Genomic DNA, 72,089 nt, shown 5'->3' on the forward strand with positions numbered 1-72,089 from the left:
TATGGCATTCCACTCATTTTTTGGGAGAAGGTGCCTTAAAGAAACCGACAGTAAACGCTCCATAAACACATGACAGTCATGGCTTTTCAAGCCATGTAGCTTCAACTCATTCATATCGACACATCTTCTCAAATCTGAAGCATAGCCGTCCGGAAACTTTAAATTACATATCCAATCACACAACACCTTCTTTTGCTCCTTTTTCAAAATGACTGAACCACTTTTCGCTTACTTGAACAAAGTTGCAACATGTATTTTTGTGCATTTGGGTTAAAGGTTATCTTGTCTTTTCTATCCATCACCATGTGAATTAGTTGTTCGAAAAAAAATTCTCAATATGCATGACATCAAGGTTATGTCGAATTAGTAGTGTGCTCCAATATGAAAGCTCCCAAAAAATGCTTTGTTTCCACCACCTAATTCGTTTCGCTTTAACCGTTTTCAATTCATGGTCAGAATCATCCACAATTTTTGGTAAATGTTTCAAACATTCCCACACTTGTTCGCCCGATAACCTCGTTCTAGCAACATCGTTCTCTATTCTTCCTTTTCGAAAGTGCACTTTATGCTTGCGAAAAATATGATCAGTGTCTAAATATAGTCTATGACAATAAAACCAACTTCAGTTTCTGCCATGCTGAAGCCAAATCGATTTAGTCTTTTTTTTTCGTACAACATGGACATGCATTCTCACCATCAGTTGACCAACCAGATAACATGCCATAAGCAGAAAAGTCGTTGATCGTCCATAGGAGTGCGGCTCTTAAGTCGAAGTTTTGTTTCCTAGACACGTCATATGTAAACAATCCCGTATCCTACAATTGCTTCAACTCGTGAATTAAATGCTGTAAATAGACGTCAAGGTTTTGTATTGGACTCTTTAGACCGGGAATAATTAATGTTAAGAACATAAACTGCCTTTTCATACATAGCCAGGATGGTAAATTGTAAGGAGTAAGCATCACCGGCCAGCATGAATACAACTTCCCGAATGGACCAAAAGCTGAGAAACCATCGGTGCAAAGTCCAAGTCTAACATTCTGAGGCTCAGATGCAAAAGAAGGATTAAGGCAATCAAAATGTTTCAAAGCCTCACTGTCACTTGGATGAGACATTGTCCCACTAACATGAGGGATTTCATAATGCCAACACATTTGTTCCGCGAGGTGTTTTGTGGCATAAATTCGTTGCAAATGTGGCCCTGTTGGGAAATAATTTAAGAAATTTTCGGGGACCTTATAGCCATTTGCATTCTTTGCACTATTGTACCTAACTCTACCACATTTTCTACGGTTATCAAGAAGAGCGTCATCCATCCAAAAAAGCATACATCCATTAAAACATGCATCTATATTTTCATGAGGAAGTTGAAGAGCTTTGAGAACATTTTTGGTTTCATAGAAGTTACGCATCAAAACATGGTTTTGAGGAAGAAGGTCTCCTATAAATGACGTGAAACCATCTACACATCTATGGGATAAGTTGAATTCACATTTCAGAGTGACAAGCCTTGCAGCTGACTGTAGCAATGAGAGTCAACATCCCTAGTAGACAGGTTGCTCAGCCCGTTTTAACATTTGAAAAAAGGCTAATACATTGGGATTTGGAGATCATCAACCACCTCGGCATTAAGAGCTTCTTCCCTAATTTTATCAATGCTATCGCGCAACACATCCTCTACCATATCCTATAAGGATTGTCATAGGGCATTTCCATTTCCTCTTCCTCAACGGGGTATTTCTCTCCGTGACACACCCAGTCATAATAGTTGTCACAAAAACCCTTTAGACGAAGGTGTTTTCGTACTTCTTGTTCAACTAAATACTTTTTATTTTTGCACTTAGTACATAGACACCTAATTTCTTTACTTCTACTGAATTCGTCTTGTTGCTTAACATAATCAATGAATTTATCAACACCTATTACGAATTTCTTCCTTAATTTTTTATTGGAATCCAACCTTTCATACATCCAGTTTCGTTCTAATCTATTCATTGCAAATCTACATATATGTTGGCAAATAACATTTATTAATAAAATTGGTAACAACAATAACCACTATAATATTCTTGGGACAATAACAAAACAACATTCATATCCATATTCTTAGGACGACAACAACAACACGACCACCACCAACAACAACAATAACAACAACAACAACAACAACAACAACAACAACAACAACAACAACAACAACAACAACAACAACAACAACAACAACAACAACCTGCAAAAAAATACATTATGTATTGGGGTCCTTATCTCTCCAACTTAAACCCATCTTTGAATCTTTCATACCATTAGTAAATACTAATTTTTTTCTTGATTGTAATGAGACAAAAATTCGGCAACACTTCCTTACAGTTCTCCAAATACATTATGTAGACTGAATTCTTACTCTACATATGTATTAAGAGAACATTAAAGGAAATGTCAAACAAATTTTGTCTCATAACAATCAAGAAAAAAATGAGTATTTACCACCTAAATGGCATAAAAGATTCAAAGACAGTCCCAAAACTGGGACTATTCAAGAATTACACCTAATGTGTAATCCCTTAACAAGTACTAGGTCAAAAATATATTAACAATCACAGATACAAAATATTATGATTTCACGACAACACAAGCATAGGATGAATTAATATTTGTAAAAAAACACATGACACAATTTAATTCATAAGTAAATGTACACAACTTATCAAAACTAACTTAATGCTTACTAATAAACCATATAAAACTAAGCAAAAGTAAAGTAAGCATCCTAAAATTGCTTTAAACATCCTAAATTGGTTTTCAACTAAACTAAACTACCCTAATAATCCTAAACATCCTAAATTGGCTTTTAATTAAATCAAATTATTCTAATAATCCTAAACTTAAATAAATTAAGCATCCTAAAATTGCTTTAAACATCCTAAATTGGCTTTTAACTAAACTAAACTGCCCTAATAATCCCAAACATCATATATTGGCTTTTAATTAAACTAAATTACTCTAATAATCCTAAACTTAAACTAAACAAACTAACCATAAAACAACCCTAATTAATTAAAACAATAACCATAAAACAACCCTAATTAATTAAAACAATAATATTAGCTTAAAAGTAAACTAAACAAACCTTGTATTAATTAAGGTGAGACAAGGAAGCAAGGGTGGCATCGGTGGCGGCAGACATGCGATGACAGCGGCAGTAGACAGGCGGCTGCGACGGCACTAAGAGGGGAAAAAGGAAATGGGAAATGGGAAAGTGGAAAGGGAAAGGGTAAAGGGGAAAGAAGAAAGGAAAGAGGAGAGAGAGATGGGCGACGGCGGGGTGAAGGGTGGTGGTCGGAGTGGTGGTGGTCAGCGTAGTAATGATTTGGGGGTTTTTTGAAATTATTGAGTCGAAATAATTGAGGAGAGATATGAGGGAGACGGGGTGAAACCAGTGTATAGAAAAAACCTGCGTCGGAAATTCTGTCGCAACCTTAAAATAATATTTTATTTAGTGACCTGTAAAGCCTGGTATTAAAAAATATCTGCGACGGAAATTCCGTCGCAGAAAAAATAATACTTTATGCTGCGACGGAAATTCCATCGCGGTTAATATTTTATAATCGCGACGGAATTTCCGTCGCAGACCTTCCCGTCATGTCACAAAAATGCGCGGTCTGGGAGATTTGGCTGCTATGGAAATTCCGTTGCAGAGCCGTCGCAGAATGAGGGATCCGTCGCAACGTTCGTCGCAGGATTTTGTTTTCTACGACTTTTGTGTCCGTCGCAATGTGTCCGTCGTTATGGATCCTTTTTTTTTTTGTAGTGAATCACCAATACTCTCTCCCTTTCTTATCACATGGACTCCCATCTTTTTAATTTTATCTCTCAAGCTCACACGAGACAAAGCACTGCATAGGTGGTGAATAGATTTCCAACTCAGTGCATCTGCCATCACATTTGCCTTCCCTTCATGATACACAATTTCATATCATAATCACTAATAAGCTCTATCCACCTTCTGTGCCTCATTCAACTCTCTCTGGGTGTAAATATACTTCAACCTTTTATGGTCAGAAAACACCTTGAATGTCGTGCCATACAGGTAGTGCCTCCATAATTTCAGTGCAAATACTACGGCTTCCAGTTCAAGGTCATGGGTAGGGTAATTCTTCTCATATGGTTTCATATGACGTGAAGCATAGGCTATCATTTTCCCATATTGCATTAAAACACACCCCAACCCATTCATTAAGGCATCAGTATACACCTCAAAATTTTCACTCCCCTTTGGTAAGGGTAAGATAGGAGCTGTGGTCAAGCGCTCCTTGAGAGTTTGGAATACTGCCTCACAACTCTCATCCCACCTAAACCGATTTTCCTTTCTCATAAAAGTTGTTAAGATCTTAGCTATTTTCAATAAATTATTCACAAATCTCTTATAATACTCAGCTAACCCCAAGAAACTCCTGATGTCAGCCGCATTCTTTGGTACTACCTAATTAGAAACTGCCTTAATCTTACTTGGGTCTACCGATACTCCCTCTTTCGAAATCACATGGCCAAGGAATGCTACTTTCTCTAACCAGAACTCACATTTGCTCAATTTTGCATATAAGTTATTATCCCTCAAGGTCTGTTAAACTAGTCTTAAATGTTGATCATGCTCCTCTTTAGTTTTTTAATAAACCAGAATGTCATCAATGAAAACAACCACAAACTGATCTAGGTAGGCACTAAACACCCGATTTGTTAAATCCGTAAATACAACAGGTGCATTGGTTAACCCAAAAGGCACTACCACAAATTCATAATGGCCATAGCTAGTCCTAAAATATGTCTTAAGAAAATTCCCTTCCTTGACTCACAACTGATGGTACCCCGATCTCAGGTGAATTTTAGAACACACACTAGCTCTACTCAGCTGGTCAAATAGGTCATCAATGTGTGGTAAAGGGTATCTGTTTTTTATAGTCCCATTATTTAACTCCTTATAGGCAATGCACAATCTCATACTTCTATCCTTCTTCTTTACAAATAAGACAGGTTCTCCCTAAGGCGAAACACTCGGTCTCATATAGCCTTTCTCTAGAAACTCCCTTAACTGCTTCCTCAATTCCTCCATCTCTTTCGGTGCCATCCTATAGGGTGCCTTTGAAATTGGTCCAGTCCCCGGTTTCAAGTCAATACTAAAGTCTATCTCCCTCTTAGGTGGTAATCACGGAATTTCTTCAGGAAAAATATCAGAAAACTCGCACATAACTAGGATTTCTTCCCTCTTTGGTTCGGCCTCCCTCATGTCTCTCACGTGACACAGGTACATTTGACATCCCTTTCTCAGGTAATATTTTAAGGTCACAACATTTATAAATTTCACCTTTTGTTTGATCATAAAACCCTTATAAGACACTCTCACCCCTTTAGGTCCTCTTAAAGATATTTTTCTTTGGTAACAATCTGTAAAGGCTCTCTATTTAATCAAACAATCCATTCCCAGAATTATTTCAAAACATTCTACAGGAAACTCAATCATGTCCACTAAGAATATCACCTCACCAATCTTAATTTTAACATCTTTATATATTTTAGTACATCTTATGAACTCTCCCGAAGGTATCCCCACATTATCATTAATAAGGACCGGGTCATTTAACTCTAAATACTTAGCATGCTCAAATGACACGAATGAATGAGTTGCCCCCGAATGAAATAATTCTAAAGAAGGTTTAAGATTCACTGAAAAGGTACCCGAAACGATGTGAGCAACACTCTCAGCTACTTCTTTCCCCACCATAAATAATTTCCCAGCTGACTTCTGAACCGAGACTTGTACAGTTGCGGCCGATTGGTTTACAGCCTTGACTCCACTCACCTGATAACCGTTACCCACATTCTGCCTCTGATATGAACCATTCTCATAATTACTCCCTTGATTGAGGAACTGATTTTATCAGTTGTTACTGTTGTATTTACTTCTGTGATTATTCCCCGAATTGCTTCTATAACTGGACTCAGGAGTCATGAAACCACCATCTCCATTGCCATTATTGTAGTTATTTCTTTGTCCTGATTTGCACTCAGCTCCAACATACCCGAACTTCCCACACCCAAAGCATTGTCGTTTTGGGGCGAAGCCTTGGCCGTGGCCTCCACTGGCCCCACGGCTGAAGATCCCACCATTGCCTCCATAACCGCCCTGCCAGGCCCCATTAGACAAATAGGTCCGGTACTGGTTCTGCTTCTTACTCCCTTCTTCTCCTTCACTAACAATCTCAGTCTTCCTCTTCTCCCCCATTGCTTTCTTCTCCTCTTTCAACATGTTAGCTATCCTCTCCGCATGACCACTCCCTGGTAAACCTCTTCTAGAGTGGGCGGCTCACCAACTACTAGTCTCTTCTTTATGTTCGTAGTCAACCCCTTCTCGAAGCTCAACGCCAAAATCTCCTCACTGAAGTTCAGGTCCGCTACATACTCTGACAGCTCCATAAATCGATTATGATAAGTCTCTACCATCATGTCATCTATCATCTTAAAAGAATCGAACTCTGCCCTTATCTTGCTCCTGATATGTTCGGGAACAAATGTAGCTTGCAGAATCTTCTTAAATCCTTTCCACGTCATGTACAGACTGTTACTATTAGCAGTAGTTTCTCTTATGGCCTCCTTATTGCGAGTCCACCACAGGCTAGCTTTTCCCTTCATGTAGAACACAACTTGATCCACTTGCATCTCCGCAAGACAACTCATTAACTCGAATATGTTTTCAAACTCGCTACACCAGTCTCCTAGTAGTGATGGTTCACCCATGCCATCATATTTTGTTGGATAGTGCCTTGCAATAGCAGCACTCATTTTCGCAGGATCTTGGGTCGAACTCTTAGCCATTAATGTAGAAGACAAGGTATCATTCATAGCAATCAGTCGGTCTATCTCTTCTTTGGACATTGTAGTAGGGACATAATTCTTTGGAGGCATTATGAGATTCTATTAAGAATAAATAAGAATTATAAAACAAGGAATAAGCATTTGCTTATTGGACCTAATTCAAATATATTATGTATATACTACTATTAATTGAAGACATGAAAACAAATGATAAGAATAAATCCCTGCATCAACAATAAACTACTTAGTCGGGTTTATTTCACACCAAAATGAGGTAAATATCCTCGACATCAGCCCCTTAAGGGCACAAATTTATGTCCTCAATTACTTCCAACCACTCTAATATCCACTTTATCATACGCTAATCTTCCTACTTGGATTAGGGGCACACATTTCGCATGTTATAGTCACAACACAGTATACATAAGAACTCACAGGCTCACATGCACACTAATATATTAAATAAGCAAGCATTAGTCACTACACATGTTATCATGCAAATGCACTATGATTCTTCTCTTTTTATTTAGCATAACTCATGGATACTTGGTACTGGGCATTTAAAATTCGTTTCATTAAACCCTACGGTTCTACACCCTCTACGGGTACTTACCTTTTAGCCATTATGGCCAAATTATATCATATTTGTACCTGCATTTTCCGTTAGTTACATTATCATACAAAGTTATACATAAAAGCATCCACTCTAACTACCCACTCTCCTTCACTCTCCTCGAGGTACCCGGTTCAAAACTAGAAGGGCTATAACACAAATCAAAGACGTTTCCCTAACCCGAGCTAAGGGGGCTCTTAATAGTTTCTACCCGGTGCTCATTTTATTTAGACACATCCTAGGTTCATTTAATTCATTTGTTTTATGCCCTAGGAACCTAGCTCTGATACCACTTTGTAACACCCCCGCTTATCAAATAATCTTAGGCTAGACATCTCAGATAAAAGACGGTTTTACCATCTCAGTCGCCTGAGGTAATAGTATAAGAAACAAAGGATTCAAGGTACCTTAAATTAAAAGAATAACAAAATAAATGTCCGCATTGGACTACAAAACTCTCAGCCAAACTATTCCAACAATAGAAAATGAACTAGTTTAAATTAATTACAACCCAACAAATGAGCTACTAATAAATGAATGTTTAAGTCAAGTGAAAAACTAAAGGTGATGACTCGAATCCAGCTCACACGCCCTATCCCAGCGAACAATCAGCATCTTTACCTGTATTAATCTGTTCCCATGATAGAAACAGGCATATTAAAACACACAACACACACACACAAGCCAACCTCATGATCTTACATAAAATAAAAGGACAATATGCGAGTAATGCAATATAAACAATGGAAATTAATGTCAAGTCACTCAGCCACTGTCCCAATAATAAGTCACAAGTATTCGGTTGCCAAGGCCCTTAACCCGAGCTCAACCACAACATGTAAACTAGCCACGCCAGGTTCAGGGATACCTCCTTACACCGTGCCCTTCTTGTCCTATCCAAACCAAGGTCCACGGCTGTTCAACATCCCCGTGCCTGGCCTATCCAATACACAACCATCTCGGTCCAGTGCCAACAATAATATGTATCCACAATGCTAAAAGAATAATATGAATGTCAAGTATATGCTACCTCAATGCCAAGTTCCTTTAAACTCAATGTAATAGACCAATTCATGACGAAATAGAATAAAATGCAAATTTATGTTATAGACATGCCAATAAGCTCAACAATAAGTATTCACCAGCACTAATGACCACAAGACCACCACTAATATGTTAACTAAGGTTAAAAACTTCACAACCCATAATATTCAACAACAAAACCAACGTATGACAATAATGCAAAGCGAACAAGCACATAAGATCCCCGCATAAAAATGTTGAGTAGTTAGCCTACCTTTAGAAAATCCAAACTCAGCAATCACAATGAGACTAGAATGCTTCCTTAATAAAACCGTCACCTAAACAAAATAAATAATGCACAAACTAATCTAATTAAACTCGCGTTACGTAAGTAACTAAATAAGACCGTGTAGACACTTCAAAGTTATCTACTAGCCTTAAGGGTACCCAATGATGATGTAACACCCACGTTAATTGAAGAGGTCTAGTGATAGGCTTAAATCACTAGTGCTTAAAGGGATTGAAAGTACTACTCATATCAACAAAGTGCACTTTCTCTACTTGTTATCCATGCCAAAGAACTCCAAAGTTAAGCGTGCTTGACTGGGAGTAGTCTTAGGATGGGTGACCTCTTGGGAAGGTTCCCGGGACGCACAAGTAAGCACAAAATGCGCTGGAAAGGACCTGTGTTGATTTGTGGGCCATGTACACAGCCTAGTGAGCTATCATAAGTAACCGCTCCCGACCCAGTTTGGGCCGGGGTGTTACAGATGAGGCTAAAATATAATGACTAAATAAAAATTGACAATGTTATAATTAATGGCTCGTTACGCTTATTTCCCGAAAAATCACATAAAATAGCCTAAAATCAATCGTAGACCTTTGTTCTATTCTTAAAATCCCATTTCATTCGTATCCATGTCATACAATTAAGTACACATTTTTATTAATTGGACCAAGTATATTAAGGCAACCCACCTTATGTGAGTACTCCTTAATAGAAAAGAGATTATTCTCATGCATGCAATTACGTACCAAGTCTCTCTCTAATTTCTCGAGAGCTTTACTCTCTTTATAGGGTTTATAGCTTTTGCAATCCCTAATCAAATTCCTTTTTCTTATCTACTCTGCTCTATCTTTATAGTATCCTTATTGATTACAGAAATTATCCCTCCTATGATTACTAAATACATCATTTAATTGGCTGTCTGGGGCAATAATGAGTTTACTGCAAGGGGGGGGGGGGGTATCTTCAGTCATTAAGCTTTTAAGTGCTCTTAATCATTTCCTGCAAATTTCTTCAATCGGGGATTAGGGTTCTTTTGGGGGACTCGAGAAGACTCTTACTTTTTCCAGCTGCTTTTTACTGGATTGGGGAGTGTCGTTTGGTTTTCTCGGGGTGTTTCCAATTCCTTTCTTACTATTTAAGGGCTGAAGATGAATCACTTCAACTCATCCTCTTAGCATCGTTCTACTTTTTCAATCAATCAAAATAAAAAACAAATAAAGTCTTTTATCTATAGCCAAATTCAAAAACTTGAAAACAAAAAGCAAAAATCCTATTCCAAAAAAATGGAGTTTGAGTACCAGTTTGGGAGGTTTGCCAACGGGTATGAGAATGAGGGGATTGATGTGCACCAAAATTTCTACAACCACCAAAATTTTCATCAGTCATACCAAAACGGTGATTTCAACCCTATGAATCCCTTACATGTCAATCTCTGGAGATCCCCAGATCAGGAGGGGTCATCAATATTGATCCCGCTCACTTGGGTTAGTCAAGAGAGTTCCGGGGGAACTGTATTCTCGGTTTCCTGGTTGATTATCGTTTGTTCGAGGCTGAGAAGGTCAATGAGATTATTGAGAAGAGGTGGACTACTAAGGATAGAGTGAAGGCTTATAAGATGGGTGATATATATGTGTTACATTGTGCGGATGTGGAAGATATGGAAGGGCTATTAGGGAGGAGTACGGCTACTCTGGATGGGGCAATTATGGTTTTTGCAAAATGGTACCCTAATGTGGTTCCACGTACTGTCCGTTTCCCTTTTGCTGAGGTTTGGGTGAGGGTGTGCGGGTTACCTTTTGAGTACCTTAATATGGATGTGGGTAGAGTGGCTGGTAAGTTACTAAGTCCGAATTTTGTTGGTGAGCCTTTTGATATGGTACCAGAAAATGACTACCTAAGTCTAAGAGTGTGCATTAAACTTAACGAACCCTTGATGCCTGGGTTCTTCTTGGCTATGGATGGGGGGTATTTACTCTGGGTTCAGTTTCGATATGAGGAAATATTCAAATATTGTATAAGATGTGGTAAGGTGGGACATAAGGGATCACAGTGCAGGGAGGGTATAATGACTATCGTATCTAGTGTTAATAGGATGCTGGACAGAACCCAAGACAGGGGTTTTGTTGTTTTTCAATCACAGAGTAACCACACCATGTTCAACATGGACTTAAGAGCGACACCTCCTACTTCTAAGTATGTGGATTCGAGGGTGAGGTTGAGAAATGGAAGAATAAATCGGGAAAGGAGAAGAAGAGCTTCACCTGAAAGAGTTATTGATTTTGAATTAGGAATTACTCCAGGGGGAAGGGTCCTGCCAGGCATGACCTTTGCTGTTACTGCACAGCCCTTTGCAGGGCCTGTGATTTTCCAAATTGGGGGGAGGGGGGGTGTACCAACGCAGGGGTCCTGTAGCTGCTGATATGGTTACGGAGGACGTGGCTATTGATGTTGATGCTACTAGGGATAGGGGATGGGGCTTTGTGAGGGAAGAAAATCAGACAAATGGAGGAGAGGGAGAACAAAATGGTAATATGGAGATGCAGGGAAGAAGAGGGTCTGAGGGAGGTAGTGGAATCAGGGGAGTAGGGGGATGGCTAGAGGATTCTGGGATGCAGAATGAAGAGTTCCACAGTGTGGAAGAGAACTTTGATAATGCAGGGGATATGGTGGTGGAACAAATGGAAACTTTAAACCAATTGCAACAAAATGATCCCTATGTGGTATATGCTGGTCATGGGAGCATGGCTGGAGTTTTGGACCATGACCAACGTATCCAAGAGGAAATCCTTAATAGGGTGGAAGTGGATGTTGAATGGGCTAGAATATATGCTGACAACAGGGGTTTTAACCAGACTTTTGACCCTCCACCTAGAGGTCTACCTATCATCTATCACTACCCTGATGGAACTGTGATGCAAGTGGGTAATGAGGGTGGGGGTCTGGTTCAAGCTCAAGCTTAGGAAGGAAGTTTGGAACAAGGTAATGAAGCTACTGATCCAATGGATCAGACTGATCAGTATCTAAATGAGATAATATCAATTAGTAGTGATTCTGAGGGGGATCAGGAGGTTGCTGAGCATTCTTCAATTTGAGTCCTATTAATTGGGACACTGATCCAGATGAGTCTTCTGGGTATAGTCAAGCGATTAACATAATCACACCTGATACTACTGAAGAAATAAATAGGCCTAGTGGTTTGGTAACTGATGCTGCTGTAGACAGTGTTGCTGCTGCTGAAACTGTTTATGTAGAAGAAATTAAAAGCACTGACCTGTTGTTTTGGTAAAAATTTACCGAGTTGTTAATTTAGTTATGTGAGTGATAGTGATTATTCTTAACGCCTGATTACGATTAGAATATAAATAATAGGTACGACGAAATAAAGACAAACGAAGAAAATGACACGGAGGATTTTTGGTGACGCGGAAAACCCGGTGTGGGAAAAACCGCGGGGGGAGTCGGAATCCCGCCAAATTTGCACTATTATCGAGAATAAGATGCCCAAGTAAGGAAATACAAGATAAATTTTAGCTAGTGAATTGTTGCTGATCGTTGATGGGATTTTTAGTAGGGAAGTGCTGCTTGATTTTTTGTCTTCAATGCCGCTTGTATGCTGGTCTTCTCGTCCTTATATAGCTGCTGGGATTGGACCTAGGGTTACTGGACTTCTCCCTGCGTCTGCTCCTGGAATCTCAGACTGTTACCATGAAGATAGGTAACAGTTGTTGAAAGAGTCCAAGCCCAATCTTCCCTTTCTTTTTTACGTGGGTTTCTTCCTTGGCCTATATCATAGTGTGTTTGTTGCTTTTTCATCCCATGGTCCACAATGTGCCACCTCAGCGATCCCTCTCTCCTCTCATTCACCAATTACCGCGCGCCACGCTGTCACTCTTTAGCCGCTTTTTCTGCCAGTAGAATAATGCCACGTCACATGTGCTAAGTGGTATTTTTATCCATAACAATTGCCCCCAAATTTCCGTCTCAAATATTTTTAGGCGGGAATTTCTGTTTGCGATGCGAAGAACTGACGAAGTTTTAGCAGTTACCTTGGTTTCTACAACTTCCCCACTTAATGCTTCCCAACTGCCGTACTTAGTTCCCCACTCCCCCATGAACTCTTCTTTTATATAACCCCCTCGGTATTCCCCTCTCCCTCTATTTTCTCACCTCCCCAACATTATCAATCACTTTCATCTTCCTCTCTCATAAACCCTCCTTTCTGCCGGCTGCTTTTACATAGGTACTTCGTCTCCTACTTGTTTTCTTTTCATTTCTTTGCACATCATGTCACAAAAATCTGCTTCTTCGACCTTGGCTTCGGATCCAGCGATGCCGTGTGATGTTTTTCTCTACGGCGGCGTCCTTTCCGCCAAACATTCTTGTGATTCTGACTTCACCTCCGAGGATCTTGATTATATCAAAAAAACCATTGGTTTTTCTGACGATGTGGTGTTCCACATCCCAACCCCTGGCCAGAAAGCTGATTCTGTGAGGGAAGGATGGATATGCTTGTACGAGTATGCTTTCCGTCTGGGTCTGCGATTTCCTTTTCCTCCCATGATCCAGGAGTTTCTGAACCTGAACCATTTGGCCATCTGCCAAGTAGCTCCGTATACTTGGCGGACTTTGCTTGCTATTGTGGCTATGAATAGCCGATTTGGCTATGAGATCAGTCTTCCGGACCTTGCACACTTGTTTTTGGTCAGGTCCCTCAGTCGGGGTCAAGTGACCATTCGGGTTCGAGACGGGGAAAAGAATTGCATTATCTTCCCCGTGAAGCCGGATGATAGCAAGTGGTTTTCCCGCTTTATCTTTGTCAAAGTTGATACCCTTCCTCCTTCAACTAACTACGTTGTCAGCGTCTGGCGGTCAACAGATGGTATTTGCATGCCCTTATTCCTGTGTATTTTCCTTTGACGCTTATACTTCCTTACTTGGTTTTTTTGCAGGTCTGTGCCACTTGCCTAAATCCTCCGACGGAGCTGCATCTCTTTCCAAGCTATTTGGTCCACCCCCTGAGCATAGGACCTTTCCCGATCTAGTTCAGGATTATGCTTCTGCGGTGAAAGAGACAGCAGCTGAGGAAAAAGAATCAATGTCGACTGGTTCGTTGTTCTTTCTTTTTGACTGGGTTCTGCTTCTGAATGTTTGATATATCTAGTTCTGAGTTGATCTTTGCTGCTTCCAGGCTCTGCAAAGTCTAGAATTTCGCTGGACGATGTTCTGGCTCAGAAAGTAAAGGAGCAAGTCGCGGTTGCCCCCAAGCCTGCTAAGAAAAGAAAGTCAACCCCTGCCCCTGGTTCTGGACCTTGTCCCAAGAGAAGATCTGCTGCTGTGAACCGGGCTAAGGAACAGACTCCTGTTGAAGCCACACCTCTAACTGTGAGGCCTCCGCTACCTGGGCATGGGTTATCTGCCTCTGGGGGCCCTCCGGTTCCCAAACCTATTCCTGCTTCTATCTCAGCCACGTCTGCTTCCGGTACGATCCCAACTACTGAAGCCATCCCTGCTTCTGGAGCTACTTCTGCTTCTGGGGATACCCTTGCTTCTGGGGCTGCCTCTGGTTCCAAATCTGCTTCTGCTTCTGGGGCTATTGTCCTTACACTTCCAAATGATTTTGGCAAGGCCAAATCTGAGCGTAACACGGGCTGGATTAGATTAGTTGTTTTCCTGCCCCTGAGTCTGCACTGGGGACAAGGGCTTTGCGTGATCTGGTGGATCGTGCAGCGGAGCATTCTTTTGAGGTAACGCATGTTGACTGTCTCAAAAATAATTTCTCTCTCTCTTTTTTTTTTTTTTTAACACTTCTTTCTGGTTTGGCAGTCTTTTCGGATGTCCTTGTTTCTGAGGAGGAAAGTTCCTCTTCTGGAAGTAGAAAATGCCAAATTTCAGAAGTTGGCGAAAGAAGCCAATGAGGGTAGGCTGAAGATTCAGCCGATCGGACAAGTCCCGAGTTTGTTCTTTGGAGGAGGCGCTCGAAGCGAGTTTGCGGAGCGATCTTCTTTCTTGAAGGGCGAATTTAGTCTTTGAGAAGAGGGTGCGATCTTTGAAGAGAAGGTTGCTGATGCTGAAAAGAAGGCTGCTGATCCTGAAAAGCGTGCCTCAGAAGCTGAGGGACGTACCTCTGAGGTGGAGAAACGCGCTTCAGATGCTGAGAAACGTGCTTCTGACGCGGAGGCTCGTGCTTCCCAGATCCAGGAAGAGAAGGTTTCTGATGTGCAGGAGTTGAAAGAGACTTTGGTGAATGCTCTGTCCTATGCTGCTTTGGAAACGAAGATCAAGTGTATAAAGGCATTCCAGAAGGGAGAGCATTTGGCCTGAGATTTAGGAGCTGAAGAGGAGAAACTTGTTCTTTGCTTTCCCGACGGTCAAATACGGACGTCTTTGCCGGCTTAGTGGAGCACAGTCTGCGCTCCGTGATGGTCCTGGATCTTTGAGGAGGAGGTGAATTCTCCTACTCCTGCCACTCAGGCAGCTGCTTCTGAAGCTGTGGAGCATATTGACATAGATTAGCTTTTCTCTGCATCTGAAAGACTTTTGTTATGTTTAGTCACTTTCTGGCCCTACGGGGCATAACATCTTTATTTTGAACGGTTTATGTATTTTGGCCTGGTTTTGGTGCCAGACGTATTTTGCTTTTGCAGCTTAAGTATTTTCTATTGGATATTTCTTTGTGTCGTACCGTTTCTGGTGCTTTGATGTGTGCATGCACGTCGTTTGTTTGGACATCGCTGTTAGATTGTTGGCTAAGGGGTCTAGTATTCCCACTCGTCCAGAGGAGCCAGACTTGCGTGGGTGCTAATGCATCGCGGGAGGCTGGTTGTCCCGGTTGTACGTGCTTAGCCACGGACACACGCCTTCTGTAATGAATACAGGCTCTGCCAGATTAGTTTGCATTTTATTCACTTGGCTTATTTGAAAAAATAAAAAGAGTTCTATACTTAAAACATTCAAAGTGGTTTTACGACTTAAAATTTGTTCGAGTTAAAATACGAGCGATGCTGTTTTTAGCGCCAGAAATGTTTAATTCGGAAATAATGTTTAGAACCAGAAAAACATCCAGAGTCAGAAGATATTCAGATCCAGAAAAATATTTAGGGATAGAAAAATACTTCAGAAGTAGGAAAATATTTTAGAGCCAGAAAAATATTTGGAGACACAAAAATGCTTAGAGACAGAAAAATATTCAGGGCCAGAAAATATGTAAGGCAATATCTAGAACCTGGCTGAGCTGTATCTGGTAGGCTGAGTACCCAGTTGTTTGACCATGCTGGTGACTTAAGTGAAATACTTTTTCAAGTGGGTGACATTGCAGGATCTGGGAACCATTTGCCCTTCCAAAGTCATGAGGCGGTAAGCTCCATTTCCAACTGCGCTCTCTACTTGGTATGGCCCCTCCCAGTTGTAGGCGAATTTTCCCCTTCTTTGGTTCTTGGTATTCGGAAGACTTTCCTCGGGACCGGATGTCCCACCCGCAGGTTCTTACTTTTACATTCTTGTTATAACTTCTAGCCACGATCACGGTAGGAAGCCATCCCGATCCGGGCGGGTTCGAGTTCATCTATCATGTCCAGACTCGCTTGCATTTCCACCTGTTCCGATCTTCTCGGTATGCATCCATATCTGTGGTTTGGACCCTAACTTCGGATGGGATGATCGTTCGCTCCGAACACCAGTCAAGGGAGTTTGTCCGTTGCAACCTTTGGTGTGGTTCTCACCCAGAGAATCAGAGGTAGCTCTTCTGCCCATTTGCCCCCAATCTCCTCCAGCTTCTTTTTCAAGTTTTCAATGATAATCTTATTGCTGGATTCAGCTTGTCCGTTGGACTGGGGGTTCCTAGGAGTAGATTTCTGAAACGAGATATTCCACCTGGGTTTTTGTAACCTGGGAGAATGACTCTGCTTCTATCCATTTGGAGAAGTAGTCCGTCATGGCGAGCATATAGACTTTGTTTCCTGGTGCTCTGGGTAGTGGTCCCACTATGTCTATTCCCCACTTCATGAAGGGCCATGGTGAGATAACCTGATGCAGAGGCTCTGCAGGCTGGTGGCTAACGTGGGCGTGCCTCTGACAAGAGTCACATCTTTTTACGAACTCCATGGCATATTTGCGCATTGTGGGCCAGAAGTATCCCTGCCTTAGTGTCTTGTTGGACAGGCTCCTGCCCCCTGCATGGTTTCCGCATTCTCCACTGTGGAGAGCATGCAAAACAGCCTGAGACTCTTCCCGATCCAGGCATCTGAGGTAGGGTCTAGCGAGGGATTTCCTGAATAGAACACCATCAATTAGTATGAATCTGGATGCTCTCAATTTAAAGCTCCTTACCTCCTTTTTATCTGCTGGTAGGACATCGTTCTACAACCAGTCTAGGTAGGGTTTCCTCCAGTCTGGAGTATTTTCTTCACTGCTTTGGTCTTTGCACCTTTTACGCTTCCTTCGAGATTTCGTGTTGCTTTGGCTCCGACGTGGACAATTGGTATTGTGGAGATAGTTCCTGTCTTGAAGGTTGCCCCCAGGGTAGCTAGTGCGTCTGCTTCTGCATTCTGGTCCCTGGGGATTTGCTTGATGTTGAATGTGACAAATCTGATTTTTAGCTCCTTTGCTACGTCTAGATATGCCATCATCCTGGGATCCCTGGCCTCATAGCAGTCATTAACATGGTTAACTATAAGCTTAGAATCACTGCAAACCTGAAGGTGTCGATTTTGGATCCGAGCCGATTTCAGACCCAGGATCAGTGCCTCATATTCAGCTTCGTTGTTTGTGGCTTTGAATTCACATCGTACGGCCTGGACTATGAGGTCTCCCTGGGGTGATTTGAGGACTAGTCCTACTCCTGCTCCTTTGGCGTTGGAGGCTCCGTCCACATGTAACTCCCATACTTGCTCTCCTTTGTCTTCTTCCAGATTCAGGATGTCCTGTTCGGCCTGGGTCTGGAGTGCTGGGCAGAAGTCAGACACAAAGTCTGCCAGAGCCTGAGACTTTATGGCCGTATGGGGTTCAAACTTCAAATCATACCCGCTCAAGTGCACGGACCATTTAGCCATTCTTCCTGATAATTCTGGTTTTCTCATGATAGTTTTAAGAGGATAATTAGTTATCACAGAAATTGTATGAGACTCGAAGTAGGGACGCAATTTATAGGATGTAGTAACTAGTGCAAGGACAAGTTTTTCTAGTGACGTGTACCTGGTCTCTGCTGGAAGCAGAGACTTACTGATGTAGTATACTGGATGCTGTGATCCTTCCTGCTCTCGTACTAGTACTGCACTGACTGCTGCTTCTGTGACTGATAGGTATGAGAACAGTGGCTCTCCTGGCTCTAGCTTCGACAGGAGTGGTGGGGTGCTGAGATAACGCTTCAGCTCTTGAAATGCTTTCTCATGATCATCCGTCCACTCAAATCTTTGGCTTTTCCTGAGTATATCATAAAATAACCTGCACCTGTCCGAGGACCTGGATATGAACCTGTTCAGGGCCGCCACTCTTCCAGTCAGGCGCTGGACGTCTTTTGGTTTCTGCGGTGATTCCAACTGCAGAATTGCTTTTATTTGCTTGGTGCTGGCCTCTATCCCCCTCTGGGTCACCATATACCCTAGAAACTTTCCACTGGATACTCCAAAGGTGCCCTTTGTTGGATTAAACTTCATTTGGTATTTCCCGAGGGTATTGAAAGTTTCTGCCAGGTGCTGGTGGTGCTGTGAAGCCTGCTTCGATTTGACGACCATATCGTCTATGTATACTTCCATAGTTTGGCCTATTTGTTCTTTAAACATCATGTTTAACAGCCTCTGATAGGTAGATCCTGCATTTTTCAGTCCAAAAGGCATGACATTATAACAATAGATACCTCTCTCGGATCTGAACGCTGTCTTTTCCTGGTCACTGGGGTGCATCTTTATCTGGTTATATCCGCTCCAAGCATCCAGGAATGTCAGCATCTCATGGCCCGCAGTAGCATCCACCATGGCGTCTATGTGTGGTAGAGGGAATGGATCCTTTGGGCAAGCTTTGTTTAAATCCGTGAAATCGACGCAGACCCTCCACTTGCCATTCTTCTTTAGAACCACCACCACATTAGACAACCACTCTGGGTACTTTACTTCACGAATCTTTCCTGCAGCAAGCAGGTTATCTAGTTCTTGGTTTATGACCTGGTTTCTTTCAGAAGCAAATTTTCTTCTTTTCTGCTGCACAGGTTTATAGCTTGGATCCACACTTAGCTTGTGAGTTATCACACTTGGGTCTATCCCTATCATATCATCATGTGACCAAGCAAAGCAATCTATCTTAGTTCTCAATAACCGAACGAGTTCTTCACGAATTTTACCTGTACATTCAGATCCAATGAAAACAGTTCATTCTGGATGCAGCGCGTCCAGGATGACTTCGTCCAGCTCTGCCTGCTGAGGCTCAATGTACTCGTCCTGGATGCGCTGGCTCTTTAATTGCTATGCGGGCGAACCGGTTGTTGGCTTCAGAGCCACCTTGTAGCAATCCTTAGCTTCTTCCTGGTCCCCACGTATCTCTTGCACCCCCCAAGGTGTTGGAAACTTCAGGCATTGGTGGTACGTTGAGGGAATTGCTTTCATCTCGTGGATCCAGGGCCTGCCAAGGATCACATTGTAAGTAGAGGGCCCATCAATAACCAGATACCTTACCTATTTGTTTACACCCCCGGCGTAGGTTGGGATGATGATTTCTCCTAGGGAGTGCTTTGTTTCGCCGCTGAAACCAACCAAAGGAATTGCTTTCTTTGCTAGATCTTTCTCGGTGAATCCCATTCCTTTGAGTGTCTCCATCATGATCAAGTTGACGGAGCTTCCGGTATCCACCAAGATCTTCTTCACTTTGCAATTTCCTATGGGAAGCGTGATGATTAGGGCGTCGTGGTGCTGTTCTGGAGCAGACCCTGCGTCTGTTTCGTCAAAGGTGACTGACGGCAGGTTCTGGTGGTTAACCCTGCAGGAGCTTTCTGGTCTGTCTCCTTTAGTTCTGGTTGCGTGCCTCTTAGCTGCTGAATAGGTCAACCCACATAGCTCCGACCCACCTGTAATAATATTCACAGTTCTAGAGCAATGAAAAGGAGGGGATGGCAGAACCTGATCCACTGAATTTACTCTGGTTGTGTTTCTGGGTAGGAGGTGATCCAGGTTTCCTTGGTCATAGTGGAATTTGACTTCCTTTCTGAGGGAGTGGCATTCATCGGTGTTGTGGGTGTTGCTGCCGTGGAACTCACACTTCTTGCCGGTGTCTCTGCTGCTGGGGTTTCCTTCTGAAAGTTTTGGCCATCTGACTCTGCGTCCCAACTCCTTCAAGGCTTTGAATAGTCCTGCAAGATTAGTAGTGAAACCATACTCACTTACTTTTGGAGGCAGATCTGTTTCGCCCTTTCCTTCAGAATTTCCAAAAACTTTATTCACGCTCCTGCTGTAGGGTTTGGGTCTTTCACTCTTTTTTTTTTTTCGGAGCCTTTACGGATCTTTGGATCTGAATCATAAGTGCCTCTTACAGGTGCGAGTCTTCTTCCGACCTCATGACAAAGAAATTGCCTTTGATTGTACCTCCTCAAAGGTAGTGCAGGGATGCATGGTTAGGTCCTTGTATAGCTGTGAATCCTGGTGCAGTCCTCGGCGGAAGGCTTGGATAGCGGTTGCTATATCGCACCTCGGAATTGACACCTTCTCCTTGTTGAACCAGTTCAGGTAATCACGGGTAGATTCTTCGAACCCTTGCACTATCCGGTAGAGGTCACTGGTCTGCTTCTCCGGCTTTCTACTGCTAGCGAACTGCTGGTTGAAGGCATTGACTAGGTCGGCGAAGCTGGATATGCTTTTATTAGGTAGACCGACGAACCATTGCAGAGTTGCTCCTGACAGTGTTGATCCGAAACCCTTGCACATACAAGCTTCCTTTAGAGATCCAGTTGCGGTTATCAGCATCATTTTATGCTTGTAGTGGTTGATATGGTCAAGGGAATCTGTGGTTCCGTCATAGAGTGTCATAGCTGGCGGCACACATCCTTTAGGAACACCGACTAAGGCTATATCATCCACGAAAGGTGAGTCTGCGTAGCTGTTTCTGGCAGCTTTCTCCAGCGGACGGGCTACGCTTTGTATCCTATACATCAGCTCCCTCGGCTCCCGGTATTCTTTGCTCCAAATAATTACCCGCTCTCGCAAGAGGGTTAGAAACAGGAAAGGAACCAAAGGGTGTACCTCCTAGCCAGGGTGCTCCGAAAATTGGCCTGTCTTTGGTGACCGGGTGCCGGTGTTGCAGCGATTATGGATCCAGTGCGCCATCCTGGTGTCTGCGTAATCCTCCGATCCACGCTCCGTTGGTGAACCGGTTGCGGGATGGGATTCTTTGCGTGAGGACGAGTCTAGATTGCCATCCTGGTGTATGCGGTGTGCGGGGTACCGAAAAGGGTGGAAGGTCGGATCTGACGGGTGCTAAACAAGGCGTTACCTGTTGTCTGCTGCAGACTGGGTGGATTATCAAATGACAGGCATCCCAATCCTCTGGGCTCAATTGGTTCGCTGGGTGCTATTCCTGCTAAGTCTAGTCTGGTGACTAGTTCTGATGGAATTGATCGACCCGATCCTCCACCGCCGTTCCGTCGGAGCCTCTCCGTGCCGATCTTTGGTTTGGGCCGGATCACTTTGTTACGATCTGAGCAATCAGGTTTTGGTTGTCCTTCCTCGGATCCTCAACGGCTCGACGCAGAGTGTCCATCCCCTGAATCATCACCTGCATCGGATCAAGCACTGGAGATCCTCTCCTTCGGAGAACTTCTACGCCTGAGCCTTCCTGGGTCTGGCTTCTTGATATAGCTTCACCTCTGTTGGGACTGCTTTCCCTACTAGATTTGGACTGACTGGATGCACCTGCTGCCTTTGGAATTTGCGGTGGCTTCTGAGGCTGGGGCATGGCTCTAGTCGACATGCTGACGGGGGTCGTCTGGCTGGACGCTGGGGATGCACTGACTGATCCTGCAGATGCGGTAAGTCTGCTCCGGAAGAAGGGCTGACATGCTCGTTCTTGGAAGGATTCTCGGTGTTCCGGACATTGTGACTAGTTCGGTTCGGTTTTGCGAGGTTTGGCTATAGAAAATTATCACTATGCCCCACGGTGGGCGCCAAACTGTTTTGGTAAAAATTTACCGAGTTGTTAATTTAGTTATGTGAGTGGTAGTGATTATTCTTAACGCCTGATTACGATTAGAATATAAATAATAGGTACGACGAAATAAAGACAAACGAAGAAAATGACACGGAGGATTTTTGGTGACGCGGAAAACCCGGTGTGGGAACAACCGCGGGGGGAGTCGGAATCCCGCTAAATTTGCACTATTATCGAGAATAAGATGCCCAAGTAAGGAAATACAAGATAAATTTTAGCTAGTGAATTGTTGCTGATCGTTGATGGCATTTTTAGGAGGGAAGTGCTGCTTGATTTTTTGTCTTCAATGCCCCTTGTATGCTGGTCTTCTCGTCCTTATATAGCTGCTGGGATTGGACCTAGGGTTACTGGACTTCTCCCTGCGTCTGCTCCTGGAATCTCGGACTGTTACCATGAAGATAGGTAACAGTTGTTGAAAGAGTCCAAGCCCAATCTTCCCTTCCTTTTGTACGTGGGTTTCTTCCTTGGCCCATATCATAGTGTGTTTGTTGCTTTTTGATCCCATGGTCCACAATGTGCCACCTCAGCGATTCCTCTCTCTTCTCATTCACCAATTACCGCGCGCCACGCTGTCACTCTTTAGCAGCTTTTTTTGCCAGTAGAATAATGCCACGTCACAGGTGCTAAGTGGTATTTTTATCCATAACACCTGTCTTTGGCCATAGGGAATGAAAGACAAAAGTGTCTCAAGTCAGCTGCAATTGCGAGAAAAGGAAAGGAACTTCAACTGGGTTCATCTTCAGTGCCGCCTCTTAAGGATATTTTCAGGTTAAATGCTGAACATTATGAAAGGAGCAAGGGAAAGGAGGGGTATGAACAGGGGGGACCAGTCAACTATGATGCGGATAAGGGGAAGGTGAAGCTATTTGACATCCATGCTAACGGGAATTATGCAAGACTAATCTCTCAGATTAAGGTTCAGAGCAGTTCAGATGGATGCATGGGACTGATGGATGTTTGCCACAAAAATAATTTTGGGATTTATCACAAGGAGGAGATTATAAGAGCAAGGAAACATAAGTGCTGTACTCAGGTGTCTGATGCTTTGGTGTCTTCTGAAGAGGTTAATTCCTTAGACAATGCAAAGGTTTTCCTTGAAAGGCTGGCTAAACGTGGCTGCAAGGGGAAAGGAATCATGGAGGCTGACAAGGGGCGTGTGAGTAGTGGGTTTCATTTGAAGATTGATGATGTAATTATGGAGGAGTCCAGTGACTCTTCCCCTGATGTTGCTGAAAATGGTTTTGCTGAAGATGGCTTTGCGGAGGTTGGCCATTCTCAACCTCCACTATCGCCATGAGTGGATTAATTTGGAATTGTAGGGGTTTAAATAATGCGCTTGCCCCTACGATTCCTAAAATTAAAGCGCTTAGTAATAATAAGTATTATCATTTTCTTTTTTTAGTTGAAACAAAATGTAATGTTATGGATGTTAGCCCTATGTTTAGGTCTTTAGGTTTTGTTAAGTATGCCGGAGTTGACCCAATGGGTAGTGCCGGTGGTTTATGGATAGGATGGAGGAAAGAAGTTCGTTTTAGCTTTGTGGAGTCGTTCCCAAATTTTGTGATTCTGATGGTTGAAAAGTATAACGGGCTTCCTTGTTATCTTGTGTTGTTCTATGGTGCTCCTTATGTTAATTTGCGTCTTCCAATTCTACAACAACTTGAGGAATCCTTAGAAAATTTGGAACATCCGTTTCTCATTGTGGGGGAGTTCAACCAAGTTGAATATACTTGCGACAAGTTAAGCTCTAACAAAAGCAAAATTCCAGGAGCTTATGAATTTAGTAATTGGAAAATAAGAAATGAGTTATTAGATATTCCCTTTAAGGGTCCAAGATTTACATGGTGCAATAATCGAAAAGGAGACAAGAGAGTTTATGAGAGGATTGATAAGGCTCTTGGATCTAAGGATTGGTTCACTTTTTTTCCGGAAACGGGCATTAAGCATTTCCCGATTCAAATTTCTGATCATGCGCCGATTGAAGTGGACTTAAACCTCACTAAGAACTCGTGTAAGAAGCCGTATAAAATTGATGCATGGGCACTGGAGTACCCGGAATGTTTAACTCGGGTTAAGGAGATGTGGCATACTCGGGACACTGGATAACCGGCTTTTCAGGTGGTCAGAAAGCTCTCAGGAGTGAGGCAAGCTGTTAAAAGGTGGTCAATGGATAAGCGTGAGGAATGGTTGGGGAAATGGGATGATTTTGATAAAAGATTAGAGGAGGGTATGGAGCTAGCTTGTGGGGGGGGGTAGTACTGAGGAATATGATAGAGTCAATGAGGAGGTTCGGAACTTCGCCAAAGCTTTGGCTACTTACTGGAAACAACGAGCAAAAATCAAATGGATGGTTGACTGGGATACTTGCACAAAATATTTCTTTAATTGGGTTAAGGGGCGAGCAGGGAGGAATTTCATTCTTGGGATAAAAGGAAAAGACGGTGCCTGGTCCTACAAGGAGGAAGAGGTAAGCAACATCTTTCAAGATTACTTTGTCACACTTTACTCCAACAGGCCTCACAACTCACACGACAATGCCAATGCCAATGTCTCAACTCCTACTGCCGAGTATGGGTTCGAGGGGGTCTTAAAGCATTTGAAAACGAAGGTTTTAGAGGATGACTTGGATGTGATGGGAAGTCCTTTTACTGCAAAAGAGGTTAGGAGGGCGGTTTTTCAGATGGGGCCTATGAAATCTCCGGGGCCTGATGGGATCCCTGCCATCCTTTTACCAAAAAAGCTGGTATGTAATTAAGAAAGATTTTACTAAGGTTGTTTTATCAATCCTAAATTCGGGCATGGTTCTAAGGGAGGTTAACAGAACTTTTATAGCACTAATCCCTAAATGTGATAGCCCTGAGGAAGTTAAGGATTACAGGCCTATCAGCCTTTGTAATGTTTTTATGCGGATAATAACCAAATGAATTACTAATAGATTATCTAAAATCATGGTATATTTGGTGGGAGATCATCAAAATGCCTTCATTGCAGGAAGGAGTATAAGTGATAACATCCTTCTTGCACATGAGGCCATTCATAAGATTAACTCACATAAGCGAGGCGTATCAGGAAGTTTTGCTTTTAAAGCGGATATGAGTAAAGCGTATGATCGAGTACGATGGGATTTTCTGGAAGCAGCTCTGTTTAAGTTTGGATTCGCTGAAAAATGATTCGTCTTATTATGGCTTGTGTGAGTACTGTGTCATATGAGGTCTTGCTCAATGGTAAACCACTGCAGCAATTCAAACCTGCTTGTGGACTGAGACAGGGGGACCCTTTATCCCGCTATCTGTTTCTGCTTTGTATGGAAGTGTTATCAATAAACATAGTTCATGCACAAGAAGTAGGGGTACTGAGAGGGATTCGGATTTGTCAAGGAGTGCGGCCACTAACTCATCTATTTTTTGCCGACGATTCAATATTCTTCATTCAAGACAGGGGAAATGCAATAAGGTCTCTTAAACGTATTCTTGATAAATATTGTGCGGCTTCTGGGCAGGCTCTAAATGAAGAAAAATGTGGGATAGTTTATAGCCCAAGCATGAAGCTTTGTAAAATCCGAACTTGTATCAAAGTTTTCAAGCTTAAGAAGCATAAAGGAGTAGGGAAATACCATGGCATGCCTACGGAATTCCATGGATCAATGAAGGAAATTTTCAAGGGCTTAATTGAAAATGTCACAAAACGTATCTCCTCGTGGAATGGTGTTTTTCTAGCTCCAGCGGGGAGGTTTACTCTTATCAACTCTGTCCTATCAAACATTTCTAATTATTTTCTATCGGTATTCAAAATACCGGTAAGTGTGACAAAGAAAATCAACTCTCTTTTGTCACATTTTTGGTGGGCTGGGTGCAAATCGGGTAAGTCCCTTCATTGGTGTAGTAGGATGTTCACTAGTCTACCAAAGAAGGAAGGAGGCCTTGGGATACGTAATATTGAATGCCTTAATAAGGCATTATTGGCCAAGCATGCTTGGAGACTCGTGACCGGAGAAAACTCGATTTTTTGTCAAATTTTCAGAGAAAAGGTTTTTGGCCGCTCTACCTCGATGGATGTTTTGGCACCAAGAATCACAGGTTATGCATCCTGGGGAGTTAAAAGTATCTTACATGGTATAACCTTTATTCTGGAAAACCTTAGTTGGCAACCAGGTACGAGATCAAATCTAAATGTCTGGACTTCACGGTGGATTAATTAGAGACCACCTGAGCCTAAGGGTGATTTCTTGCCTCCGGTGTTTAATTTCCTTAAAGATTTAAGAATAAGAGATTTATGCCTAATTAATGGGGGATGGAACCAAGACTTGATCAATATGCTCTTTGATGATGAAAGCTCGAAAAGGATTCTGGCTATACCTTTGAGAATTAATGATGGGAAGGACGAGATTATTTGGCCATTCTCATCAACTGGTTTATACACGGTTAAAAGCGGGTACGGACTTTTATTTACTGAATTGTTTATGAGGAAAGGTACATCTCTGCACAAATCAAGATTAAATCAAGGGAGGAAAAAATTTTGTGGTAAACGGCTTTGGCACTTCCCAATTCCACAGTCATGGAAAATCCTTACGAACTCTCTTCCTGTGGGAGGGGAATTTGTTAGGAGAAATCTGACGTGGAACCCTCTATGCCCTTTGTGCCGTAGTACTGGGGAATCGGTTGAAACGGTTGACCATCTTTTTAAAGAATGTAGTATTACGGCAAGGATTTGGGCGGGATCACAACTTGGGATTAACACCGAACAGGCTTATAATTTGGAAGTTGGTGACTGGATTGTCAACTGGATCCAATACTTGAGAACCTTTAATGATTGGCAAATTCGAATCATTCAATTTAGTGCAATCATTGCATCCATTTGGAATTTGCGTAATAATGTGATTTTTAGAGGTGAGATGTTCAACCCCAAGGGTTTCTTTTCAGCTTATACTCAATTGGTGACCTTTGCTATGAAAGGATTTATTGAAAAAGATGAAGCTACATCAGCGGAGCATGGTACCGTTAATAACGACGACCTACCGGATGTTGAGAGTGATTTAGTGCGGAATGGACATCCTGTGTATGTGACTGGGGGATTTGGATCGTGTAGTATAGTGCGGGTTATGGTTGATGCGAGTTGGGAAAAAACTTGGGTGGCTGCTTGGGGATGGATAGCCTATGATGAGAATGGGAATGTGATCTATAAAGGAGGGGAGAAGGGGCGTGCTGAATCACCATTACAAGCTGAGGCCTTGGGGGTCTTGAAGGCCATACAGTGGGCTTTTGGTAACAACTTTCTTCATGTTGAGCTCTCGTCTGACTGCCTTCAATTTGTGTTCCAATGTGCAGGGTTGGGGTCCAAGCACTACCAGATTAAAGAAGTTCTAGAGGATATTTTCTGTCTAACGCCAAATTTTCATTATCTCTGTTTTAGCTATGTATGTAGGAAAAATAATGTCGAGGCTCATCTCCTAGCGAGAAGGGCCATGACTATGGCATAGGAATTTTTCTTGCCACTTGCCAAAAAAAAAAAAAAAAAAAAAAAAAAATTACGTACCAAGAAACATTATTTGACCCAAATTCTACATGGTTGGTTGGATAGATAAAGGACAAGCAAAAAGGATAAAAGATAATTATGAGGACTTGATAATCATTAAGGCGATAGTAATGACGGATATGCATCCAAACATACGTTATATGGTGGTGTATACGGACTAACTCATATACTCCATCTCAAATTCCAATTTACTAAGAATATTAGTCGTCCTCTAACCCCATTCTTGAATTGTATAAATACTCAAATAATGAGACTCAGAGGGGGAACAAGCACAGAACACACGAGACCCACGCAAGTATTCCCATGCATACGAGAAACACACAGAAGGCCGAGAGACCACGAGATGCACAAAATCAACACAGATCCATACTCATTCAGATTACCGTCTCAAATATACTATTCCAGTTTTAAACCAAACCTTACAAATAAATTGTCCCAGTTCCAGACAAGCACATAAGAGCCGTTAATTTAAAACAAAGTCGAAATTCATTAATAGTCAACATCCAGATAGGCCTGAGGGTACCCAAATTAAATAAGTTTTCTTTACTCTTTATTTTGATCTTTTATTTATTTTCTCTATTTTTATCGTATAATCGGTATAATTGTATATAAACTAACCTATTTAACCTGTCTCCGTAAATAATTTATATCGTCATGTATAAAATTGTATAATTAACCTTTTTTATCGTCAATTTTCGTCAAATATATAGTATTGCAAATAAATAGTAGAGGCCGTCGGTTGATGGGCGGTCCGGGTGCCTAATACCTTCCCTGACCGTACCTCTACCCCCGAATCCGCAATCTTTGATTCAGACCGGAGTGACGGATCAGTCTCCATCCCAGGGATCAAAATGGGCCTTTTCCGTTAACCTTGTTTTTGTATGTTTTTTATAAAACCTACTGAGTACTCCATATTATTTATTTATTTAAAAAAAAAAAGATTTTTTTCAGGGATCTCACAGTGGCAACTCCACTGGGGACAAAAACGAGATAGAGTACCCAATGGTCCTATTCGCAATATTATTCAAGGTTTGACTGAGAAACCGTTAAAGCATTTTGAAAAACTAGATTGGGAAAATTTGAGAGAATTCTTTTCGAAATTGATGGAAAGACTCGATGTGTGACGATAACTTATATGGAATGGGGACAATACCAACCACCCAAATCCCATGTCCGTGAAAATTGTTTTAGACTCAAAGTTGTCTACTAGCCTTAAGGGTACTCAATGATGAGGCTGTCTACTAGATCTCTTACAAGTCCAATCTCAAAGTCATCATCATCCTGCAATTCAGCGTTAAGCACATTAGTTTCATCGAAAATTACATGTACACTTTCCTCAAAGCACATAGTTCTTTTGTTGTAAACTTTATAGGCCTTGCTTTCGTTTGAATATCCAATGAAAACCGCCTCATCGCATCAAATTTTCCCAAATTATTTTTGCCATTGTTATGAACATAGCATTTTGATCCAAAGCAGCGGAAATGTGAAATGTTTGGCTTTCGCCCATATAGAAGCTCATAAGGCGTTTTCTTATGGATAGATCTAATAGCAATACGGTTACGAATATAACAAGTTGTATTCACAGCTTCGGCCCAAAAGTTTCTAGGTAACTCACTACAAAGTAACATGGATCTGGTCATGTCCTCCAAAGTTATATTCATTCTTTCCACTACACCATTTTATTGCGGTGTCCTAGGAGCAGAAAAGTTATGATCAATACCATGTTCCCTGCAAAAGGATATAAACGAATCATTCTCAAATTCTCTTCCATGGCCGGTTCTAATGGAGATCAATTTGTGACCAAGTTTGTTTTGGAGTTTCTTAATCAAAACGTGGAATTCTTCAAAGGTTTCACTTTTAGCATGTAAAAATAAAGTCCAAACAAACCGTGAATAATCGTCCACTAGAACACATACATAAAGACTTCCACCTCGGCTTCTAATCCTCATCGGTCCACACAAATCCATGTGAATGAGTACTAGAGGCTTGGTGGTGCTAACGAACCTTTTAGATTTAAAAGAACTTCGGACATGTTTGCATCGAGCACAAACATCACAAACTCCGTCAATTTCAAACTTCATAGAAGGTAGGCCTTCCACTAAACCGAGTTTGTAAAGTTTGTTTAGAGATGAAAAGCCAACATGTCCAAACCTCTTATGCCATAGATTAGGATCGTTTTGCATTACGGATAAACATTTAATGGTTTCCCTAGGAATGCTTTCTAAGTCAGCCATATAGATGTTATTAACTCTATTACCTTGAAGAACAATTGCATTAGTACTTTCTTTGATTACATAACAAAGGTTTGCATGAAACTCGACTTTATTTCCTTTGTCACATAATTGAGAAATACTAATCAAATTGTGTTTGAGACCCTTTAAAAGCAGCACATCATCAATAGAATGTGAAAGAGACTTACCGACTTTGCCAATACCAATTACTTCACCTTTTTTATTGTCTCCAAATGTCACATTTCCACCATCATAGGCCGATAATGAGAGGAATTGGTTTCTATTACCTGTCATGTATCGTGAACATCCGCTATCAAGATACCAACGGCTGCCTCCTCTCATATGGCCCTGCAAAAGAGAATTAGTTAGATGATTTAGGAACCTAAACAAGTTTGGGTCCCTTCTTATGACGAACGGTATCTAGAACATCTTTTCTAATCCACATTTTCTTAACAACTCTTATGTTACAATCCAAATGACCTAAGCGTTTTTTACAAGCATTAAATACGTGGCCTGTATGTCCACAAAATTTGTAAAGAATGTATTCAGGTAGACCCACGTACTTATGCTTGCAAAAATCTCTCTCAATGGGTTTAGGTCTTTTAATCTCGACAGTACTGGCGTCAGTCTGAATTGAACAGACGGGGGGAGGGTTTATTTTCTGTTCAAAGATCCAGACAGTACGATACTGAGAACCGCTCTGCCTGAAATCAGAACGTGAGTCATAGCCTAATCCAAGTTTATTGTTGTTCTTAGATTGATTGACTAGAGAATCAAGGACTGTAGTACTACCTTCCCATTTAGCAACTACATTTCTCTCATTACTTAAATCAGTTTCAAGATTGTTGACTACTACGAGCAACTTTTTATTCTTAGCAAGGAGAGAATTATAGTAATTATTAAGTCTATCAAACTTAGAACAAATTTCAGAATAAGAGGTTGAACTAGTAACATGCAATTTTTTAATCTCGTCTAGTTCATTTTTTAAGACGTGCATTTTATTAACAAGAGACTCGTTTTCAGCAGTGAGTTCAGATTGAACAGTCTGGTCGACTGTTTGTTTCTGTATGTGCTTCAGATTTCGTCTTAACTCTATATTATCCTCCGCAATACTTTCAATTTCAGATTGCATAGCCTCAAGACGCTTGTTTTGTTCGTAACTAGTATCCAAGGTCTCATCAAGCAGTCTTACAATTTTTTCTTTAGACAAAGATCTAATCTTAATTTTGAGATTCGAGAGATTTACCTCGTCTTCGGATTCGCTATCCGATGCATCAGAGTGAGCCATGAGACACCTTAGAGAGTCGTCATCCCTTTTTTGTTGAGATCTAGGCTTGTAGGTAGACCGTAGGCAGAATTTCTCTTCTTTCTCATTTTCAGAAGGTTCCTCGTCCTCTGAATCGGACTCACCCCATACAGCAGCTATCATTGCACGTTTGTACTTCTGCTTAGACTTTTGACGTTTATCCTTAGCTTTTTCTTCTCCCCATTTAGGGCAATTTCGGATCTGATGATCCCGTTCACCGCATTTGAAACATCCCATTCTAGATATAGAACGCGATGAGGAAGACGAAGAAACAGATTTCTTTGGTTTATAACTTTCGAGCTTTCCTTGATTTTGCTCTATAATTATTTTGGCAATTCTTTTAGACAGTAAGGCAACTTCCTCCTCAAGATCACTTTCATTATCAATTGAGGTGGCATTCAAGGCCAGACCCTTAGCTTTGGTTTTCTCTTCGGCATCATTTTCAAGTGTTATTTCGTGTGCCATAAGAGATCCCATTAAAGCTTCATAGGTAAGAGTTGCTAAATCTTTACACTCTTCAATGGCCGTGACTTTTTGTCCCCATTTCCTGGTAAGACTTCTTAAAATTTTACGGACAATGTCCTCAATTTCAAACTGTCTACCAAGATTTGAAAGTTCGTTAGTTATACTTGAAAAACGTGAAGACATGCTTTTTATGGGTTCATCCTCGTGCATTTTAAAGTTTTCATATTGTTGCATTAAGAGATCAATACGCTGTTTCTTTACATGCACGGTCCCCTCATAGGCTAGTGATAAACTGTCCCAAATTTATTTAGCCGTTTTACATTCTGCAATTCGACTGGTTTCTGATTCACCAATTCTGGATTGCAGGAGTGATATAGCCCTAGCATTCTTCTCCGCTTTTTTGTAATCATCGGATGTGTAGTCCTTGGGCTTTTTTACACTAGACACACCATTGGCATCGGTGGTAGTGATAGCCAGGGGACCATTTTTGATGATTACCCAACATTCGTATTCTGTTCCTTGTATGAAATGCATCATACGATTTTTCCACCAGCCATAGTCTGTGCCATCGAAGACTGGACATTTGACAGATTTGGAATTCATTGAGAAAAAAAAAGAAAAATTGATAAACTCAGAAGGATCAAACTCTTTGCGATAACGCAATCAAAAGCACGAGGCTCTGATACCAATTGTTGAGTTTATCGATCCGGTATTTAAGAGGGTGAGGGGGTGAATTAAGTACCCTTTTTGAAAATTAAAGCAAAATTAAAGCACTAGGTCGTTCACGAATTCCCTTCTGAAATAATACACAGGCTAATTGAACAGTCTCGGTGACTGTTTAAACAATCAGAGTTGTTCTGTATTGTTCGTATGAGTGAATACGTGAATCAAAAAGGAAAAACAAATAAAATCATAGGCAAATGAAATAAAAGAAAGCAAGAGACACACGATTTTTAACGTGGTTCGACCTACTCTCTAAAGGTCTACGTCCACCCTCTTTCTTATTATTATTATTTCCTTTATAACCAAACTCGATTACAAAGAAAACCCCCACGATCAACTCCGATCGTGCGACTCGAGTACAACCTCGTACCCCAATAAACGCTCACTCACAAAAGAGAAAATTACAACACAAATTGTCTCCTTATATGGTTCAATGAATTAGAACAATGGAGACAAAATATTCTTACGATTATAAGAATTTGTGTACTCAAGAACGATCTTATAAAACACGGCTTAGTAAATATTTTGCAAAACTCAGAAGAGAAAAATAAAGAGGCAGTTCAAAACAAATTTGCAAAATACGCTTTTCAAGAACGAGCGCTACTGACTTTGCTGAAAACTTGAAAACTTATTTTTACTCTCAAAGCTCACGTGAATTCTTGGTTGACATTTAACAAATGATTTCCGTCTTATATAATTGCTAAGGAGTTGACCTAATTAAATCTTTATAGTTAAGCAACTAACAAAATCTTTGACCATGATATTTTTTAGTTGCTTTTTCAAACATAAACTCCTCAAAACAAAAAGATATTTTTGAACAAACAAAAGACGATCCCGCAGAACACTTTTCCACCAAAACAATTATAAGGAAAACATCTTATCTTGAAAATATTTTGTCCAAAATAATAAGCCGTGATTTATTTGACCGAACAAAAGAGTAAACACACATTTTATACTCTTACAAATTTCTAGACACAATCCAAGACATGATCCAAGTATCGTCCGTCTTTTATTCCCAGCAAATACGATCTACTTGTGGACCTGTCATACACACGTCTAGCACACACCATTAATTTAGAGGGATATATAAAAACGAAGGACTTGTCATCATCAATAAAATAGATGCAACAGAGGCTAAAAAATAAATGACTAATATGAAAATTAACGATGTCACATTTAGCAGCTCTTTACGCTTATTTTCCGAAAAATCGTTCAAAATGGCATAAGACCTATCGAAAATCTCAACATCTGATTTGTTAAACCAATTTCCTACACATAGCTCGCTATATTTCTCCATGAAACCGCCATACGGAACAGGCCCATTACAGGCTTAGATAGTCTAGTGTAATTAGATTAGCGTTAAAATGAGAAAAGCAAGAGTAGGGACATACCAGTATACGATAATCCTAATCCAAGAACAAGTAGAAGAAAACAAAAGAGAGAATTAGTGCTATTAAGTATCACATGTACTTAGGTGTTGATGCGTATAGAGGGGGGGTAAAAATTCTAATAAATTTTAGCGGGAATCACGAATAAATTCAGTCCAAATAAGCCCCAAAGATGATGCGGATATAGACCCAATAGAAGAGGTTGTGCTCAACTTAGAGGACCAAGCAAGACCAAGGCCAAGTAATACACTATTTATGCACAAAAAATGGATGGGCTCAAGTAAAGAAATGGAAATATGTGCGATCGAGACTCAAGACCCGCAGAAATCTTAAAATCTTGTGGGAACAAGGGGAGGTGGCGGCACCAACAAGGGGAGAAGAATCCTATTTTTAGTTTTTTGCATTTTCAAACTAGGTTGAATAAAAGTTGACAAAATAGTCTAGTTTGTGAGTTCTACGTTCATTCATCCTAGAACTCACAAATTAGCATTAAATGCTTGCTTGGAGGCCAAGACTTTTGTCCTATATAAAGGACCTAGTCTCCTCATTTGTAATCCATCAAAGAATTAAGAAAACCTTTTAGAGAGAGAAACTTGTGTTTCAATCTTTTCCAAAGAGTCGATGCTTTCGAGTCTTGCCTCGAACTAAGGACGCGCTCCGCGGTTTAAGTTGAATTACTTGACGCGTTTTCGAGTAATTCCCCATTGTTATTGCTATAGGTCTAGTGACAACAAATATCCCATTGATTCGATCTCTTCACAAGGAATCGAAGCAAATATTCTTTTATTCTTGCATCAAAGAAAAACAAAAACAAACAAAAAAGACTTCCGCTTCGCCCAATAACGCATCAAGTGACACAATCTGGAAGCTCTTGATCACCCCAAAAAAATAAAGACGATCCTGAGTAAGTCCAAATCAATTAGTAGTTGAATATCCAACGCGATTGGTATTCAAAGGTTAAACTCAACGAGGTTGTTGGGGTTTAATTGATTGGATCTTAAAGGCATGGATTGAACAAAAAAAAAATCATTGTTCACGCTGGTACTGTACACGGTACTGTTCATCCGCGAAAAAAAATACCGAGAAAAAAAAAAGACAAAAGATGGAACAATACGAAGATGAAATTTTGTTCATCTTGAGACGGTCACGAGAAATTGAGTGTCTAAAGATTGGAAGAGAAGATTTGGCACGTTCTACTATGTGTCATGGATTTGGACATTCATATATTTCTTGCCCTAATGAGGAGTACATATCCTTTGAACAATATCGATGCTTGAAACGATTACGAATTCAAGAAAAGCATGGAGAGATGCCACAGAACAGTCCGGACGACTGTCAGATTGTAGAAATGCCTGATCTAGTTGAAACAAACGGTGGAGTAGACTATCAGATAGGCAACTGTCAGTTTCTGGATGGTGAACCAAAAGAAGAGGACGGGATTATCAGAATAGAACCATTAAATGATGATGATCAAATTAAAGATGTGATTGAAGATGACATATTTTCTTTTGAGGATGAATGTCATACAAAAGGTACTTCTTTATTTGATCCAAATCTACCAATTATTTTTGATGAAGAATTTGAAGAAGTTTATGATGAAGCTCACGTGGAAGAAAGTGATCATAGAAGTTATGACGATGCAAATCAAAATAAACTTAATCTTATGCCAATCTTGGATGAGGAGTTTCTGGGCAATCACATTAAATCAGATTCTCAAGCTAAAGAACTGTATCAATCACCAATTGATAAATACATTGATGAGAAGCTATATGGTGGGAACTCTAACTTCTTATTGAAGTCAATTTTTATGGAAGCTCATGATGATCTTGTTGTTTCGAGCAACGATTATTTGGATTTTGGTAGAATTGTGCACGGAGGATGGAGGGGAGGAAATCACAAGCAAAGATGGCACAAAATGGTTTTAATTTACAATACACATTACAAATTCAATTCACTGGAGATGGATAAACATGAAGACTATATTGAAGATGATGAGTTGAAGAAGAGATCAACAGTGTGCGCAAATAGCTTCATGTTCATAATCAAGTTGAATCTAACTTCAAGATTTGTTTTTTACCCCGGTGGCATCAAGTATTTCCAAGAATCGAGTCGATTCTTCTTGAAGAAGGGGAGTGTTGATTTCGATTCTCAACAACCATCGAAGGTGTTCAAACCGGGCATTGGGTAGCAAAGGATGAACACAAGGCAGCATCTCTCCTCGACAGTTGAAGGTACAAGAATCGGGACAATTCTTTTTAAAGAAAAGGAGTGTTGATGCGTATAGAGGGGGTAAAAATTCTAATAAATTTTAGCGGGAATCACGAATAAATTCACTCCAAATAAGCCCCAAAGATGATGCGGATATAGACCCAATAGAAGAGGTTGTGCTCAACTTAGAGGACCAAGCAAGACCAAGCCCAAGTAATACACTATTTATGCACAAAAAATGGATGGGCTCAAGTAAAGAAATGGAAATATGTACGATCGAGACTCACGACCCGCAGAAATCTTAAAACCGTGTGGGAACAAGGGGAGGTGGCGGCACCAACAAGGGGAGAAGAATCCTATTTTTAGTTTTTTGCATTTTTAAACTAGGTTGAATAAAAGTTGACAAAATAGTCTAGTTTGTGAGTTCTATGTTCATTCATCCTAGAACTCACAAATTAGCATTAAATGCTTGCTTGGAGGCCAAGGCTTTTGTCCTATATAAAGGACCTAGTCTCCTCATTTGTAATCCATCAAAGAATTAAGAAAACCTTTTAGAGAGAGAAACTTGTGTTTCAATCTTTTCCAAAGAGTCGATGCTTTTGAGTCTTGCCTTGAACTAAGGACGCGCTCCGCGGTTTAAGTTGAATTACTCGACGCGTTTTCGAGTAATTCCCCATTGTTTTCGCTATAGGTCTAGTGACAACAAATATGTCATTGATTCGATCTCTTCACAAGGAATCGAAGCAAATATCCTTTATTTCTCGCACAACACAAACCCAAAAACAAAAACAATAAAGTCTTCCGCTCCGTATACGCTCCAGGTGTTAAGATAATAATTAGTTAATTGTAGTAACAAAAGATACAAGTTTACAAAGAGAAGGATGTTACACGGACACTAATTGTAGGAAGACTTTTGATTTGAAATCCTATCTTTTCTGACCTCAAGTCGAGGCAAATATTCAAACCCAAACACCACTATAAATACCTTTGTTATCAGCTCATAGGGGGGGGGGCATAAAATAGGACGGCAGAATATACCATACGAAGACAATACCAGATCAGAAATACAAAGACTTGTATACTTTCATAATACCTTCTGATACCAACTAATAATCCCACCATTAGTTTTTCTCATATGGTCATACACATTATCAAACTCTCATGTCCAAAGTGATTATGGAAGCCAATCACAACTTGACTTACTTAGTCAATCCTATATCCACAAACCCACCATTTAGTTTCATCCCTTTGAAGTCAAGTACTAAGCACTAGTATCCCAAACATAAACAACAATGCCATGTTCCATAACCTTAGTAACCAATGCAACTCACACTTGACACACAAAATCCACCAATCCAACGTATCCTCAATGTCATCAATAACCAAATTATAGCTAACCATCAATATCATAGTCCATGAGAATAAACTACAATGGCTAAAGGCAAACAAGACTCAAGCATAAGGCATCCAAAGCATCCAACAACCAATATGTGAAATGATAATTACAAATATCAAGGCATAACATAAAATCTCCAATAACAACCAATCTTACCTCAAAGACAAACCCTCGACCCGAGTCCCGCGACGGGTCATCGGTCAAATCGAGGCTGACCGGTTTAAACCTAGTTTGACCAAACTCGTTCGGTCAATCTGGCCCAGCTCAGAGTCTTTGCCTACTTTGGCCCAAATCATAAAATTTATCACAATATAATTCTCATGCTATTTCTAATTTCTATCATGTGAAAAACGAAAGTAACACATTATTAATCATCTAAACACTTAACAAACAACAAACACAACATCAACTACTAATGTGACATTAATTCGTCGAGTAACTCGGAATAGTTACCTTAAGCTAGCAAAGAGACAAGCAATAAACTTGAGAAAGCTTCTAAAACCCAAAATTACTCTTCATCTTCAACCACATATGAGGCACCTAAAATAATTATGTGAAAGGACGATATTAACGAATTATCGTTATATAAAATATGAGACGGAAATTTAATTTAAATCAAAACATGTAAATCATGTTCATTAGCTACTGTCTTATGTTCATAAACCATTATGACCCTCCCTTTTGACAGGCATACCAAGAAAATTGTCACAACTTTTACGCCCTAGAAACAGTCCCATAAACCACCATTTTATCCTAGAAGCATCACAGTAAACATCAAAGTCCACTCCTTCTTCAGGTAAGGTCAACACCGGAGCGGTAGTCAACCTCTTTTTCAATTCCTGGAAGGCATTTTCACACTCCTTAGACCACACAAATTTAGACTCTTTCTTCAGCAACTGAGTCATCGGCCTAGCAACCTTTGAAAAATCCTTCACAAACCGCCGATAATAACCCGCCAAGCCAAGGAAACTACGGATTTCAGAAACATTGGTCGGACTTTTCCAATTAACAACGACTTCGATTTTGGCAGGATCTACTATAACGCCCTCTTTCGAAATGACATGCCCAAGGAAGGTCACTTTAGATAACCAGAATTCACACATGTAAACAACATCACAAATAAACTAATTATCGAATATACTAACATATGAACACTAAACTGACCAAATTAAACTATTGACACCCTCACTTATCGCGGAAAAGTAAACACGTAATTCTAGAATAAAACTGCATGGATATGTTTGTAATAGGTTCAATTGGGTAAAAACCTGTAATTTTAAAACCTGAACCTGTTATAAAGATATCCAAATTGGAAGGTGTCAAACATAAAAGGTCTAACTAGAAGTGTCGTAACATAACCATCGCTAAAGTCGCGAATAGCAAATTATACAACCAAATGTAAAGAGGGAGACATATGTCCCTAAAATGTATGTGACATAAGAAGTGTATAAGGGTCACAATAAAATAAAACCAATCTAGGTTCCAAGGTTACTTTGCTCGCTAGCTCGTCCACCCCATATATGCATCACCTACCTGTCATTCGCATTTTATACAAATACGAAAGCCACAGTCAGTGGGGAGTAACTCCGAGTTCTCCCAGCCACGAAATGTCATAATTAATATAACATGTAAACATAATAATATGAATACGAATCACACAATGCCTTAGCATATAGATGCTAGACAATCGTGCTTATCATGTGAATAACAATATAACACCACATAGTCCTAGCATGTGAATACTAGACCGACTCATACTACACTATCATGTGAATCACATAACATCCAGGAATCCAAACTCTATCAACCATAGCCGGCTTGCATCTCACCTTCTATGATTCATAGAATCACCATACAAGAAAGGACAATATATCAAACACAGGCATAAGTTCTTCGTACGGTCAATAGTCACTCTGTAACTCGAGTCTATACCACGAGGTAGGCAAGGTAATCGAACCGGTATCTTGACTCAGAGGTTCTATCAAAACATGGCCAAGACACAACACAACCCTAGCCTAAAATCTGCGTAGACCTAGACATGCGGATACACACCACCGCACCCAAGACCCACAATTTTTTTAAAACAAAGTGAGTACCCTAAGGAGTCCACCAAAGGGTTGGCTAGTACTTAAGCTGACCACTTACTCTCAAAATAAGTAACGAGGTCATGCCCCAACTTGGATATAAACCCACCAAGTCGGGAACACGGAGGCTATTAAGCAGTGAACATACACTCGTCAAAGACTATAATGGCCTATCTATGATGAAGGCCGAAATACTCACCTAGGACCTAGTCCCAGCTAGTCCCAGCTTGAATACTTTAGCCCACACCACACAAGATAAGTAGGATACCCAATTAACCATAAGAGGGGCAAAGAGTCCAACTTACCAACATAAATGCTAACATTCTATCATGTGAAAGACTATATAAATGTCTATTAATGACAATCCAACCATATCCTCAATGTCATCAATAACCAAATTATAGCTAACCATCAATATCATAGTCCATGAGAATAAACTACAATGGCTAAAGGCAAACAAGACTCAAGCATAAGGCATCCAAAGTATCCAACAACCAACATGTGAAATGATAATTACAAATATCAAGGCATAACATAAAACCTCCAATAACAACCAATCTTACCTCAAAGACAAACCCTCGACCCGAGTCCCGCGACGGGTCATCGGTCAAATCGAGGCTGACTGGTTTAAACCTAGTTTGACCAAACTCGTTCGGTCAATCTGGCCCAGCTCAGAGTCTTTGCCTACTTTGGCCCAAATCATAAAATTTATCACAATATAATTTTCATGCTATTTCTAATTTCTATCATGTGAAAAACGAAAGTAACACATTATCAATCACCTAAACACTTAACAAACAACAGGCACAACATTAACTACTAATGTGACCTTAATTTCCGTCTCATATTTTATATAAAGATAATTCGTTAATATCGTCCTTTCACATAATTATTTTAGGTGGCTCATATGTGGTTGAAGATAAAGAGTAATTTTGGGTTTTAGAAGCTTTCTCAAGTTATTACTTGTCTCTTTGCTAGCGTAAGGTAATTATTCCGAGTTACTCGACGAATTAATGTCACATTAGTAGTTAATGTTGTGCCTGTTGTTTGTTAAGTGTTTAGGTGATTGATAATGTGTTACTTTCGTTTTTCACATGATAGAAATTAGAAATAGCATGAAAATTATATTGTGATAAATTTTATGATTTGGGCCAAAGTAGGCAAAGACTCTAAGCTGGGCCAGATTGACCGAACGAGTTTGGTCAAACTAGGTTTAAACCAAATCGACCTCGATTTGACCGATGACCCGTCGCGGGACTCGGGTCGAGGGTTTGTCTTTGAGGTAAGATTGGTTGTTATTGGAGGTTTTATGTTATGCCTTGATATTTGTAATTATCATTTCACATGTTGGTTGTTGGATGCTTTGGATGCCTTATGCTTGAGTCTTGTTTGCCTTTAGCCATTGTAGTTTATTCTCATGGACTATGATATTGATGGTTAGCTATAATTTGGTTATTGATGACATTGAGGATATGGTTGGATTGTCTGCTGAATAGACATTTATATAGCCTTTCACATGATAGAATGTTAGCATTTATGTTGGTAAGTTGGACTCTTTGCCCCTCTTATGGTTAATTGGGTATCCTACTTGTCTTGTGTGGTGTGGGCTAAAGTATTCAAGCTGGGACTAGCTGGGACTAGGTCCTAGGTGAGTATTTCGGCCTTCATCATAGATAGGCCATTATAGTCTTTGACGAGTGTATGTTCACTGCTTAATAGCCTCTGTGTTCCTGACTTGGTGGGTTTATATCCAAGTTGGGGCATGACCTCGTTACTTATTTTGAGAGTAAGTGGTCAGCTTAAGTACTAGCCAACCCTTTGGTGGACTCCTTAGGGTACTCACTTTGTTTTAAAAAAATTGTGGGTCTTGGGTGCGGTGGTGTGTATCCGCATGTCTAGGTCTCAAGTGATTTTAGGCTAGGGTTGTGTTGTGTCTTGGCCATGTTTTGATAGAACCTCTGAGCCAAGATACCGGTTCGATTACCTTCCCTACCTCGTGGTATAGACTCGAGTTACAGAGTGACTATTGACCGTACTAAGAACTTATGCCTGTCTTTGATATATTGTCCTTTCTTGTATGGTGATTCTATGAATCATAGAAGGTGAGATGCAAGCCGGCTATGGTTGATAGAGTTTGGATTCCTGGATGTTATGTGATTCACATGATAGTGTAGTATGAGTCGGTCTAGTATTCACATGCTAGGACTATGTGGTGTTATATTGTTATTCACATGATAAGCACGATTGTCTAGCATCTATATGCTAAGGCATTGTGTGATTCGTATTCATATTCTTATGTTTACATGTTATATTAATTATGACATTTCGTGGCTGGGAGAACTCGGAGTTACTCCCCACTGACTGTGGCTTTCGTATTTGTATAAAATGCGAATGACAGGTAGGTGATGCATATATGGGGTACATGGACGAGCTAGCGAGCAAAGTAACCTTGGAACCTAGATTGGTTTTATTTTATTGTGACCCTTATACACTTCTTATGTCACATACATTTTAGGGACATATGTCTCCCTCTTTACATTTGGTTGTATAATTTGCTATTCGCGACTTTAGCGATGGTTATGTTATGACACTTCTAGTTAGACCTTGTATGTTTGACACCTTCCAATTTGGATATCTTTATAACAGTTTCGAGTTTTAAAATTACAGGTTTTTACCCAATTGAACCTATTACAAACATATCCATGCAGTTTTATTCTAGAATTACGTGTTTACTTTTCCGCGATAAGTGAGGGTGTCACAGTTGGTATCAGAGCATATTTGCTCCCGACGCACGTTTGTGCACCCTAATATAAATAACTTGACCTTAAAATAATAAACTTGAGAGATGGGTAAGATGGGTAGACTTAGGACCTTATGTTGTAGTCTCTTTGTGTTTGCTCTTTGTTAGGTACTAACCTGTTTGTTGATTGTCATTTAATAATTGTTGCGTTCTTGGATCAATGACCGTGAGCTTATCTATAGCTAATGGAGTTATTACCCTTATTAAAAAAAAAAAATTTGAACTAAAGGTTTTAAAAATATTTTAATGTTTTTCACTGGTTTTAACGTCAATTAGTGTTAAAGCTTGTTATTGGAGACGTCTGATAATTAGTTTTATCATTTGTTGGTGTAAAAATGTATTTTTATGTCTTTGAATTGGAATATTGATGTTCTTGAGTGATCGCCAAGAGTATCTCCGTTCCATTGAAAGGACACTTATATTTTAAGAAGATCAAGATTTGGTGCCTATTGTTGAGGATTGAAGATTTGTTCAACCTTTGAAGAATGCTTCTACTTTCTTGAAGATGTTTCTCGTTCTTTTTGTATCTCGCCTTATTCTTAATCTCTTGGTGCTTATCCTCCTTCTAAACTCCCTTCTGTTTTACTTTAAAAGCTAGGCTTGTACTCCTAACTTGTCTTTTGTTCTTTGCTTATCCTCCCTTAACGCCATTAGATAGTACTCTTTTTTGTGAGGAATGTTGATCTTGGCTGGAAAATTCGACTTTTGAGGAGATTGTTTGTGTCTGACCCTTAACCCTGGCTTTGAGAAGTCGTGAGATTAGAAAGACTTAGGTAATGTGATGAGACATACTTAGTGATTCTTATACCTAGTTCCTTGACAAAGTAAGTATAATCGATTGGTGGATTCTTTGTGTTAGGAATGAGTTGCCTATGTAATTAAAGTTATAGAACTTCGCTTTGTTGTTTATGTTTGGGATTTGAAAGCTTAGTAGGTTGAGCGTCGTCACCTTAGGAGTAAACATGAGATAAGTTTAGAATATGAATTTGGAAGAAAACCCATTTTTAGATGTTAACAATCCCGTATAGATTGGGAATGTGACTTGGTGTTAGTTGTTCCTTGAGAACTTTGTTGAGAAGTCTTTATCAATTCATTCTTTGGTTTTTAAAACATTGAGGTTATGTCGAGTGCTTGAGATAAAGAGATGCTTTTATACTTGAGTGGTAGATTTGATTTAGGGAAATCCTAATATGTGATAAGATAGGTGGAAGAAGTATCTAACCGATTTATCACCCCTTAAGCGAGCGTTTATTTTACCTTGACCCTTGTTTGGGATTTAATCGTTTTCCTCCCTTTCGTTCATACCTTGGTTGGATTTGATTCTTAAGTATAAAAGTTTACTCGTTATTTCCTTCCTTGAATATAAACTCATTTATCGTAATTTTAATTACTAAACCGAGATTTCGTTAAGTTTTGTCCAATTTCTGTTAACTTTGATCTATTTATGACTTCTTTGTCAAAGTTAAATGTTACATTTTCAGGGATTTGACTCCCATTTGGCTTTAAAAGTGAAACCTTTATTTCTATTTTGGCTTTTTGCAAAAAAAAAATTTGAGTAGATTACCTTTTCTTTTGATTTTAACGTTGATCGGATGTTAGAACTCGTTATTAGAAACGTTTAATAACTTGTTCTACTCTTGTCGACGAGTGATTTTCGGTTTTAAATTTGTCTTTGACTTGGAAAGTTAGCGTTCTTGTGTGCACAACAAGAGCAAATTCGTTCCATGAATGAGACTTATACTTTTGCAAACTCTTCATTAATGTTTTCGAAAGTATTTTGATTTTTGATTTATACAAATGATTTGCCTTTGACCTTATCTTGGATTTGGAATGTGATGTTCTTGAATGCGCAACGACAAAGACTTCCGTTCCTCCGATGAGAATCGGTCTGTCGGGAAAATTTTATTTGAAACTTTTGAAAGAATTTTGATTCTTACGATAAGTGACCTTTTTAAATGTTTTGGTTACCGATTCCAATTTCAGTTTTATTTTTATAACCTTTCATTTATACTTTCAAGTTTCGAGGACGAAACTTTTTAAAAGATGGGGTGATTGTAACACTCCGTATTTTATTAAGTTGGATAAAATTCTTTTAATTGCTATTTTGAATTTAATTACATCATTTAACGATTTATATATATATGCTTAGCTAATTAATTAATTTCATGATAATTCGATACGTTAATTTTAATAATCATTAATAAGTTTATTTAAAGTTACTTCGAGTTTATTGAAATTAGTTCGAGTTTATTTATTTAATAATTTCCGTTTCTTTACGAGTCCTTATGAAAGTTGTTTTAAGTGAACCGAGATGGATTTTGGGAACAAAACCGTCCAATTAGCTATTTTGAGCTTATTTCACTAAATTAGCAATTTTTATTAATATCCGTTAGTTTTGTAAAAAAATCGCTAATAATTCCGATTCAAGCTGATATTGTATTATTTACGTTAACTAGCTGAGTTTATTTTATTTTCACTCATTAAATTTATTTATTATTAATTCCGTTTTATTACTGAAACTTTTACTTAAATCGGTTAAATTTAACTCGAAACGGTTTTAATAACTATCGAAGTTTCTTAACGACGAAGAAACGTACGTATAATATATAGCAGGCAAGCAAGCTCGTCACTCATTCTTTCATTTTCTCACGCATCATTCTTCTTCTCCCTTCCTTTTTCTTCTTTTCGTTCTGTTTTAGTTTTTATCAGATTTTAAATTGATCCTGCCACTCCGTTTGTCATCCGTTATGAATGATTTTCGTTCCATATTGCTCCTCTCGTCGTTCTCGTCAATCCGTTGTAAGTAAAATTCATTTTCGTCATGTATTTTTACAAACCCATTTATATTTCAGCTTTATTTATTATAAGACGGTTGTATGTACTAAAATAGACGGTCTGGTAGAAGATTAAAAAGGTAACGATAACGGATTACTCGATATTACTTGTAAAATATGTTTATTTCGAATGCTGGTTAGTCTGTTTTATAATTGAGACGGTGTATAATTATATATAGGGATCCTTATGGATGTTAATTAGTCAGTTGTATAGTTGAGACGGTGTATACTGATATGTGGAGATGATTGAGACGGTGTATAATGACCTCTAGGGATCATTTGGGATGCTAGCTAGTAAGTGGTATATTTAAGACGGTGTATGCTGACATGTATGGATTGTTTTGGGTGATAATTGGTGTGTTTTATAGTTGAGACGGTGTATACTGACATGTAGGGATTGTTTTGGACTAATTTGGACTCTGTGTTGGGGCGATTTTTGTAGTCTTTAGGGTTTGTTTTTGAGTTGCTTTATACTTGTGGATTTCCGCTCTAAAACCGTTTTAAATGCTGACTTAGTTGGCTCAGCTAGGACTGTTTTTAGGCGCGAGAATGGAGTCTTAAGGGGACGATTGGTACTCTGTTTTGGGCAGGGACGAGAGCTGTCATCGTGGGTTTTCACTTTGCATTTGAGGACTGGAGTTGGGGTCGAACTTAGGCATCTTTTGGGTTCTGTTTTGGACTGATTTTTGGGTCAGGTTATGAAGTAGAGTGAAGGGTGGCTATGGGTAGTCGGGTGATGGTCGTGTCGGACTCCTAGTGGCCTGGCAGTGGCTTAGCTGTGGCCTAGGCAGTGACCTAGCTAAGTCACGAGTTTGAGGCCATGTGTAGTTGGTGGTTAGGCCGAGTTTGAGGTTGTCATAATAACTTTTGAGTCGTGTCTATAAATTGTTTTGACGCTAGTTTGGTTTATTTAAAATATAATTAAATTAATTTCCGTCTCATATTTTATATAAAGATAATTCGTTAATATCGTCCTTTCACATAATTATTTTAGGTGGCTCATATGTGGTTGAAGATGAAGAGTAATTTTGGGTTTTAGAAGCTTTCTCAAGTTATTACTTGTCTCTTTGCTAGCGTAAGGTAACTATTCCGAGTTACTCGACGACAAAGAATCATAAACAAATCAAAGTTAGTTAGAATTTGAACAAAATTTAAAAGCAACTCGGGTTTAACAATCAAAATTTAGGATAAAGGAGTCGATGCTCAAAGATCAAAATGGGAACTAAATTAAATTTTCATTTTCAAACCTTTAAAATAGGTAAAGTTTGCAGAAGTGACATAAACTTTTAAGAATGAATCGAAACTGGTAGCTTGAAAGTTTAGAAGTTGTACAAAAAGGAAAATAACTTAGATAGCATAAAAACAAAGTATGTTAAGAGAGCTCAAACTTTACCAACCAAAAGAGCTATGGTGAACTTTCCTAAGGGTAAGAGTCGAAGTTAGGTCAACAAGGATGTCAAAGGTAGAATTATATAGGTTATCAGCATCGAATTTAAAGGAGGAGCATGATGAACTGAGGAAGAGAGATATGAACGACAACGCTTATGGTGAAAGAAGAAGGGAAATGAGACAACAAGGAAACGCCAGATACTCATATCCCAAACAACAATGTCATCACTCCACTAAGGAAACAAAGGGTAATAACCAGGTCAGGAAATGATAGGAAATTTAAAAAGGGATATATGAACATGTCAAGATGTGAGACTAAGAGAATCGAATCATAAAGATAACTAGTTAACAACCAGTAAGAGATATTAGAATTATGGAGGTATTCAAGACAAGGAAATAACGAGTAAACTTTTATACTTAAGAATCAAATCCAACCAAGGTATGAACGAAAGGGAGGAAAACGATTAATGGTACGAAAGAGGATTTTAAGGCTTAATCCATACGCTTCCTAAAACTTAAGGTTCTCTCTAACAAGGTCACGCCTATTAGGGTATTGTACCTTCATGACAAAACGACCAAATAACTTGATATTTGTAAAATAATAAACTTGAGAGATGGGTAAGATGGGTAGACTTAGGACCTTATGTTGTAGTCTCTTTGTGTTTGCTCTTTGTTAGGTACTAACCTGTTTGTTGATTGTCATTTAATAGTTGTTGCGTTCTTGGATCAATGACCGTGAGCTTATCTATAGCTAATGGAGTTATTACCCTTATTATAAAAAAAAAATTTGAACTAAAGGTTTTGAAAATATTTTAATGTTTTTCACTGGTTTTAACGTCAATTAGTGTTAAAACTTGTTATTGGAGACGTCTGATAATTAGTTTTATCATTTGTTGGTGTAAAAATGTATTTTTATGTCTTTGAATTGGAATATTGATGTTCTTGAGTGATCGCCAAGAGTATCTCCGTTCCATTGAAAGGACACTTATATTTTACGAAGATCAAGAGTTAGTGCCGATTGCTGAGGATTGAAGATTTGTTCAACCTTTGAAGAATGCTTCTACTTCCTTGAAGATGTTTCTCGTTCTTTTTGTATCTCGCCTTATTCTTAATCTCTTGGTGCTTACCCTCCTTCTAAACTCCCTTCTGTTTTACTTTAAAAGCTACGCTTGTACTCCTAACTTATCCTTTGTTCCTTGCTTATCATTCCTTAACACCTTTTGATAGTACTCTTTCTTGTGTTGACCTTGGTTGGAAAATTCGACTTTTGAGGAGATTGTTTGTGTCTGACCCTTAATCCTGGTTTTGAGAGGATGTGATGTTAGAAAGACTTAGGTAAGGTGATGAGACATACTTAGTGATTCTTATACCTAGTTCCTTGACAAAGTAAGTATAATCGATTGGTGGATTCTTTGTGTTAGGAATGAGTTGCCTATGTGATTAAAGTTATAGACCCATATTTTATTAAGTTGGATAAAATTCTTTTAATTGCTATTTTGAATTTAATTACATCATTTAACGATTTATATATATATGCTTAGCTAATTAATTAATTTCATCATAATTCGATACGTTAATTTTAATAATCTATCCATTTTCAAATCAAACCTCATACAAATAAATCGTCCAGTTCCATATAAGCGCATAAGGGCCGTTAATTTACAACAAACTCGAAATTCATTCATAGTCAAAACCCAAATAGGCCTGAGGATACCGAAATCAAATAAGTTTTCTTTACTCTTCCTTTTTGTTTTATTCTTTTATTTTGTCTTTTATTTATTTTCTCTATTTTATTGTATTGACTAACCCAATTAATTTGTTTTTGAAATAATTTGTATTGTATTGTGTAAATTTGGTTTTAACAATCTTTTTAGTTTAAATTTCATCAAATATATAATATCACAAATAAATAGTAGAGGCCGTCAGTTTGATGGGCGATCCGGGTGCCTAACACCTTCCCTGACCGTACCTTTACCCCCGAACCCGCAATCTTTGGTTCAGACCGGAGTGACAGATCAATCCCCATACCAGCGATCAAAAAGAGCCTTTTCCTTTAAAATTGTTTTTGTATTTTTTTAATAAAACCTAATGGTGACTCCAAATTATTTATTTTCAAAAAGGAGATTTTTTCAGGGACCTCACAGACCGTCTCAACCTCCACCCAAAGCCCCACACCGAGTCAGATTCACGGCCCACACCGTCACCATACACCCACAACGTCCACCTTACACGACCCTCAGAACTATCCCAAGACAGCAGCAACAGTAGCCAAAACAACAACCCCTTACTACCCATACACACAACATAAATCAATGTATAAAACGGTATAACACAATGTATAAGACGGTATAAATAATTAAGCATAAACCCCCACAACACCAACACATACACACGGTCAACCCACGGGTCAACCACCAGCCCTCGGTCAAACCACCACGGGGTAGGTCCTTGGTCTTAGTCACGGCACTCCATGGTGGGTCACGAGTCGTATAAATCCGTCTTAACACAATCACTACAAAATTCCCAATTATAAAATTCTAGGGTTACTATTATCAATTCAAGGTATAACCAGATTAATTAAGCTAACTAATTAATTAAAGATTAGAGTTTACTTACGAATTAAAGATAAATAATCTTGCAGAATCGTCTCACAAAACCCGAATCGTAAACTCCTTCGTCGTCCCTGTTCTCGTCGTCGATGCTCTCTCCTTCTCTTGATTTTTTTTTTGTTTTTTTTTGTTTGTTTTCGTGTGAACTAGTTGTTGCTCCGCGCTCTACCAGGTGCGGAACCCCAATTTGGTTAATCGTTTATAAAACCTCTATAGAAGTCATTGAAATAGAAACGGAAATTGTCACACATTGGTATTAATGATTCTAGAACATAGTAGTTAGTATACATGCAAGACAAGCACGTAAAGAAAGACACTCACAATTTGGAATAACACATATTGGTGTTTAATTGAATAAAGATCGAAGGTAGAAAACAGACAACGAGGTTGAGAATTAAAAGTGGCTAACAAAGAGATGGAACACTTCTTCGTGAAATAGGTATAACATTGTTTAGGCTAGTAAATAATGAAACCCTCCATACATCTGATAATTATACAAATCAAATAAAAGATTAAATAACTTGGATTTCCGAAGTGGGGCATAAAATATAAACGATTGTACAAACAGGAGAGGAAATGGTGCAACTATTGCTATTAAATTTTTAACATAAGATCTACATCAATACATGCCACTAATTACATTCGCTATGTATCATTATCTATTTCTATTAGAATAAAAAATGTGTACATCTCAATTAAGCATTCTGCCCAACAAGCCAACAACACACAAATGACTAAATAAGTAAGGAGACATTAGCCAGAGTATCAAAAACGTCGTTGGCCGCGCTCTCTTCCTGTGGGATAAGTGTCATGTCATGGTTACCTTGTTTGCTGCAAAATCAACATTGTATTAGGTCGTAACTAAGCTAAGAATTGGACATTCAGGGGTTCAACAACATACTAATTTCGCTAAAGAGCATATTGAAATTATGTGCAGACTTGGTACATGTTACTGGGAAATGCAACCCATTTTGGCACAGTTCTTACCTTCCTGAGCAAAAACATGAAGTGACAAAGCCATGCCTTTTATAAGGACGAATTATCCATTATGCACATACTAACAAAGCATAGTTACTCTAACTGCAATTACACTAAATTCACAACAGAATGTCAACTGACTACCATCTGAACTATATTTTCCGGTTGGCTTCTCACCATCTAATCCCACCTTCCCTCCCACTAGTCATTTCCCAATGATTTGATAAGTATAAGTATACAGTTAGTTTAGTTAGTCTCATATGAGTAAGAATCAATGAAACCAAGCACACATGTTATCCCACCTATTCTCCCACTCCCCCACTCTCCATCTCCCTCCCTTTCAAACATACCCAAATAGTCTCATTCCCTCCTATCCCCTTCTCCCTCTACATCTCTTTCTCAAAATGAGCAAAACCAAGAACAACCTCCTCCCTCCGTGCCTTTCCCCCCTCCCTTGTGATTGTCTGATGATATGATAAGTATGCGTCTAATACTCTATAATCAAGAATTTAGCGCCCCAGTTTGACTAATCGTCTACCAAACCTCATTAGTAGGCATCGAAGTAGAAACGTAAACTGCCTTACAACTGGTCAGAAACGTCTGTATAACAAAGTAGCGTAAAAATATAGCTATGTACTACAATACATCAAGTAATATGTTCTGTTACATGGAATTCTAGTGTACTACAAAAAGACCAATTCTGATGTTGCAGGTAGTTGAGCTAATATCATAATATTTGCCATTTAAAACCTAAATAAGGTACCACACATACTCGTTCGGCAAATATTGATGATATTCATGCTGTGAAACCCAGGTGTAAAAAAAACGACTTCTGCGATATAGACACTGACCCTCCCGATTATGGATATCCATCGAAACCGCCTGCATAAAAATACTGAAAACATTTTTTAGTCCAAGTTCTTTTGCGTAATTGTTTTAATGAAAACTGTAATGGACTCGATATAAAGGACCTGCTTTACTTGATCTAACTACAAGTCCGTAATAATAACTATGAAGTAGTAATTCTAAATCATAAATACAAAATCCACAAAAAATCGCACTCCTTGCCTCTCCTCTTCGATTCTACTCTAATAAACTATTGGATGACCCCTATAATTCTTAAGACAAGGAGTTACGCAAATCAAAAATATTCATCTATTCTGAACCTCTACCACCAACCCGTACTCACGACCATTAAATCACTCACCAAACTTGCTATGAATATACAAGATGAACATTGGTGATACCGATTTTTAGGGGAGAACAAGTTTAACACCTATCAGCATACTGTGATTATCGAATCGAAAGCGTAATCTTTCCACCTCGATTCTATCAAGTGAACACAAAAACCACATGAAAATAATACCAAAAAACTGGAGTTTGGGATTAAGTACCTTAATTGGATTTGAATAGGACTCCGCTACTCGAAACTAATTTCTTGTCGCCACCCTAATCAACTCACACATCTAGCATCCGCTTCTCCGCCGCAAGTCATCCTCAACACCACCATCTTCAGTTGCACTGTCACAACCAGCCTCGCACTCTTGAAGGCTGCCTGCAGCCCTCAGGACGAGTAAACAACAAAAAAATGTCAAGAGGAATCCTTCAAAAACCCCGAAAATAAGGGCAAGCTATTATTAACGATGAAGGGAAATTGGTTACGCCGTTAGGGCTTTGGAATTAGGAGTAACCTTAATACAGGAAGATATACTGCTTTACAAAGCTTATTGGCTCCTGGAAGGAATGTTGAGACTGATTGTTTGACTGGTTCAAGATGACAACTGAATCCGCGAGTGCCATATGCTTGTGTTTCAATCTCCTCCCAGCCTCTTCTACCACAGTAGAAAAAAAACACATAGAATCAGAATAATTGAAACCAAAACAACTTAAAACCTTTTATTAACATAAAAAATCCACCATCGAAAACCACCCGCCACCACTGGTTGTGCCGTAATTTGTCTTCAGCTTTAAGACACAAAAAATAGTTAAAAAAAAACTTAATGTTATATCGTATAATAATACTATACAAATAACACTTACAAGAAATATTAGACATTAAAACAAGCGAAAAAAAACTTTCAAATGAAGGGGGAAATCTCGCTGCTTAGTTTTTTTTCCTTCTTAGGTGTTTCATGGCCGACAACCTGGTATTCGATAACCTTAAACATTGGCATGCCCACAATTTGAGATATGGAAAAAATTTGAATGTAGTAAGTACTCTTTTTGTGAAGTAAAAAAAAAAGTAAAGATCACATCTAAGAACAATTTATTCATTCTTTAATAAATCAAGTTTATCGATACAGTGAACGCCACGTATCACCCCCAAACACACACCTCACCACCCTCCCCCTTTCGATCCCACCCCACAGATCTCCATCCTAAATTACCCCTCCCTAGTCGTAAATTTACTAAAACTACCTCTCGCCCTTTCTGAAACCCGCCGCCAGCTGTCGCCCTACTACCTCCTCCACTAGTCCTCCATGAGCAATGATTTAAGAAAACATTTACCAATTTTCATTTCCTCATACCCATTCTCCCTTTTAGTTCATCAATTAATTCATCTTTTCCAATTTGGTTGTTCGTCATGTTTGGTTCATTACGCTAAAGTTCAAGCGCCTTCCTTGGATTCTAGTTCTAAAGACGGCGACAACCAGGCCCTTTGATGCCAGGTGAAGTCATAAGCAAGCGGATCTCGATTTTTACTAACTTGTTTGTTTTAACATGGTACTCCCAAGTATATCCTACCATATCATAGGCCCCTCTGAAGCTCCGACTATACATAGTAGAATATATTATATTTAACATGACAAAGCAATAAGCTAACCCATTGGGCTGCATAATGAGCGATTCGAATAACTTAAATAATAAGCATCAGCGGGTCCTAATCCTACCTACCTATTGATAATTTTCTGGCGCATTACAAAGCCAAGAGACAAATCCCAAGAACTCTTCAATTTGGGACGTTCATGTGAGTGACGTCAAAAGCTCCAAACACCAAATCGTAAGTATTTTTTCAAAATATATATACAACAGGAAAAACAAAAATATCCATCGAACTTCAGCCACGAAATTATAATTATAATAATTCCTTTATTCCCAACTAAAAATGTACCACATATATGAGAGGTTTAACGTCATTATGCCATGTCAATGCCTCCCTCCCCCTCCCTTCCTATTTCTCCTCTGCCTCCCTCCATCTCACTTCCCCTCTTATTACACAACACAATATACGTGTCCGTATCTTATCATCCTAGCATTGTGTTGCACCCGTTATAACTCGAAAAAAGCAACACTCAACCTTTATCTAACATTGTGGAGGTTTACAAAACTACGGTACAAATCAGTTTTAAAGAACGCTACGACCGTATTTTCTAAGAAACTACACTTACTTGAACAATGTTGATACGACGTCTCTTAAGCGAGTAACAAGTAGCTATTTTTCAAAAGTAAAGCGAATTGGTGGCATGATAAGAGGCGAACAATAGACAACAACAACAACATCATAGACTTAATCCCAAAATGATTTGCGGTCGGCTGACATGAATCATCCTTTAGAATCCTCCATGGGTGAACGCACACCTCAAAATGCGAAAAAAAAAGAAAAATTGAAAAACAAAAGGGGAGTGAAACATAATACAAAAGCCAGGTAAACATATAGGTTTTAAAATCGAAGCCCGGATTCCTTTTATAAAAACTTAGAATTTAAATCAAGAATAAAGATTAAAACGATTTTGAAAATCGAAGTAAAACTTAAGGGTCACGAGGAGACCCTGTTTGTGTATAGGCAACAACTCAACATTCATTTTACATGATATACCCGACCTTTAAAGTTTCACTATTTAAAGTTAAAACACTATAACCTTAAACTACAACAGCAGGGTCTTAAAAGACAAATTACTACGCCACCCCATCAAAAACTTTGTTCCTCGATTGATCCTGGATCCATCAAAGCATCTCAGAATTTAACAATCAGACCTAAACTCGAAAACCAAACCCTAAAAATAACAGAAGATCATAACTTTCCACACGTAACAAGCTAAAACAAGAATTTCAGACACAAGCCATCTAAGAAAGCCGAGATAATTTGAATGAAAAAGGCCCATCATCAGTCGTATGTTAAAGACCCACTTCATTCAGTTTCAGAGAACCCCGTAGTTATACAAGTTGACCAACACTGTTGACAAGGTCCCTACTCGTCGCCCATCCTACAATCATTGAATTTCTCATACCAAAGTAGAGTAGACTCCACTGCTACCCAAATCAACCATAAAACTCTATTTAAGAAGCCAATCATAAAAAAGACGTGTGACAATTACCGTCTCTTTATTTCAGAAAAGTAAAATATAAATTTTGATAAAACTACCTGCCTCAAAGCTTCTTGCGTAATCTCCTCGTGACTACCTCTAAGTTACTTGAGTACCTGCGAGTAAAAGTGAAATGAAAATAAACATCCACAAACCTCCTTAGAAAGACGTTGAAGAAAGTAACCAAAGATCTTGACAAATAGAAAATTAGTGTATCACAAATTATGGAGCCCCTTCAAATCAAACATCACCAGACACATATCAATCCACCATGAATACATGTATATCCTAATGTTAAGGACACTAAGGCATTTGAGAATGATAAAACCTAGGTTATTGGTTTGTGTTAGCCTTTGTTGGTTCACTTTGTTATGCACAAATCCTAAACCTCAATTTCAATTTTACACTCTATGAGACAATCATTAAGCATCTACAAGAACCTTCAACTCTAAAAAGTTGCTTATTCTAGTAGAAAAGATGACATGATCCAATGTAAAAGCATTAAAACACAAAGCAAAGTAACATTCTTTTCAGTACTTACATATACCAGTTTAACTATTCGAGACATTCAACACTAATCCTAAACCAGAGACAATGACCCAATTGGAATTGTGACTTGTGTAGCATATAATTGACGTTTGTCCTGGCAATGACCTTATCTCATTTGTGGCGAAAGACATAACATGAAGGAAAAAAATATGTCAAACAATTGATGGAGGGGGCAAATGGAAAAAGGCTAGTTCTGTATATTTCATGAAACCATCAGCTAGCTATTCATTTAAATCGACCCTATGTTGTATCAAAAACGCAATTACCAAAGAAAAATAGCATAGATCCTAAAGCTCAATTTCCAAAGTTGATACCTTGAAACATGAGAGTGGAAGAATAACAACATAACCAAGGGGGTGATGTAAATGGCAGTGTAAGGTCTAAGGGGTAAAGTCAATGAGAGTGATAAACTTGAAAGGAATATCAGAGTCCCAGTTTAAGACCTTATGCTTACGCCCAGTCGCTAACCATCATATCATATAGTTTGGAAAGGAATCACCATATCAATTAAGATTCGCTTTGACATGGGAAAATTATACGATACGATTCGATATGGAAAAACTGTGTTGTCGTAAGTATAGTCATCAATCCAACTAATATTCGTGATAATCATCCAAAATTGTCATTCATCTCCAAACATCATCAAGATTCGACTATGCTAAAACTTATTAATCAATATTCTGAATTCCAAAAAAACAAATCAGAAAACATAAAAGCAATTAAGTTTATTTAAAAAAAAATAAAAAAAATTAAGTATTTAATTCAGTGTTTCAACAAATAAGTATTCCTAATACACAGCAAAACAATAAGCCAAAGATCAAAAGTAAAAGATAAGATGAAATCCGAGAGAGCAATAAGCATAATAATAGGGAATTCAAAACATAATGATGTTAGTAAACCACCCGAGCAGACCTAATTACTCATATAACGGTCTTTACAAAACCTATATGATTACCAACATCCAATGAACTATTTGAACGATATTTTTTTTAAAGAAATCAAAAGGAAATATCAAAGTAAAAACAGTATATCAACAACTAATTTTATTTAACGAGCTCGGATTGTAATCCATACCTTTCAAAACGCAGTTATCTTCATAAAACAACCAAGTAAAGCCGCATTAGTTCGGAAGTTCAATATATCCGCTCGGGTTATACTTTGAGAGGCTTACCTTTTGAATTTCCTCCGTGAACAAAAAAAAGAGAAAAAAAAACGATTGTGATGCAAGATTTGCAATAGGGTGAACCTAAATGAAGTAGTAATTGATGAGGATATTCATCACTAAATATAAATATGGTAATTAGAATCATATGGGGAAAGGCTAATTTGCCAGTGCTCCTTAATCAGGAGTACTTAATCAGGAGCACGAGATTAGAAAGAAAATATCCTCGCTGTAGTATACTTAAAAAGAGGTGTACAAGTCTATAAAATCATAGTCATTCTATGTTTCATTTAGCTTTGAAAGCATCAATACCTAATGCAGAAGTGGTTCCATATTCTGATCCAAGATAACTTAAAAGAGGTTTTATCGCCGCGCCAAACCTCATCCCCCAAGTAAAACATCATCTAATGCCTGACCAGCAGCTGCCGATCTCTCCCACGTGGTAATTGGTTTAAGAGTTGCAAACAGATTTAAAATTGAAATTATAATCAAGATGCAGATAGGTCATAATTTTTCTATGAATCAAAAGAATCAGCAAACTGTACCCTTGCATGCACCTGAAGAGCAGCTTCGGCCCAATCAAGTTTTGTACTCTGGAAAAACTTGGTAGTTGTAAGAGATCTGAATAGATGTTAATTCTTCTGAGCTTGGGGGGGGGGGGGACTATGATCAAGCCCGTTAAGCACAAAACACTTTTTCATAGTTTTTGATAGTTGAGTCTCGCTTTGACGGGGTATGACGGCGGGCTGCAAATTAAAACCAGAGTGAATAAGCATCAGAACATGAATTAAAAACAATACTCATCTCTGCATATGAAGATAGTCATCATTATATCTGAATATGGTAATTAGAATCATATGGGAAAAGGATAGCTAACACCAGTGCTGAACCACTCTGAGCCAAGTGGTATATCTTTAGCACGTCGTGTTTAACAATACTCATATTAAATGGCCTTGGAGCATACTATAATGAAATCCCAGCAGCAAGAGTGTCAGTGTATAGTTGTGTGTCGATGAGCAGTGGCTGATGCAAAAAACACCCCCGAACCAAACTCAGACTAAAATAAATGATAAAGACGTAAAACCGCAAAGTAATTTTGTAGAACACTATTAATTAGGGTTAGAATCAATACCTCGTCTTGTAAGGGCACGCTCCCACTCCGCAGCACGAGGCAATTGCAACCGCAACAATGGCAACGTACCTATATAAAAGCCATAAAAGGAAGCCCACAGCTTCGCTTAGGAGTAAAAAAACCCAGGAATACAGTAAGAAAGAAGATAACGATAATGGAAATACAAATAAACAAACGAACAACTTTAATGGAGAGTCAACTCATGCAAGGACAATGTTAAACAGGCCTGAAAAGTAACAACAACTGGGCCTTAAAACATGATAAGAGCTGGTAAGAAACTTGGACTTTAAAGTGACGCGGGAATCAACATAACAAGTAGCAACAAAACTAAAGCTGCTGTTACTCGAGAAAGTGGTAGAGCACCGACGTAGAGGGTTGGCCCCGAGTTTGAGCTCTTACTCCGCAGTCGTAAACAACTGTAACCACAACAATCTACATATAAATAAAAGAAGTGGAAGGACGCAACAAAGCCGTAATACCTAAGACCAACACTGGTAAAATAAAAGACAAATGAAAAAGAGCTGTGTAACAAAATCCACGAGATAAAATAATAAACAATATACCTAAATTATAAAGTCAGCGAAAGCGTCCGCTCTACAACACTGCAAACACAACACGGACAAGCTAACAAATATATAAAAGAGAAAGAAATAAAAGGAGGACAGACTACTGTAGGCAGCGAGCTAAAACCCCCAGGAATACAATAATAGGAGGCGTCCACTGCCACAACCAATAGACCAACAATCACAGCATTGTCAATCTAAAAAGCTGAAAATATCGAAAAGCAATAAAAGGAAGATAAGACCCGCAAAACCGCAGCCACCTGATGGACCACTTCGAGAACTAAAAATCCATAAAAGCAGTAAAAGGAAGATAACAGCTATAAAATGGCTCACCTATTCTAGGGTATGCGTTCAACCCAAAACCCCAGTCAGTCTAGAGGCGTCAAAAAACAAGAGCTGGGTATTTCCCAGGAAATGGAAAACAGCCGTGCATATGAACATCTGCAAACTGTAAGCAACCAAGCTAGAAAACCAACCTCAAAACAATAAACGATAAGACGGGAATACGCAATAGGAATGACACTTAAAAAAACTCTAAAACCCAAATAATTAAGAAGGGTTACAAGACAATTTTAAAACTGACGTCATCAAAGCCAGCTCTGATTAGCAATAAAAAACCCAGGAATACATCAATAATTAAGTAGGGTTAGAACCAATACCTCCTTTTAAGAGCTCAACCTCTAACTCCATAGTCGAGACAACTTAAACCACATCGACAACAACCTAGTTATCAAAGCCAACTCCGATAAGCAACCAAAAACCCCAGATTACAACAATAATAGAAATAAAAAAGAATTAAAAAGGAATATAGTAATTAATTTGGGTATGTATTTAATACCTCTCATTTGAGACGGGAATAAAACCTGTAGCTAAAGTTTGATGATGATCCCGAGCCAAAATGCGATGTTATTGCCTACACACCCAAAACAAAATCATTGATAACTGCTAATATTGGCCACCCGCAAATAAAGGAATCCAGAACAAATGTGTAAATCAATACCCTAAAACTAACAAAATCAAACTGGATAAACAACAAAAATTGAAAAAAATCAGTATAATACTCTATGAATAACGAAATCAAACTGTTAAACAACAAAAAATCCTTAAAACTAACAAAATCAAACTGAATAAACAACAAAAATTGAAAAAAATCAGTATAATACTCTATGAATAACGAAATCAAACTGATAAACAACAAAAAATGGAATTCGAATCGCAAAAGGAGAACATAAATTCGAATCGCAAAAGGAGAACATACCTTTGAAAGAGATTTTCGATTAGAGTTTAGTTGGAGAGGCCGATGAATTTTTGAGGAGTGAGGAGTGAGGAGTGCTTGTGCGTAGAGGAGATTTTAGATTAGTTTTTTTAGTTGAGGTTTTGTCTTTGTGAGTGGATGAGAGTTAGCAGAGAAAAATATAAAGGAGTGGCTGTGAATGATAGATAAATGGAGGGATAAGATTTGAAGGGGCGAGATCAACGACAAAGGGGAAAACTTGGGTGGTACTATTCACAGCTACAGTACCACCAAGTCCTCTCTTTTTAAAGGGACAAAGGGGAAAACTTGGGTGGTACTATTCATAGCTACAGTACCATCAAGTCCTCTCTTTTTAAAGGGTAGGGATAAGGTAGTATAAGATGTAAGAACTTGAGTTTATATATCTTGGGTATTAGGTGAGCATTTGGGCTCTTGTAACCACTCCGCCCAAACCGAGATTACTCATAGATTTTTTTTTCTAAAACCGTAACTAACATCCCGTCTCATAACTTATTAATCCTGGCTCGTAATTAGCTTATAAAAAATTATATATATATATATATATATATATGTATAGATATATATATATGTATATATATATGTATATATGTATATATATATATATGTATATGTATATATATATATATATATGTATATATATATATATATATGTATATATATATATATATATATATATATATATATATATAATGCTATTTAAACTATATAAAATTATAAGTATTACAAGGATATTAGAGTTATTGAGTTTTGTCGGATCGTTTAGTATATACCACATTACCACGTATATTACTACACCTTTGATTTGGCTTAGTTAGGTTAATTTGAATATAAGTTAAACACACACACAAAAAAGATAACTATATGTAGGAATATTTATACTTTTAAGGTCATGTTTTAATTGGCTCTGTAAATTTCATATTTTCATCATTAGTTCAATCCAATTCTGCGCAAGCTCAACCTTACTAATAGAATAAATAGGCTACTCATCTATTATTATAAAATATTATAGTCAATCTTACTGATAGAATAAATTGGCTACTCATCTATTATTCCAAAATGTTATAGTATCCGAGAAAAATTAAATAAAATGAAGACAAAATATTGTACTAGAGTTTGACTTTGATAGAAACCAAAGCATAATTTACACTATATATAGATGGTTGGGTATTCATCCTCCTGCATAAACTAGCTCCAAAAATCATACCTTACCCTTTTCAACATTGAATTTTTTTACACTATTATTTTTCATATTCGTACATGTTCAATATCCTATGGTTTTATTAATTGGGCAATTTAATTACTAAAAATTATTTAATTACTAAACTTGTATATTACTTTGGTTGCAGATTTGCATATAGACAAAAGCTACGAAGAGTAAAGGTCAAAGCTACCTTATTTAAGTAAGATTATCAAAATTTGTTTTTGTATTGTGTTTTGTTTCATTAGTTAGAAGGCATAACTTACCCACGCCGTCTCGATTAACAATTTATGTAACACCCACTTCTTACCCGACCAAGGTAATTGGGAGATGTTACCATCATGGCTTCCGGAGGCGGTGAATCGGAGTTACATTCAAGAAACATTTTATATAAACAAAGTATTTAATGATTTACATAACCATAAACAAATGAATGAATAAAGAATACAAGTCATACTACTACGACTCTCTAAAGAAGACTATCTCATGCCGACTCGACTCCAAGTTTGAAGCTCGTCCCGTCTCTCGCGTGATACCAAATACAACCTGTACTTATCCTGCTCCCTATATGATTGGAAATATCATATGGATCGACACAGGCCACCCTGAAAATAGGTGACAATTACACAGACACACAACACGTCAGTTTCAATAAATAACATAAGACACAACACAATATATATTTGTATGCAACATGATAATGATGTGAATGAGACACTATTATACAATCACCACGCCGGTACCGGGACACGCCCAGACGTATCCACAACCACCGAGTCCGGAAGCCAACTGGATCCCCAGTCAGACGTCGTGTCTCAACCACACGAGTCCTTTTGTACTCAAGCCATTAATGTGCACATCCCTCTTGGAGTAGGAAGCTCCAAGAGGTGACTCAAATGTAAGACGGTCTCCTAATCGTCTTACGTCTTCTCTACAACAAGTAACAAAGCAAGACCGTCATGTCCGTCAATATGCATGACAAACACAATAAATACAAGATACCACACAATATACCAATTACCGACTCATCATTATACACGGTCCCAATTACGATATAAATATCAATTTCTCAATATTACCAACCTCATGTTATAATAATGCATTTCTAATAATATATGAATTTACGATAAACATGTTTTACTGCAATGACACTCAGTAACGACACACATGACCATCCAAATATATTAAAACAGAGTAGGATTAACCTACCTTTTAGCATACTCCGTAAGCAATCCAATCAAACAATATTCTTCAACAAATATCGTCACCTAAATAAAATACAATTACACATAATTACTAAATAATTTAGTTTCTAATATAATTATATAAGTTAATATAATTAAATTCAGATCGCGACTCAATTACCCGCTAACTACATGGTTCGAATCCTGACTCAATTAAATCCGACACGTACCCCTAACAAAACAAGGCTCAAACCGTGACTCACTCAAACTCAAACTCCGTCCTTAACCACGATAGTCACCACCACCTACCACCACTTGTTGTTACCACCGTGGGCCACCATCACCAGCCATGGTGGTCCAAGGCCAGCATCTAAAACTGCAGCAACAACAACAACAAAGCAGCCCAAAAACAACACTCTACACACATGGCATACACACCCACAAACACCAACAAAACCCTACCAAAACAGCCACTACCACCACGGTGGTCACAGCTTGATCCCACCCCATAGCCGCCACCAGTCGAGCCCACCAACCCCGAAAAAACAGCAACAACAGCCGCTAACAACAACTACAACTCGACACACACGCACAACTCGTACACCCTCTATAAACAGCCCATTTACTACCACTTACCGCCATCTAAACCACTACCCAGGACCACCACCTTCCTCTTCACTCAACCCTCGACACAACCACTCCGCAAACGCCCTAAGTCATCCATTAATAGAAGGCTAAAACGCAGCCCAAAACTGAGTCACAACAACAACGATAAATAACCATTTTATAAACGGTCAAACCCATATCTGGGATGGTCAACGGTGGTCAAAGCCAGTCATGGTGGGTCACACGGTGGGTCCTAGTCGTGGGTGGGTCAACGCTATAAATTAATTAACCTACGGGTTAGCATAAGACGGTCTTACCTTATTATCTCGAGACGGAGGGACAAAATCTCCCTTCTTTTTCTCTCTTTTCCTCTCTCTATAATATGTGGTAGAAATGTGATGTTGTGATAAGATAAAGTGAGGTAGTATGGGTGGGTTGAGGATATATATATATATATATATATATATATATATATATACACACATATATATATATATATATATATAAGGGTAGGTGGAAGGTTCTAGTATATTATTATTATTATTATTATTATTATTATTATTATTATTATTATTATTATTATTATTATTATTATTATTATTATTATTATTATTATTATTATTATTATTATTAATAACAGCAACCTTTATTGAATCAATTTTTACAAGAAATTGGTGGGCAACCGAGACACAATCTGGGCTTTCACCCCTTTAGCAATAGCAAAGCTAAGTCAAGTAAAAATAAAAGCAGCAGCGCGCGCTCTGGCATCCTGAGACAGAGAAAATTTATTAATCCGCTTGAGCAGTGCAATGGCATCTGCCTCTTACTCCCCCAATAAAGAGAAAGAAAATGGTAAGAAACCATAACCGATCGCCGAACATAAGCCCTGATACTTGGCACATTTGCGCCTAGCAGTATCAATCACCACACGTCCGGGTACGAAATAAGACATCCCAGACTGAGTCAAAGGAGAGGACCCGGTCAGATCCACACACACATCCCGGCCCCTGTCCCAAGAGTAAAGCAAAAAATATGCAGTTCGTAAGGATTGGTCATGCTCATCAATCAGACAATATCTACCTTCTACCACCAGAAATCCCAGATCGGAAGCAGATATCTAAAAGGGTGTCACGAACAAGGTTATGCCGATGTTTGATGCCAACAACACCAGCACAAGACACAACATGATCCCCGTAGATATCCCCATCAAAGACCCGAGAGCAAGCAGAGCACGGCCCAGGCACTGAAAACAAAGGAGTAACCCAACCGATAGCCATGCATACAACGTTTAGACCTACCGTTCATAGTCTACTCCAATCTAGAAATAGGGACAACACGTATCCAATCAGATGCGTGCCCACCCTGTTGGGAACTCCACAACACAACATATCGAGGAGTCAAAGAGAAAACCGTTTCTCTAGTAGCAACAACCCTCGCGAAATATATGTCTGCAAATTTCTTCATAAGTTTGGGGGCAGCGATATCACTAGGGTTACGCATAAGGTTAGAACCCGTAACCCCATTAAACATACTCATAGCCACATCAAAAGTAGGTCCAGGAGTCATGACATCACAGGCCTGGAGGAGCCTAGCCTGCAACTCAGCAGACTGCAAACAAGATGCCAGAAAAGCATAATGTAGAACATCTCCAGCAGCATATACACCAAGACCTCCAAAGGTAAATGGGAGAGTAGCAAGCCGCCATTGCCAGTCACCAAAACCAGAACCAGACGCAGTAACAATACGTTCTAAATGAGAACGAAGCACCGTGTGAAAGGAAAGCTTAGCTGACTCAAAAACAGCAGGTGAGCAAGTATCAAAATAAAGTTTCGAAATACCAGTAGAAGCCCGAAGCAACAGCAGCTCGCACTGCGGATCGCTAATCATAGCGACGGAATCCATAAGCTCGATGGTCCTGGTCACTCTCCTCACCACAAGCTCACTGCTGAAATCATGGCATACACTCACAGGGCCACGAAGGACTTTGACACCACGAAGCCTGCTCCTAGGATCTTCCGTAGGCTAAAAAACCTCGGTTTTACCGACATTAAAATGAAGACCCGAACGAGGAACATCTTCCATAGTCAGCTCCAAAAACTTCCCCACCACCAAGGTATCCCCAACAATAGTGTCATCATCCAAGTACCAAGCCTGTAAACTGAAGTCGAAAGAGTCCCCGATCTTACTAACCAAAGGATGTAACACCAAAGCAAAAGACAAAGGACCCAAAGGGTCACCCTGCTAATTACCGTCTATTATAATTATTACTAAATACTACCTTCACCATATAATGCCGTCTTATAACATAACTCTTAGAATACAATATAACTTTATAAAATATATTTTCTCATTTACCGTTGACTAGCCTTTGACCGAGGTAAATAAAACACGGGTATTACAATCTTCCCCCCTTAAAATGATATTGTCCCCGAAGTTCTCCCTACTCTCTCCTATTCCCTCAAGTCTCATCACCAATTCTCATGTACTCTCTTTGTCTCACATTTTTGCCTACCAAATACGTTCCTTTATAAACATCACACTCATTCCAAGGTTCTTTGTTCAACTCTCATTAGTTCCTCACATTCTGTACTTTCTCATTCCTTAATTTTCGAATTGTTACATCCACTCCCCCTAAAAGAGAACTTCATTCCGAAGTTCAACGGTCAAAATCTATATAATCCTATCATCCTAGGGTTCCCAAAGAGGTCAACTGAGGGTTTACACTCTACTTCCCTACGTTACTCCAAACACATGTTGGTTATCCATATATATCTATCACGACTCAACAATTAATACGTATACATATCACGTTATATATATTTATCACGTCAAATCACAAAATATGAGGATTCCATGAAACAATCAAACATTGCCAAAATTACTTGTAACATGACTCAACCATGAACAACACTTCCATGTCCGTTCACACCATGCCACGCATGTGCCGTGCCAAATCCACCACATGATCACACATGTATTTTCCATATCCGTTCCCATCCATCATCAACACTTTCGCTTATAAGGAAGGCCACAATACACAAGCATGCAAATGACCACTATGTGACACATAATTTGCATGTTTTCATAATGCTTTTATACAACCAAAATAAAGTCACGTCACTTGACACACATTACACAAGATTTATCATAACGTTCTTGTTATCAATTCACTCATTGTTAAATTAACAGTTTCCATTTAATTTCAAAATGCCACACCATATAATCAAACTTAAACAATTCACAAAATATCACTCACGTAGGGCCAACTATTCATCTAGATACGAGGTAAGAGGTACCCTAAATATTCGGTCAAGTATTAGCAAAACAAGGGTCAAGGCAATCCACTCGGTCGTGTGAAATGGTCCACTTAGCCGAGTAAAAGTCACTCGGTCGAGTAATTGTGGCACTCGGTCGAGTAAATGTGGCACTCGGTCGAGTGTCGCTCGGGAGAATTGGGTTCGGTCCAAAATCACTTCCAAGGTCACTTATTCTAGAACACGATTGCAAATAAACCCCAAAGGTGACTAGTCCACCATCAAATAACCATATTAAACAAACTAATGACCTTATGGCCATTATTACAACACAACTAAAAAAAACATGATACAACATGATATTTCAAGATTCGTTTCATAAGCATTTCAATTTCCCCTATAACTGGTGACGGTATCACGCTACCGTCACCAACAACCGCACAGTAGTGCGAAACACAATAATCACTGATGTGACTCATATTTACGCACATTTAGTCCCTTAACTGGCCTAGTTCCTATGCTTTTTAGTGTGTATTAGGGCTATTTCTTGTCTTTAGCTTCCTATTATGCATATTCTATGAGGTTTGGTGTCCTTTGTAGAAGAGGAGTACTAACCTTACCCAAACGGAGTGAAACGGAGCTAAATTCATAATATCCAACGACCAAGCATCGAAGAGGAGACCAAGGCTAAAGGCCATAGTTCAATAAAACAAGTTTTAGGGTAATGAAAGACAACCCCCACAACCCAAGAATCAATCCCCCCAAGTTGTTGAGCAAGGATGACGAGAAGGAAGCCATTACAAGAGGAAATTGCTTGGAACCAAACCAAGAGTTTCTTGTTTGGCTCTGAAACAATGATAGATGAAACGGAGTCAAAAAATTAAGTGGTCTAGGCTTTTGAATCACTCCAATAGGAGTCCGGATGAGTAAATGACGTCTGTTTTACAATCCGAGCTCAAATAGACAATCTGACCTATGATCCGGGCGTCCCAGACTCAGGACGGACGTCTACAAGCCAGGACGGGCGGATTGTTAGGCAGTCAAGAATGGATAAGGAAACCTATCCTAGGATCCAAGCGTCCCGAGCTCAGGACGAGCGTCCCAAACCTAGGATCCGGGCGTCCCTATGCCAGCCCGAGCGGATCACCTCACAGGACCAAGCATGCTTCAGGCTAGGACGCGCGTGTCCCTGGGGAGTTGCTACTCAATCTGCGCATGTCCCTCAGGAGTTGCAATTATAAAGATTCTCTTAGGCTCTTAATCGTCATTTAAGCCCTTTGTAACCTTAATTCTTGTAATTAATCTTTCGTATAAATACTCCATTGTACTACCTAGCTAATTACCAATCCTCTCCTAGATAAAAACCTCTCTTAGATTAGATTAGGAGTAGATTAGAATAGATTATCCTTTAATCATTCCACAAAATTATACATTAATCTTTCTTTAATTATTGTTCAAGTTTATTATTGGGTAATTGAAGATTATTGGGTTATTATTGGAGAATTGACAACTGTTCTTCAATCAATCAATTTTTCTTCTATTATTCTTTCCTTTTCAATTGTTCATCTTAAGTTTGGTATAATCTCCTTACTCTTTATTGTTTATTTCCTCACTCTTTAATCATGTTTATACTTGTTGTGATGATTGACATCATTGATAACATGTCTTCCATGATAATGAGTGAGTAGTTACTTAACTAGGACTAGTGGGGGATTAGGGGAGTTAATCATGAGATATATTTATGCTTAATGAGTTCATATGAATGCTTGCTTATTGTTTTTCAACTTGTGCATATATCATGTTTGATGAAATGCTTGATTGACAACCTAGCATGTTTCTCTTATCCTTTCAACAAGGGTTGTAAGATATAAACCAACTCAAGCCTTGTTAGACCTTGCATATTGTTGAATAGGGAAAACCCAAGTCGACTTGTAGGTGTTGTAAAGTTTTAACCGACTCGGCTCCGAGACGTAAGTTTTCCTAGGAATTGGTTTATCATGCATGTAGTTTAATAGGTAGAATTAAGTCGACTTGTAGGTGTTGTAAAGTCACAAATGACTCGGCTCTGGGACCCAAATCTTCTTATGAATTATAAGACATGAACTAACTCAATTCCAACAATAATAGTTGCTTGCATCCACATAACTCATTTATGCTATCTTACCATGATTCCCTTATGATCCCATGACATCCTAGTATCTTTATTAATTGTTTACATCTCTTGATTGTTAGAAATTAATAATCTCATTATTTAACATATTCATATATGTGAGAAATTATTTAGTCATAAAAAAATTACAAATCTTATGCATGCAAACATAAATAAGATAAGATAAGAAATCATTGTTCTTACTATATGATTTTGGTTTTATGGGCACCAACAAGATCTCCTTCTTGTTAGTTCTTGAGCTTTCCAATAATGGATGAACAAGATTCAAGTTTATAATCTCTCCCAAAAGCATATAACAAAAGAAATCTCTTAATAACTAATATTATTTTGTACTAGAAATAATATAAGTTTTACTATAAAATTGACACAAAAATATTAATTTGCTCTCCTTTATTTCGGTTAAGAGGAGATAATGTTGTGAGTTTTCTATCTCTAAAATGTTTCACAAAAATGTAGAGAGTAGAGTATTTTTTCTACACTGGAAAATATAAGAGTAGTGAATGAATAATAGAGGAATCCATTTGGGTTCTTCTTGCCTCAAAAACCGGTTGGATGGGTGGGTGATTAGGGAGTCAATACATGCAAAAGATGCTCTTCACAAAAGCTTGTAGGGTTGCATGGCTATAGATTAGGCTATAATTGTGTTTTCCACTTAATTATAAACAACACAATATAAACTCTATCCTCCCACCCTTATTTTCGGTACATGTATAAAATGGAGAATCCATTTTATTTTTTCATTTGTCAATTTTTCACATGTTACATGTTACATGACATGTTACAATGCAATGCATTTTTAACAATTAGAAATCAACATATTAATAAAATATGTCACTTATAAAAATTAACATAGTAATTCATAATTACTTATACCAAAAGTGTTTTCGAATTATAAACTATAAAATTATGTATTTATAATAATTTATTCATTCCGTTTCAATTGTTTCCGTAAACAATAATTTCATCTAAGTAATAAAACAATTTGATTACTTAGACCGTGTCTCATTTAATCAAATTACAATAAGATACGTTAACTTTACTCACAAAATCATCCATCAATTTTAAGCAATTTAATTAACTCATATCGGCATACGATTAAATAAATAATCAATTAAGAGTATTTCCCTATAGGTATGACCTAAGGGGATCAACTGAACACCACCGTCGCACGACAGTAATGTCAAACTCTAGTAAGCCAATAATTACCGATATGTGTGGACCAGTTGACTGTAAAATATTACATCCCATATGTATTCTTAAAATGAGATTTAAACATGTGATCATCATGATCAACAGTTGTGATCGCATTATTGTCGGAGGACACATATTCCAATAATCTCCCACTTGTCCTCGACAAGTGTGCGTCACCAATTCTCTTGTTCTATTACTATCTTCCACTCAATGCAAGGTGTCTTTCAGGTCGTACTTGCAAGTGATCATATCGAGAGTGGTTTCCTCGATCTGGAGAATAACTGATTGACCAGAATCATCTACCATAGATACCTTCCGAGCGTGGCCACGCATTTCCAGTTCATTACTCCTTGAGTGGCCTTAAGATATTGTTTTAACCCTGACAAGGGGGTGGACAATTCCTATCGCACTCATTCCCTTCGACTAGCCACAACCATCATAACCCAAAATATGCCCATTTGACCCCATTTACGAAGGTCGTAGTAACACAAATCAAAGTTAATTTGAAACTGTGCCACCTTAGGTGAACAGTCTTTAGTCAAAAGAATCGACTCATTAGAATAATATTGTAGCTCTCGCCACGACCAGGCTATATAAATTTGCCAGAACTCTATAAGCGGTCATAAGGACCGACAAAGTGTTCTTAACAGTCTGCCTATGTGATCGACTAGTCATCTCATATGACTCTATGGCATTTGAACTTGCCATCAATCACATCACACTCTAGTCACTTCGAGACGTCACCTCATACAAGTGACTATGGGCGAATACCATGTTAATCCAGGTTCACTTTAACGGGGTTCAATATTGTCTCTACAACCCGTTTGGATGTAACAAAGTATAAAAGGAGTTTTCAGATTTTAAAAAACTCGAACGACAAATGTGATTATCATATGAGTAGTCAATACTTGATTACTACTTCATATCCAATTTAGATCTTGTATGTAGTTGTTCATCTCAATTCAATTGAAATGACATGACTCATTATGTTAAGCCTATGAGAAGGCTTTGGTTAGTAGGTTTTATCAACTTCTTGTACCTTACTCAACCTTACTACATACTCGTTTTCCTTTGTAATGTATACATTTGCATTACAAAACTTTCTGAGTACGTGTCGAGATCCAATCAAGACATAGGCCCTCTAGCCTTAGAATAGCTCTCACTGTTTTCACAGTGTGCGGGACTCATCCTTCTTGCACATCCCATGATTACAAGTGTACTCAATTTCCGTTGTAAATTTTTCTCATTGTTCTTTATTGTCTAGAACGATTCTAGAAAATCTATTTCTTAAATAACATAGCCACAATGTTATCTTAACCATCCTAATGTGTTTTGATTATGATTTTGTCGGAAACCATGCGCAATCTCAATTGTCAATTGTCACTTGTGTAACACCTTTACACAAAAATGCATCAAAAACACTTTGCATTACATAGTTAATGCTTCTGCAAGCACTTAAGGGTAATCTTTATGGCTTACTTGGTAACTATTACTTAAATTCGATTTGAAACAATTCATCATACTTAAAGTATATGAAGTGTTATACATCATTTCCTATTTAATTGATTCGGCAGCGGAAACAAATGAAATCAATCAAATATGTTCAACTCGATTGAACTAATCATGAATCTTATCAACATAAGACTTCTTATTTGATGCTAATATCATGTGGATTTATCTACATAAATCTGGATATTAAAGATGTATTATATTACTCCAAAAGTCTTAAATCATTCCCAATGATCAATATGTCATCCACATATTAGACTACTTAAAATTTCCGTAACTCCCACTAAACTCTATGTATAAACATAACTTTTCGACCTATCGAGAAATGTTTTATAACATGATCAAAACATTGATTCCAACTCATTGATGTTCTACTTAAGACAATCTCTTAAGTTGCACATTATCTTAGGATTGTAAGAATCTATAAAACTCATGACATGTATTGAATACATTCCTTCTAATTGAAGAAGTGGGTTTTAGATTCACTCGTTATATGTATATCATCAGAATAATGAAACAAAATCCCTAAGAAGATCCGAATAGTGCAAAACACTTTGCTTGATATCTCTCTTTGATATCCAACAATTCCATTCGGAATTTATTTCGGATTTTCATGACTCTAAGCCTTGTATTGAGTTGTGACTTAAACACTCTTATGTAAGTCATATATTCATTACTTTCCAGAAGTAACTAACTTGAATCAAACAATTTCTTTGTAAGTTGCAAGCTCTTTACTTTCTAAAAGTAACACTAATCCATCGTCTTCAACAAGTGATGACTTTAACCTCCTAGGTTTTGAAGAAACAACGTCTTACACAAAACGTCTCATGTAGCCAAGAAAGACCAGTTTCTTGCGACATAACATTCTTTGTGGCTATTTGAATAATTTCTCCCACTCTGTCTTCTAGAAATAAACCTGTATTCTAGAAAGACAGCTTCACGAGCCGCAAACCCGTTGTACTTGTGATTATAGTAAGGAAAAATGAGCATTTGTTTCTTTTGAAAACTTACAAGCATGGTACTCTACCATTTCATATCTCATATGATTCGTTTTAGATTTAGTGGAAAAAAAAACAATTTGGACAAAATGATAAAATCCCCAAAAGGATCAAGTAACTCAAAGTAACTTGATTGTAGTCCAAACCATATCGAATAGCGTTTGATTTCTTATCCAACCACATATTATCCCATAATGCGTGCTAAGAGAGATTAAATTGTGATACTATATCACATTTCATTTGGCTTATATCAAAGTCTTCCTTTCATAATCCCATCACGACTAGATCGTGATTCTTTGAACTCTTTGAACTTCTTCAAAGATTTCTCTATATACCTTATTAAGTGAACATATTAGCGTCAACTTAAATCGTTGGTAAAAGAAAATGATCAACCTATTTTGGATCAATGATTTAGAACCTCGATCTCCTTTTCAACCAAAAGGCACGAGACATCTTGTTTTGAATACAAGATACGCATATACCATAAGATTAACAATCTAGTGGTTTCAAGAGTACTCGATAACTCTTTGCGTTCATCATTCCAGAATTTAAGGTTTAATCGTGGGTTACCAATTTGAGTCTTACATCATCTACATGATGTGTCATTCTAGTTTGGTTTAGAATATAATCATCTTGATAATGGGCTAGCCATACATTAAATTATGCTGTATAGGGTCACAAAAGTGAAACCTCTTTTGTATCTTAACAAGTTTATATTCTTATTTAGAGTTAATGCACTTAATAGTCACAATTAAGTACAACTTTAAATCCAAAAACTAGATTGAGTACACAATTACTCGATCTCTCAACATCATTGTTGCTAGTCGTCATATTTTAATCATTCTATGTATCAAATACAATGGCGAAAACCACCATCGGTTTCTAATACTGACGAAGTAGTATTAGCAAAATTTATGTCAATCAAATAAACATTTAAAGAAGAAGGTCCCATTAGATGTCCCACAACTAACTTGTTGATTCTTCAATAATTTGGGGTAGTTTCCTTTCTAGCGTCCAACAATTAAGACAATGGAAACTTTATCGGTCGGGATTGATAGGTTTAGTATTGCTATTCT

The 72,089-nt window shown here is 38.6% G+C and overlaps 2 protein-coding genes across 2 annotated transcripts; both read left to right on the forward strand.

Annotated features, from left to right (window-relative positions):
• The first annotated feature begins 10,407 nt into the window (after positions 1 to 10,407).
• Positions 10,408 to 11,211, forward strand: LOC141628535 (uncharacterized). The gene has a single exon (XM_074441663.1). It carries the CDS (start codon positions 10,408 to 10,410, stop codon positions 11,209 to 11,211), a length of 804 nt encoding a protein of 267 aa, XP_074297764.1.
• A 12,185-nt stretch (positions 11,212 to 23,396) lies between these two features.
• LOC141628538 (uncharacterized) lies at positions 23,397 to 27,450 on the forward strand. Its single transcript, XM_074441665.1, has 5 exons — positions 23,397 to 24,044; positions 24,093 to 24,226; positions 24,489 to 24,717; positions 25,213 to 25,770; positions 26,173 to 27,450. Exons 1-5 carry the CDS (start codon positions 23,397 to 23,399, stop codon positions 27,448 to 27,450), a joined length of 2,847 nt encoding a protein of 948 aa, XP_074297766.1.
• The last annotated feature ends 44,639 nt before the right edge of the window (positions 27,451 to 72,089 follow it).

This window comes from Silene latifolia, chromosome Y (genome assembly GCF_048544455.1).
Source record: "Silene latifolia isolate original U9 population chromosome Y, ASM4854445v1, whole genome shotgun sequence".
NCBI classification, from domain to species: Eukaryota; Viridiplantae; Streptophyta; class Magnoliopsida; order Caryophyllales; family Caryophyllaceae; genus Silene; species Silene latifolia.

Coding starts and splice junctions, on each gene's coding strand:
- LOC141628535 (XM_074441663.1), top strand. CDS start 10,408: ATGGGTGATATATATGTGTTACATTGTGCGGATGTGGAAGATATGGAA.
- LOC141628538 (XM_074441665.1), top strand. CDS start 23,397: ATGGATGTTAGCCCTATGTTTAGGTCTTTAGGTTTTGTTAAGTATGCC. Junction 24,045..24,092: donor ACCCGGAATGTTTAACTCGG/GTTAAGGAGATG, acceptor CCGGCTTTTCAG/GTGGTCAGAAAGCTCTCAGG. Junction 24,718..25,212: donor TCCTTTTACCAAAAAAGCTG/GTATGTAATTAA, acceptor AAACCACTGCAG/CAATTCAAACCTGCTTGTGG.